Raw genomic sequence first — 72,089 nt, 5'->3', positions numbered from 1 at the left:
TCCTAGAAATACACAAACAACCTACATTGACTCTACAAGAAATATGAGAACTCAACAAGCCAATCACATATAAAGAGATTGAATCTATCATCAAAAATCTCCGGATCAGGTATCTTTACATGTAAATTCTACCAAGCATTTTGAGAAGACTTAAGATCAATCCTGTTTAAACTCTTCCAAAAAGTTGAAGAGGAAGGAAAATTACCCAACACATTTTATGAAGCCCACATCACCCTAATACCAAAACCAGATAAAGGTACTACAAGATCTAGTAATGGAAGAACTTTCATCATTGATGTGGAGGCAGTGCCCACCAGAGATTCTGAGGGGAGGGAGAGGAAAAAATAAGTGTAATATAGGTCATTTGTGGGACACTGGAATTGTTCTGCATGACATTGCAATGATGAATACAGGCCATTATATATTTTGTCATAACTTACAAAATTGTGTAGGACAGTGTGTAAACAATAGTGTAAACTATAATCCATGGTTAGTGGCAATGCTTTAGTATATATTCATCAATTTTTCAATTGTAGCAAATTTACCTCACTAATGAAACGTGTTGTTAATATGGAAAAGTGCATGGAATAGGGATTGGGGCAAATGAGAATCTCCTATATTTTTATGTAACATTTACATAATCTACAATTTCTTTAAAATAAATAAATAATCATTAAAAAAAGATACTACAAGAAAAGAAAAATGCATACCAATCTCTCTAATGAATATAGACACAAAAATTCTCAACAAAATACTTGCAAATAGAATCCAACAGCATATCAAAAGAATTATACACCACAACCAAGGGGGATTTATTCCTGGTATGCAAGGGTGTCACAATAAAAGAACATCAATTAACATAATACACCACGTTAACAAATTGAAGGAAAAAAACCACGATTACCTCAATCAATGCAGAAAAGGTATTTGACAAAGTCCTGTGTCCTTTATTGATAAAAACACTTCGAAAGACAGGAATAGAAGGAAATTTCCTCAATATGATAAAGGGCATATGTGGAAGACCCAGAGCCAACATCATACTCAATGGGGAAAGGTTGAAAGCCTTCCCTCTAAGATCAGTAACAAGTCAAAGATGCCCATTGTCACCATGTTATTCAACATTGTAGTAGAACTTCTAGCTAGAGCAATTAAATAAGAAATAAAAGATATAAGGAATCCAACTAGGAAAAGAGGAAGTAAAGCTCTCACTATTCACAGACGACATGATCCTATATTTAGAAAATTCTGAAATGTTTATGACAAAGCTACTTAAGCTAACAAATGAGTTCAGCAAAGTGGCAGGATACAAGATCAACATGCAAAAATCAGTAATGTTTTTGTATCTAGTATTGAACAGTATTAGTTAGAAATAGAAAAAATTTCAATTCACAATAGTAACAAAAAGATTCAAACACCAATGAATCAATTTAATCAAGGAAGGACTGGGTCTATATTCAGAAAAATACAAAATAATGCTAAAAGAAATCAAAGATGACCTAAACAAATGGAAAGACATTCTGTGTTCATGGATTGGAAGACTAATTATCATGAAGATGTCAATTCTTATGCCCAAATTGATTTATAGATTCAATGCAATGCCAATCAAAATTCCAAAATCCTCTTTTACAAAAATAAAAAAAGACAATTACCAAATATATTTGGAAGGGATGGGGCACCTGAATAGTGAAGAACATCTTAAAAAAGAAGAGTGATGTGGGATTGCCTAAACTTGAAATATATGACAAAACTACTACAGTGAAAACAGCATAATATTGGCATAAAGATAGACACATTTATCAGTGGAATAGAATTGAGAGTCCACAAGCAGACCCTCACCTCTATGGCCAACTGGTTTTTGACAAGCCTACCAAGTCCATGTTACCAGGACAAAACAGTCTCTTCAACAAATGGTTCTGGGAGAACTGTATATCCACAACCAAAAGAATGAAAGAGGACCCTCTATCTCACTCCCTATGGAAGAATCAACTTGAAATGGACCAAAGACCTAAATATAAAAGCCATAAAACTAGTAGAAGAAAATGTAGGGAAACATCTTAAAGATATTGTGGTAGGTGGTGTTTTCTTGGACCTTACACCCAAAGCACAAACAACAAAAGGAAAAGTAGAGAAATGGGACCACCTCAAAATCAAACACTCCCACACTCACAGGACTTTGTCAAAAGGATGAAAAGGCAGCCAGCTCAAGGTGAGAGAATATTTGGAAATTGCATATATGATAAGGGTTTAATATCCATGATATACAAAGAGGGGCTTCAACTCAACAGTTAAAAGACAAATGCCCCAATTTAAAAATGGGCAAAAGATTTGAATAGTCATTTGTTCAAAAAGAAATACAAATGATGAAAAACACATGAAAAAATGCTCAACATCACTAGGGATTAGGGAAATGCAAATCAAAATTACAATAAGATATCATTTCACACCTACTAGAATGGCCACTATTAAAAAGGCTGAAAACTACAAGTGTTAGAGAGGATGTAGAGAGATAGGAATGCTTATTCACTGGTGAAAATGTAGAATGGTACAGCCACTGTGAAGGACTGTTTTGTAACTTCTAAGGAGTTGAATACAGATTTGTCATGTGACCTGGAAAAACCACTACTAGGTATATACCCAGAAGAACTGAGAGCACTGGCACGAACAGACATCTGCGCACTGATGTTCCCAGCAGCATTATTCACAATTGCCAAAAGATGGAAACAACCCAGGTGTCCATCAACCGATGAATGGATAAACAAACTGTGGTATACACACATATTATGCAGCTGTAAGAAGAAATGAAGTCATTACACATGTATCAACATGGATGAACCTGGAGGATAGTATGTTGAGTGAAGCAAGCCAGACACAAAAGGATAAATATGGTATGATTGTGCTTCTATGAAATAAATATATTGTACAATGTCATGGAGTTAACAATTAGAATATAGGTCACCAGAAAATAGAATGAGGTTAGGGTATGGAAATTGGAGGGTTAATCTGTGTAAATTGGTAAAAATGTTGTTTGTAAATCTTTGGAAATGACTAGAAATGGTGAAAGTATATAATAGTGTTTGTAATTAATAGTACTAAAATATGGGTAATACACTGGTTGAAAGGAAGTCTAAGGCCATGTATATTATTAGAAGGATAGCTTAAAAATGTAACATGGGACTGTATAGCATCATGAAACCTTGTGAAATATGAGTATGGGTATTATTGCATATATAAGACTGTTTTTCTTTGAGACAGAACAAATGTACGTTAATGTTACAAGCTAATTTCAGGCAGAAATATAACCAGAGCAAAATATGGATTGCAGTGTATATTACTATATTAATAATTTCCCATTAAGGGTAAAAAAACAAAGGAAATATATTTAGTGAAAGGAACTAGAGAAAAGGTACTACATATTGTTTGATTCCATCTATACAAAATATACATACAAATAAATTAGAGAAATGGACACAGAATAGCAATTATGTATAGCAGGGGAAAGATAGATTGAGAGGTGATTACTAAGGGGTAGTATTTTTTTGTCTGTCTGTTTTTTGCTTATTATTATTATTATTATTGGAATAATGAAAATGCTTTATAATGATTGAAGTGAAGAATGCACAAATATGTGATTATACCAAATACCATAGATTGTACACTTTGAATGGATTGTATGTTTTATTAATAAGTAAATCAAATAAAATTGATTTTTTAAAAATCAGTTGGCCATAAATATGAGGGCTGATGTCTGAGCATTCTTCTATTCCATTGGTCTACATGTCTAGTCCTTGTGCCAGTTCCATGCTTTTTTTGTTTGTTTATTTTAACCTTAAGTATTTACTGAAGGATCAAAGAATACAATTTTAATGGAACAGTAAGGAATGACCATGGATTAAAAGTTTGCTATAGAGACAATAAAGGGGGAATGAGTCATAATCTTAGGAAATTTAAATATGCACGTCAAGGATCCTCTGAAGTACCTCTCTAACAGGTCTTTTTTATACAATTCCTATATTACATCACTTGATCGCCAAGTCAGATTGATATTTCATAAAGAATTTATCATTCATTTATACTTGCGCCATCCAGCCTGGCCACTCCGTTGTTCCCTACCCCTTCCTGATACCTTTGCAGTGATATTCTTTAGTAATCCCTTCCTAGAGAATTGTGTGCACATCTTGTATACCCTTCCAAAGCAAGGAAGTAAGCAAGGAAGCAAGGAAGCAAATGAGTCAGAGAAAGTCAGTCAGGGCCAGATATACTAATGAAAAGATCCACATGAACAGACATTAGGATTACAACAACCAGATTCAATGAGATCTAAACAAAGCTGACTTTGGTAGAGAAATTGCTCTGGCTTGCTCAAAAACCTATAATGCCACACAGGTTGTGCCACCCATGGCAGACCCCCTTGTTTCTAAGGGAATAGCAGGGGTTTGCACAAGGAGCTAGGAAGCCAATGTAAACACACAGCTAACATTAGAATACACTCAATGCTTCAGACCTGTATTAGGAGCCTACTGTGGCTTCAGGATAATAATTTGCCAAGGGTAAAATTCATGAAGAATTTTGTGCAAAACTTGAAGAAATGAAGGACTATCTTTAAATCTCTTGGACTGGGATAAGTTAGGCACTTATACTAATCTTTCTACTTGGTAAAGTGAAAAACATTCCATTGTACTAACACTTAAGCAAAAACCATGCTGTGGAGGTGTGACTAGAGGAGGCTTTAGAGATTACCCAGCCTCCTTGTTCAAAAAGCCATAAGAAAGTTCCCAAGCATATTGCTAGAGCAGCCATTCTGGTGGTGATGGTGCCCCCAAATGAAGAAACGTCCAGGCATATGACTACTTTCTGAAGAGTCAATACTGCACTAACAAGAGTAGCCAAGTACGAATATATGCTGAGAATGAGGCCAGAGCTAGAATGACCTGGGGCAAGGCACCTAAAAGACTTGGATCTACACCTCTCACCAAAGCCACCACCTTTCAAGAGCATCTCCATCTCGCAGCCCTTTGATGATAGAGCAGAGTACAGGGGACCAAGAAACAGTCACATTCTTCTGAGACAAGTGTTGGTTATTGAAAACCTCCTGGAAATGCCACATCCCAGAGACCCATTTAAGACTGAAGGTAGATAAAAACTTCAAGACCACCTAAGTATCCTGCCAAGCTAGAAATATATTTAACAGGCCTAGCTTGTGGTACCAAGTAGAAAAGAGGGGGACTTTGAGGCTTAATGAAAAACAGGATGACCTTGAATAAAAGGGCCAACTCAGACCAGCAGAATATCTCAGCCTACATGTAATATCAGGAGTTAAAAATGCTTTTTGACCTTGAATAAAAGGGGGAAATGGAAAGGACAAATGAATTTATATGGCTGCGAGTCTCCAAAAAAGAGCCGGGAGGTCATCAGAGGGGTCGCCCTTATGCACACCTCAGCAGAGTCCAAGAGACACCTAAAGTAGATACAACCCCAGGTATTGGTTCTTCTGAGGGCTACAGAGACCCACAGGTTCTATGGTCATGGCAGATGGAGTTCAGTGCCATGTCATTTGGCCCTATTTTGGAGTTTGTGTTCCTGAGTGTGATGGAGTTGGACTCAGATGTGATCATTGTTCACAAGCCTCTCCTGTTACTTTTACCGGACCTGTGGTTGGTGCTGGGGTTTAGTGTATACTCAGGGGACCCGAATCTCTGGACTGTCCATGTGATAGCCAGGCCCTGAACCTCAACAGACTTGCAACTCCTACCCTCTGGTTTATTGTATTTACCCCAGCCAGCTAACATGGAGGTGAAGAAGGTCAACCACCACAACAGGGAGCCAAGAGTGCCTACAATTGAAAGCAGAATTGCATCCATCATCCATATGGAATCTAAGCCCCCTCTTGATATAGATGTGGAGTGGACATAACCATTCCAGGGTCCACAGGATGGAGGAATAGAGTATGGACTTATTGATATTCTATTCTTGAACTATTGTGATTAGAAATGGAAGTAAATGTAGCATTGATGTGGAGAAAGTGGCAGTGGCCATTGTAGCTGCTGAGGGTAGGGAGTGGGAAGAAGAGATGTGACGTGGGGGCATTTTCAGGACTTGCAGTTGTCCTGGGTGGTACTGCAGGGACAGTTACTGGACATTGTATGTCCTCCTATGGCCCACTGGGTGGACTGGGGGAAAGTGTAAACTATAATGTGGACCATTGACCATGTGGTGCAGCAGTACTCAGAGATGTAATCACCAAGTGCAATGAATGTCCCACGATGATGGAGGAGGTGGTTGTTGTGGGGGGAGTGGGGTGAGGTGGGTGGATGGTGTGTGGGGACCTTGTGTTTTTTTAATGTAACATTAAAAAAGATAAAGACAAAAAAGAAAAAAGAAAAAGAAAAGCAGGAGATTGAAAGACCAAATGATTGGTATCTAAGTGACAGAGAAGTAGGAAGTAAAGGACCTATAAAAAAGGTTGAAGGAACATGCCAAAGCCTAGTAAGAGGCAAGGCAACATGGCTACATTCTATAACATGTGAAAGATCATGGCTGGCTGATTCTTGGCTTGATTCCCTCTCTCACTTTCTCAGAATGAATGGGTGTGTGACATTCAGCAGCAGAACAGGGGAATTGCTTCTGGTCCATTCACATCTTTGCTTTTTTCATTAACCTCAGTGGGCTGGAAATTAGCCAAATTCTCTTGACTCCATGGAAGTTTACCTGGTCTCCCTCAAGAAAGAAGGTATTGATCATCCAGTCCCCCAGTGGGTTGATGGCAAGTTCTGTAATCTGCTGGAAATCTTCCTGGCTTAGAGTCCCATTCTCTCCTTTGTCCAGACTGGTGAACTGGCTGTAGAGACAGTAATCTAACTCTACCATTATTTCTTTGAATATTCCTTTTGCTGCTTTCTCCTTCTGGGATTGTCACAATGCATACATTGGTATGGCTGATGGTTTCCCACAGGTCTCTTGGGCTCTGTTCATTTTTTTAAAATTCTTTTTTCTTTCTTCTCTTCAGTGTGACATATTTCAAGTATCTTATCTTCAATTTCACATATCCTTTCTTCTCCCAGCTCCAATTTGCTGTTAAAATCCTAGGGGATTTTTCATTTTCCTGATTGTGTTCATCTCCATTATTTGTCTTTGGTTCTTTTTGAGACTCTTAAAGAGATTCACATGATCTTCATTCCCCCTTTCCCTCCTATGTTTTAGTTCTTTTTCCATATGTTCCTTTATCACCTTGAACATACTGAGGATTTTTTTAAGTCTTTTTCTGGTATGTCCAATTCGGACATTTTCATTGATTTTTTTGTGGATATTTATCTTATTCCTTTAGATGGTCATAATTTCCTGTTTCTTTGTCTAGTAATCTTTTGTTGTACACTGTACATTTTAATATTTTTAAGTGGGTAACTCTGAGATTTAGTCCCTGAGCTTTGTTCTTTTGTATCCAGCTAGTGATACAACATTTTTTTTTAAGTGTTAGGAGCAAACCAAAACAATCCAAAACAAAAAGCACCATTTACAATCTTTGCAATTTTTCTGCTTTGGTTGGTAGTTTCCTTCAGTGCTTAGCTCTCCTATGAGGATCAGCACCAGGCAAATGCAAAGTGCAGGGTCTTCTCTGTATTATCTGTTCCTGCTTCATTTCCTGGGCATGGTCCTGCTCAGGACCTTAGGAACTCCTTCATTTACAGTTTACCAGGAGTTTGAATGTCCCCTCAAATCTCTGTAAAATATACTTTCAACTTCTGCTAGATGCTCTATTGTGTGTATTATTGCAGATTGACCTTCTCTCAGAGCCTTTTGCCTTGTTTCTCACACTGCCTCAGATCACTGAAAGACACTTCTCTGCCCCCAGGACAAATTCTGTGTGGGTGAGGCTGAGACAAGTTCTCCTGCTCAGTTCCTTACACTTCCATCAGATAGATTAGCACTGACATGCTTGTATGCATCCAGGGGCCACTCTGCTCCCTCTGGAACAGGACCAGAGAGACACAATGGGCATACAGGCTGGCTCCACACTGCACCAAGGGGCTGGGAAAGGCAGCAACAAGGGTACCAGGAGCTTCTCCTTTGGCTTTTGAAGCTGTGTTTTCTTGATTCGGCACCTGTTTTCCATAGTTTTGGTTAAGGACACTGCCTTTAAGATTCCTCTGCTACTTTTGCATGAGGGGGTTTGGCACAATGTCTGCCCTCAGTGCCAGTCTCCTGCAATCAAAAATAAGCTGATCAAAAACAGTGATCAATGATCACACCACACACCCTTGAAGTTTGGAGGACTATGTCCTTTTAGCCTACTCTTGCACCAGCAAGCTACACCAGGAGCTCCAGGGATGGAGGGTGGTAGCTGCCACCAGGGCAGTGAAATTCACTAGTATTTATTGCACTTTACCAGCCCCTTCCTCCAACCCTTCCTTGGATGCTGCAGAGTGTTCTGTAGACTCCAGAGTTTCAAAATAGTTGATTCAGATAGTTCTTGCCAGTTCAATAGTTGCTTTGGTGGATGTACTGATTCCCAGAGCTTGCTACTCCACCATCTCCCATGATCTTCTGAGGGATGTGTTTTGATCATTTCTCTTTAGTTGTTATAGATCCTTTCAGATTTTTTCTCTCTTCTTGGACCCATTTTAGTCATTAGCTTCTTTCTAGGCATTTTTTTCATTTCATCTAGATTATCTAAATTGTTGGCATATAGTTGCTCATTGTACTCCCTACAATCCTTTTTATTTCATTAAAGTTGATAGGGATGTCCCCTCTTTTATTTTTTTCTGGAATATATCATATTGTTTAAATTGATTTTTTTAACATATCAATTTTATTGATACATATTAATAAAGCATACAATTCATCCAAAGTGTATAAACAATGGTATTTGGTTTAATTTAAAAATTGCACATTCATCACTTCAATCATTATTAGAACATTCTCATTATTTCCATAATAATAATAAACAAAAAACAGACAAACAAGAAAATTCTTCACCTCTCAATCTGTTTCCCTTGCTGTAAATAGCTGCTATTTCTGGCTGTTCTTGCACAATCATCTTTTATTTCTGATTCTAATAAATAGTCCCTGAGCTCTGTTCCTTTGCATCCAGCTAGTGATTTAAAGACTTCTAGAGAAGTCTGTTTCTTGATCAATCTAGTTAAATATTAATTTTGTTCATCTTTTCAAACAACCAACTTCAGGATTATTGGCTTTCACTAATTTCTGGTCTAAACATTATTTTATCCCATCTGCTTGCTTTGTGCTTATTGTCCTCTTCTTTTTCCACTGCTTTTAAGTTGAAAGGTTAGGCTGTTTTGATAACTTTTTCTTTTATGATGCAGCTGTTAACTATAAATGTGTCTCTAAGCTCTGTTTTAGCTGCAGCCCATATATTTGGTATGTTGTGTCATTTTCACTTATCTTAATGCACATTTTAATTCCTCTTGTGATTTTGTTCTTTGATACATTGGCTATTTAGAAGTGTGATGTTTATTTCCATGTACTTTTAAATTTCTCTTTTTTTTTGATTTCTAATTTCATTGTGATCATTTTGTATGCTTTCAAGCTTTTTAAATTCATTGAGACTTGTTTCTGATCTAACACATGGTCTACCCAGGAGAATGTTCCATGTGCTCTTGAAAATATATTTTGTTGTTGTTAGATGGAGTATTCTTTAGGTATCTAGTATGTCTAATTGGTTTATACTGTTGCTCAAGTACTTCTCCGATGTTCTTTGGCCTACTGTAGTTCTATCCATTATTGAAAATGGGGGATTGAAGTCTCCAACTATTACTGAGCAAATATTTCTTCCTTAAATTCTGCCACTTTTTGCTTCATGTATTCTGAGGCTCTGTTAAGTGCATATACATTTTAATAGTTATATCTTCCTGATAGATTGACATTTTATCATTATAAAATGACCCTCTTTACCTCTCATAACATCTTGTTTTAAAGTTCATTTTATCTGATATCAACATAGCCATGCCAGTTCTTTTAAGATTCTCTTTTATGTGGTGTATCTTTCTATTCTTTTATTTACAGAAAGTATAGCTCCTGTAGCCAGCATATAATTTGGATCTTATTAAAAATCTAATCTGACAACTTTTGCCTTTTGACTGGATTTCATAATCCATTCACATTTAATGTTACTGATGTTTTTACCCCTATGATTTTGCATTTTGCGTATGTCTCACATCTTTTTTACTCCTCTGTTCTTCCTTTACTGCTTTCTTTTGCACACAGCAAATATTTTCTAGAGTAATTCCTTTTGTGAGTTTTCACTCAATTTTTTAGGTATTTTCTTAGTGGTTGCTGTAGGGCTTACATCATACATCTTAATCAAAATCTACTTGTTTTACACAAACTTATTTCCGGCGAGGTATAGAAATGTTATTCCTTTATAGCTCTTTTCCCTCCACCCCGTATTGTTATACAGATTACATCTATATTTACAAACCCAAGAATAGACTTTTGTAATTATTACTTTATATAATTTTTTGTATTTTAAAGAAGCTGAGAGAATAAGAGCAAGTTTGTTATAATAACTGTCTTCTTTACCACTTCTGGTTCTCTGCATGCTGTCATTTCTTTAGCCCAATATTTTTGCTCCCACTCACCTTCTCATGCTGTTATTGTCAAATATATTAACATTTCTGCATTTTAAAAATTCCAATAATACATAATTATGCAATTGCTTTTGAAAGGTGGGGAATATGCAATTACCCTATTTTTATAATTACCTACATAATTACCTTCACTGCTTTTATCTTTTCACATGGATTCAAATTATTGTATGGCACCATTTCCTCTAAGCTTGAAGAACTTCCTTTATTATTTCTTGTAAGTTGGGTCTACCAGCAATGATTCAGTTTTTCTTTATCTGGAAATGTTTTATCTTGCCTTCATTCTTGAAGTTTTGCTAGATATAAGGTTTTTGGTAGAGTTTTTCTTTGAGCACTTTGACTATGTCATCCTGATGCGTTCTGGCCTTCATTGTTTCTGATGAGAACTCAGTTGTTTCTCTTATTGGAGTTTCCTTGTGTATGATGATGAGTCTCCTGCTGCCCACAAGATTTTCTCCTTGTCCATCACCATGTTCATTATGCATCTGTGTGCAGACCCCTTGGCATTTATCCTATGTGGAGTTTGGTGTGTTCTTAAATGTGTAGATTGTTTTTCTGTTAATCTGGGACATTTTCAGCCCTTTTAATATTTTTTCTGCCACTTCCTTTTTTTCCTCTCCTTCTAGTACACCCATTATATTTATGTTGGTGAGCTTAATGGTGTCCAGCATTTCTCTGAGACTGTTCATTTTCCTTATGTTTTCTTCTCTAGTCTTCAGAATGCCTAACACTTATTTATCTTCAAGTCCATCTGGCAATTAAAATCTATTTTCAAGCCCCTCTAGTTCATTTTTCATTGCACTTTTTTTACTCCAGAATTTCCACATGATTCTTTATAATTTGTTTCATTATTGATAACTTCTTGAGGAGACATTTTTACCGTATCCTTGAACAATTTAACCATCATTTCCTTTACTTCTTTGGCATATTTACAGTAGCTGCTTTTAAGTCTTTGCTGTTAAGTCCAAAATCTGAGTCCCCTCAAAGCAATTTGTTGCCTGCTTTTTGCCTCATGTTTGGGTCACACTTCGTTTTTAAGTCAATTTTTATATATTGTAGCAACTCTGCACACTGAACTTCCCTCTTGGGACTTTTTGTTTGCTTGCTTGTTTAGTGATTTGGCTGATTTGGTTCAGTGAAGCCAATTTCAACCACAGTGTACATACAGCCTGATTTAACTCTCCAGAGAAAGACCTTGGCATGCACAATCTCCCTGACCCCTCTTCTCCCCATGGGTGACCGTGCTCTCCTTCCCTGCTCTGCCTGCTAAACTTGTGACTATCTGCCTCCATTTGTATCACAGGCAACTATTAGCCTCCACTGATTACTACCTAATTGCTCTATTGTTGTCAACATCCCTGAGCTAAAATTGCTCCACAGTCGAAACCAATGAAAGTCAAGTACCTCTGCAAGAGCAGTCTTAAGAGACCAGTTTTTGACACTTGTTACAAACCTAAAAGGACTTTTCACTTTCCTTGTTTCTTCCCTTGTTTCTGTTAAACTTCCAGCTGGCATTCCTTTATCGCTGTCATGGAACTACCAGTCTCCACTTAATTGCTGTGAGTTTGAAGATTTTGTGTGACTCCCAGAAAAGATAATATTCTTAAACTAACACATTCCGGGAGCGGGGGTGGGGAGGGTGGTGGGGGGGGGTGGAGAGTAAGGGCTTTGATTAGATCATTTTAGAGCCTTTAATTGGACTGTACCCATGAGGCATGACCCAGGTTAGGTCCTCACCCTCTTTTGGAGATTTATTTAAACTGAGAACTGAGAAATGAAATGTACAGGGAAAGGAAGCCACCATTTTGATCCTGCCACATAAGAGAGAGGGTCACCATATGGTATAAACGTAAAGAAGCCTGGAGCGTATAGGCCTACAGAGCAGCTTAAGGCTGAAGAGATGAGCCCTGCCATGTGCTTGATCACCCAGCGCTGAGCCCGAAGAGAAAGCAGTCTGGAGAAGGCAGAGAGCCACCATTTTGCCTTGGCACATAGCAGAAGCCCAGCATCCAATGAGTAGCCGACTTTTGGTGAGAAAACATGACGCCTTGATTCGGACATTTTTGCAGACTCAGAACTATAAGCTATTATCGTAATAAATTAACTTTATAAAAGCTAACCCATTTTTGATATTTTGCATTGGCAGCTTTAGCACACTAGAACAATTAGTTACCACCAAAACCTCCATTATTTCTGACAGAGTCCTTAGTCCTAAACATTCCATAATTTGTTACAAATAAAATGAGTCTTCTTAGGAAGAACTATGAAGCTCTGTTTTTACAGCTTGCCTCTTCCCCTGGGCAGAGCCATGTGCCACTGCTCCGGAGCTGCAGACAGAAGCCCACTTGTCTTGTACTGATACTCCCATTCTATGTGTGGGGCATTGGGAAAGGCTGGTAGTCCTTGTCTTCTCAGCTTGTTTCTCCCAGCATGGAACCTCCACCCTACGAGTGAGCTGGGGTGGGGCAACCAATGCCCAGTATTCTTGGCTTGCTGTACCTGAGGTAGACCTTCCACCCTATGAGTGGGGATTGCACAGAAGGAAGAAGGGAGCCCAGACCTCTTCCCTACCCTGGCCTGAAATAGTAAGGCAAAAAAGGATACATTCAAATATTTTCTTGCATATCATAAATGTAAATCAGAAAACATTACATAAGGGTGATTTCTTAAACTGTCTTTTACCTAAAATTCTTGTTCAGGGTCAATTTTAAGTATTTAGCACTTTGGCCAATAATGCGGTTAAAATGTACTAGAGAATGGTTTTGTGATTTATATGTTTCCATTAAATATAATCTGTGATTTAAGTAATTACCACAGGTACCTTATTTGTGAACAATGTATGCAACTGATGATACTTGCTTTATATAGTTGTACTTTGGAAAGTTTTAAAAATTCCAAGTATAATAGTAAATAAATATCTTTAGAATTATCTCAGATGTTCAATGCAAAAAGGAAGATTACTTCAAATTTTCAAACACAATTTCTGTACTTAAAATATTTTCAAATTTGTCTGTGATCACTTAGTGCTAGGAAAAGAAGGTAGTAGAATAACTATGAGGGGAGGAAACAAAGAGAATATTCTATATATTGTATTGGTAAAATCAAGAGAAACTAATCGATACCTTCACCTAACTGTATAAAAACTTATTTCTTCTTGTGGCAGTTTGATATATATTTTTTAATTTTATTTATTTCTCTCCTCTCCTCTCCTCCCCCCAGCCCTGCAGTTGTCTGCTCTGTGTCCATTCACTGTATGTTCTTTTGTGACCACTTCTGTCCTTATCAGTGGAACCTGAAATCTGTGTTTCTTTTTGTTGCATCTCTTGTTGTGTCAGCTCTCCCTGTGTGCGGCGCCATTCTTGGGCAGGCTGCACTTTCTTTTGCGCTGAGCGTCTCTCCTTATAGGGTGCACTCCTTGCACGTGGGGCTCCCCTACGCGGGGGACACCCCTGCGTGGCACAGCACTCCTTGCATGCATCAGCACTGCGTGTGGGCCAGCTCCACATGGGTCAAGGAGGCCCGGGGTTTGAACTGCGGACCTCCCATGTGATAGGTGGATGCCCTATCCATTGGGCCAAGTCCACTTCCCTGATATTATTGATGAATTCCAAAAAGAAATACTGATTATGTTTGTAAACTGGTCTGTCAGAGGTTTCACTTTTACTTGATTAAATAATGATTAAGGCTTGATTTGGGCGTTAGTAGGACACTGCATACCTGCCCCCTTGATGGACAGGGACTCTCAGAGAAACCGCACTATAGAGAAGGGAGTTTGGAGTTTTGATCCTGGAGCCTGGAGATAAATACACAGAGAAGCAGATAAGAGGAAGGAGAGAAGTCTCCATTAAACACAGGCAGAGGTCTCAGAGAGAGTGACTGAGCTATTCACCTGATAGACTACAGCTGGCCTTGTGGAGAAAGCAGGACAGCTGAGCCTGGAGAGAAATGAGCCCCGGGAAGAGAGGAACCCAGGAAGCCTGAACCCTTGCAGATGTAGGCAGCCATCTTGCTCCAACAAGTGCCAATAAACTTTGGTGAGGGAAGTAACTTACACTTTATGGCCTGGTAACTGTAAGTTTATACCCCAAATAAATGCCTTTTTAAAAAAACAAAAGAATTCTGATATTTTGCGTCAGCACCCCTTTGGCTGACTAATACACTCCTGTTTTAGCACAATCTGATGGTGATAAGTTTTAGATGGTGTCAGAAATATCAATACAATTTTCTAGTTACTTTAAATCCTCCAGTAGTAGAGCAACATTAATTCTTTTTTTTAAGAGATTTATTTTTTATTTCTCTCCCCTTCCCCTCCCCTCCCCTCCAGCCTCCAGTTGTCTGTTCTCTGTGCCATTTGCTGGGTGTTCTTCTGTGTCTGATTTTATTCTTGTCAGAGGCACTGGGAATCTGTCTCTTTTTGTTGGGTCATCATGCTGCATCAGCTCTCCGTGTATGCGGCCCCATTCCTGGGCAGGCTGCACTTTTTTGTGTGTGTGCACAGGGTGGCTTTCCTTACGGTGTGCACTCGTGGGGCTCCCCTATGTGGGGGACACCCATGTATGGCAGGGCACTACTTGCACACATCAGCATTGCATATGGCCCAGGGTCAGGAGGCCCTGGGCTTGAACCTTGGACTTCCCATGTGGTAGGCAGACACTCTATCCATTGAGCCAAATCCATTCCCAACATTAATTCTTAAATTCAGAAATCTGAACACACACATTAAGAATTTTAAAACTCATATAAAAACTCATGTAAAAGATGACACTTCTAAACAAGGAGTTAACTGAAAGCACAAAAGTTACATGATTGTGATAGGCTAATTTACACAGGGTATGCTTTAAGTAAACCTCAGAAAGTAAAATAAACAAGCATCTTTTACTACATTAAATTATTTCAAAAAAACTAATATTGGCACTCAAAAAAACAAAAATGTAAAAATCTCTTTATGACTAACTGCTTGGAATGTACCACAATACATAAACCCTACTTTGTTTCATTTCTTCAGCATCTTTGCCCGGTAACTCTTCACTTTAGCAACTACAGCAACTCCTTTTTGGGTTAATTTAAGGAAAGTCTAAGTAAGGCTTTATACGAGTGACCACTGGTTATTGGAGTGAGTTCTCATTCTTTCTAATAGAAAATTTATGTATATTGTTACAATTAGGTGGCATTTGGTAATGGCATGCTAGTCTTCCACATGTACCAGAGTGTGGCAGTTTGAGATTTATGAATTCCAAAAAGAGAGATTATGTCTGTAAACAAATGTATTCCTCTGCTTGTGATACTCTTTGATTGTATTAGACTCAGCTGAGCTATCTTTGTATAAATTAAGATTAGGGCTTTGATTGGACCACATCATTACAGTGACTCAGAGTTGAGTCCCCACTCTCTTGGTGGACTATATAAGTGGACACTCAATCAAGAACATGGAAGCAGATACATGAGAAAAGAGAGAAAGCGCCACAGACAACTAATACAGAAATTATTTCATACCAAGAAGTGGGTCATGCTTTTGCAGTTACCAAAATGCTGGAACAATTTTATAAACAGGTAAGGGATATTTTTTGGAGGACTTGTGAAATGCTTTATAGAAAAGGCCTAGATTGCTTTTAAGAGATTGTTGGTAGTTATATGGAGCCTACAGTTATTTCTGATAAGGCCTCAGAAGGAAATGATGAAAGTATTATTGGCAACTGGAGGAAAGGGGATCTGTGTTTTAAAGTTGCAGAGAACTTAGAAAGATTGACTACTGATGTTATATGGAAGGCAGAACTTGAAAATGAGCTTGGACATTTAGCTAAGGAGATTTCCAAAGTAAATATAGAAAATGCAACCTGGCTTTTATTTGCAGCTTACAAGCAAATGTTAGAGGAAAGAGATAAGCTGATAACTGAATTGTTCCAGAAATTCCAAGTCTGTGGAAATCAGACTTGATTCCATGTTGGAATTAACTAAAACATGGAACTTGTAAGTCAGGATTGAAAATCCATTTATCTAGGAAGACTTGTGGGAAGTCTTAATAATTGATAGCTTGAACTCCTGCTTCCTGCATGCTAAACCAACAAGTTTTTTTGTGAGAGCTGTATGAATAAAACCACTGTCAGCCTGGACTTTATAAAAGGGACATGGAGGGGTGATATGGAAGGGTATGAAGGGAAAATGGCTTTAAGAAGAAAACCATAGAAGGTGAGGTCTGGAGGTAAGACAGCTCCTTGGGCAAAGAGAGGAACCCCACACCATGTGTTCAGAGAGGGTGAGTTTGCCCCAGCATTTAAAGAGGGTGGGTGTTCAACCCATTATTCAGGGTGTTTTTTGCCACTCTAGGCTATAGAAAGTGTAGAGAATATTCCTCAGAGATTGATGAAAGTGTGTCCATCACCCCAATGTTCTTGGAGGGTGAGGTCTGGAGCTCAGTTACCACCTAGTGCTTCACGAAGGGGGATCCAAGAAAATAGCCATTTGGAAAGCATGTGGAAAGGGTGGGCCCCAGGAGGGCCCAAGAATGAGAAGAAACCATCATCTTAAGAACGACTCTCAGACTTTGAAATCTAATGGAGTATGTCTTACAAGTTTATGCAAGTTATTTGAAAAGGCTTTGAATCAGATTGCCCTATTTAAAGTATTAAAAATGACATTCTTTGGGGGAGTAGATGTAGCTCAAGTAGTTGAGCACCTGCTTTCAATGTATGATGTTTCCAGGTGTGATTCCTGGTATCTTCTTAAAAAAAACAAAACAAATGAAAACACCAGCTTTCATTGGGGAATGGATGTAGCTCACTGGTTGAGAGCCTGCTTTCAATGTACAAGGTTCTGGGTTCAATTCTCAGTACCTCTTTTTAAAAAAGTGTTCTTTTAAAAACAAAAAAATTGAAGTACAGTTTGCAAGTATCACAAAATGGTTTTACTTTGGCTATAATTTTTTCCTATATTAAGTTTAAATATCTGAGAATCTGCTAGTCACTGAACTTCATAATATATATGATTTCAATTTGTTAACTCCCTCTGGGAGAAATTTTCCTGCAAGGTAATTGCAAAGAAAGATGTTTTTTTATACATTTGTCCTTTGTTTATATTACTCATCCTCTACCTTACCATTACATAATATTCATTAGAAACACTGGCATATGCTCCCTGGACTCATGTGAAGTACAGAACACATGACTTGAGGGTCAATGTCTCCATTCCCCAAAGGATTTTAGATAATTATTATCATTCTAGATACACAAGAGAGTTAATACATCACAAAAGACAAAGGATGCCATAGGAAATTAGGGATTAATTCTCTCCTGGAAATTTGACTAAGTAGACACTAGCACACTTCCTCCCTCCCCTCAAACTACTCTGACATCAGACCCATCGTATCTATTTTACCAACAGCAGACTTTGCCCTGTATCCATATCTCCAAGACAAAGTTAGTTGAAAACACTCATATATATAAATATAAATACTTTATATATTTAAACCATATGTTTCCTCTTAACCCATATTTTTCTCCTCAGTCCCTACTTTATAAAATTCAGTATGTTACAAGTCATCTTTTTCTATGTTTTTACATATGTTCTACCCACAAATAAAAATCTTCAAAAACTTACTGGAGATCTACAATCTATAATTTCTAAATATTTTGCACAATATAAAAAATACATATAAATTCTGAGTTATGATACATGTGAACTGATGATGAAAGATGAATTATTCTGCTCAAAAAGGTAATGTGGATTTTGGAAACCTCTGTTAAGTCTCTTCTAAGAGGATAAACAAATGGTAAAGAAAGATGGCTCCAGACTACAGTAAGGTTTTGATATATGCTAGCTGGAAAACTCTTTGAAGATATATTTCACTGAGCAACAGCAAGGAATTTGAGAAAATCTCATTCCACACTACATGATCTTTTTCATTATTCAGGAACATAATTTGAGACTAAGGGCTATTTTCCTTACTAACACCAGAAGTAACAATTTTCTAACTTATTTAGTGATTTCACCCTTTTTCCGATTCTAAAAAAAAAAACATTGGAATCAGTTGATAATCATATCCAACACATCAGTACAATGGCACAACTAGTCATGCTATGCTATACTACAGACCACGGGTTGGCAAATGTTTTCTGTAAAGAGCCATATAATAAGGATTTTAAATTTTGTGGGCTACAGGCTCTATAGCAGCTATTCAACTCTATCACTGTAGCAAAAAAGTAGCCATACACAATAAGGAAAAGAATTAGCATGGCTATGTTTCAATAAAACTTTATTTATGAACACTGAAATTTGAATGTCTATTAATTTTCATGTGTCATCAAGTGTTCTTGTATTTTAGCCATTAAAAAATGTAGGGGGGAAGGGGACTTGGCCCAATGGATAGAGCGCCCGTCTACCACACGGGAGGTCTGTGGTTCAAACCCCGGGCCTCCTTGACCCGTGTGGCCCATGCACAGTGCTGATGTGCACAAGGAGTGCCATGCCATGCAGGAGTGTCCCTCGCGTAGGGGAGCCCCAGATGCAAGGAGTGTGCCCTGTAAGGAGAGCCGCCCAGCACAAAAGAAAGTTCAGCCTGCCCAGGAATGGAGCCGCAAACACAGAGAACTGACGCAGCAAGATGATGTAACAAAAAGAGACACAGATTCCTGTGCCGCTAACAACAACAGAAGTGGACAAAGAAGAACACGCAGCAAATGGACACAGAGAACAGCCAACTGGGGTGGGGGGGGAAGGGAGAGAAATAAATAAAAATAAATCTTTAAAAAAAAAAAAGTAGGGAAGTAGATGTGTCTCAAGTGATTGAGCTTCCGCCTACCACACGGCAGGTACCAGGTTCGGTTCCCAGTGCCTCCTAAAAGAAGACTAGGAAAAAAAAACAAAACCAGACACAGCAAAATGCAAAACAACAAGGGGGCTGGGAGAAATAAATAAATTAAATAAATCATTTTTTAAAAATGTAAACACAATTCGGGCCATGTAAAGTTGGCAGCAGGCTGAATTTGGCACACAGACCATATTTGGCTTGTGGGCTGTAGTTAACGCTCTGCTTACTAAGGTCTTTAGAGTACTTCAAAAAGTATAAACGGTCAAATTCTAGATAATTTTGTTTTTAAACCTCTCTTTAAAACATAGGCAAGGTATCTACTTTTTGGATAAATGTATTCATCCACGAAAGAGAAAATAATTCAGAAAAAAAAACAATTCCCTAGTTAAAAATGGAAAGAAAGAAAAACACTATAAAACCAATGTTTCATATTAAAACACGTAATTTGGAAAAACATTAAATTAAACAAAGATGTGTTTTTAAAAATTCTGTACAGTGTAAAATACAATGCACAGATTTCATACATAATTTTTTAGTTTTTACTTTAGGGTAAAAACAAGGATGAAAAGGTCTATAAATCTCTCAGTTCCTTTTATGAATTATACATAGGAACTGGAATTTTACCTAGATGAGTTCTGGCTACTTTTTAAAAAATACACAATTATATCATAGAACACTGGCTTCTAAATTTGGGACAATTTTGAAAAGCAAACTCCTGCCTCCATAATATAAGGAAACAAGAATAATCTTTTCATAGTCCTCATCCAGTATAAAAAAATTTCACAGTCTCATTTATTGTTATCAAAAGGTAAAATGATTCATTGCTGTATTTGTACACATTATTTTGATCTTCAGTAGTTCCTAAACAAAAATAAACTTAACATGAACTTATATTTGCTTGAGTTTTCTAAAGCAAGACACTAATATATAATGTATTAAATTGGCAGACAAAAATGAATTGAACATACAACGTTTACCAAGTTTATCCATCCTAATTTTACAACAGTTTCAGGTGTTGAGACCTAATTGGTTTCTTCAGTCTATCCATTATGAACAAAATGCAATCTTATATTTTAACGCTTCTCAGTGCCATCTTTTGGTTGAGTCTTCATTTTGCGACGTATAAGATCTTTACGTCCAATATCAATCATTTGTTTTTCCCAAGACTTCATTGCATTGTCATAACGAATTTTATCATCTTTAGCAAGCTGAATATATACCTGAGAAGAAGTGCAATTGTTAAGATGAATTCTTTAGAAAAGAGTCTTTGCAATTCATTTCTGTAATGCCTCTAGTATACAATGAAATTTACATTACTGCTATACTGGCAAAAAAGGGATTAGAAAAGGAATGCTTTTGTGAACTAAAAGTTGGATACAAGGAAAACAAGAAATAAATAAATGTAAGTATTAATGTTTGGTTAAGTGGATGTGGCTCAAGTGGTTGAGCGCCTGTTTCCCACATGGAAGGTCAAAAAAAACAACAAGCAAAACCAACCAAAAAACAAAACAAAACAAAACAAAATTCAGGGGAGCCAATGTGGTTCAGTGTTTGAGCACCAGCTTCCCACATACGAGGTCCAGGGTTCAATCCCCACCCCTGGCACCACAAAAAATAAAAATTAAAAATATTAATGATGTTACAGTTTTAGGGCTTAAGGTGTGAGAAGGGGACAATGAAGGGATGGGATAATCAGTAGATAGAGTGGACATCTCTAAGCATATGACTGTAGTTTTAGTTTAAATATCAATTCTATTTTCAGCAAAAAACTACCAAGAGATAAAAGTCAAACTGGTTCTAAGAATATAAAAATTACTTTAAAATACTGTGTTATTAGTAATATACGGTTGTTTTCACATGAATCTAGTTTTGCTCTAATATGACCTCTCACACACATTCTAATTGGACACCTGAGACTCAAAACCATACTACTTACTTGCTTTTGAGGATCAGGTAGATTTTTCCAATTTAGAATTAGAGTCTTCATCTTTGCCTGTAAAACAACCGGTATTTAAGTAGCAGATAGAGGAACTTATGTGGTTAAAGAGAGAACTTCTTATTATTTATTCTGAAAAACAAAAACTCAGGCATAAACAAGTACAGACTCTAACCAATTCTTAACATCATCTCTCTCTAAACAAAATCTATTAAACTGTTAAAATGTACAAAAATGAATTGAATGAAGGTATTTATTTTTCTGATACAGAAATATTAATACCTGTTACAATCGACTTTCTCTCATAGACTAACATCGATGACTTTTTAATTCTTTGCTATAGCTTGATTATTTACTCAAAAATTTATGCCCACCTATTTAGGTGTAGTCATAGGAATAATAAAACACCACCCTCCAATTCCACTTAGCTGAGCTTAACTATGTGACATGGAAAAATATTTTTCCTCCCTTAAGCTTGGTTCCTTCTCTCTAAAGAGATGAAAAGAAGTTTACTTTCATTCTCTCCAACAACCTCATTAACAATGGCATTAAACTAATTTCTTTTTGAACCGAGAGTGTCTACAACTGCAAGCAGGAGAATTGAATCCATCAGCCATGTGGGATCTAAGCCCCTCTTGATTTAGAGGTGAAGTGGATATCTTTTCCATCCCAGGGTCCACAAGGTATATAATACGGATTGGAGTGGACTTGTTGGTATTCTACTATAGAACTGTTGTGACTAGCAATGGAAGTAACTGTATCATTGACGTGGAGGTGGAGGTCACGGGAGTTGCTGAGGACAGGGAGAGGGAGGAAGAAGTGTGATATGGGGCATTTTTGGGACTTGGAGTTGCCCTGAATGATACTGCAGGGACAGATGCAGTACACTGTATATCCTGCCATAACCCACCGGATGGACTGGGGGAGAGTGTGAACTACAATGTAAACTATGGTCCATGTGGTGTGGCAGTGCTCCAGGGTGTATTCACCAAATGCAATGAATGTACCTTACTGACGAAAGGAGATGTTGATGGAGGAGTGGGTGGGGGTGGTGGTGATGGTATATGGGAACCTCTTATGTTTTTAACGTAATGTTTTGTGTGATCTATTTATCTTAAAAAAATAAGACAATAATAAATAAATAAATAAAGTAGGTGGTCAGCAAATGGTAAGGTAGCTGTGTTACTATAATATTCATAGACTTTTGTTTTCTGTGTATACAATTTTCTAAAACTCAGTAAAAGAGGTACTTCTGTAAAAACTATATGAAGATTTTTTTTAAAAGGCATAAACCTACATGGATAAAGACAAGAGGGGGGATACAACTAACGAAAAATCTGGAAGCTACAAAATAGATGAAGTGGTAACTTTGATTCACAAAAGCCAATTCATAAGCTGAAAGTAGGAAAACAAAAAAGGAACTTGATTTATAATTCAGAACTCCCAAATAACTCAGTAATTAGAATCACCAGATACTTATAAAACAGAGGTGATGGTTGGGCTTTTAAAAAAAGGAGATGGTTAAAAGTCTGTTTGAAAAGAGGTTAAATCCCCACTATGGAAGATTCTTAGATTTTTATCCTCAAGAGGGTAAAATAGAGTCACTTTGTGGAAATCAGGTGATTCGATGGCAACGATACCATGTTAAAAACTGGGAGATTAACAAAAACTTATTCAATATTCCAAAAGGAAAATAAAAGGCTAAGAAATAGAAAACAGTAGGAAAAAAGATAAGAAAATTACAGGACACTTCAGAAAATGCAATTTCCAAATAACAGAATTCTAGAGAGTCAGAATAAAGAGAGAATAAATCTAATAACTCAACACTTTCCTACAACTGCAGGACAAAGGATTCCAGATTAAAAGGCTCACCTAGTACCAAATGGATGAAAATATACCACACCAAATACACTGAAGAACACTGGGACAATCCTAAAAGCAAACAGGGAGGGAGAGAAAACAGTACGCACATCACATTCATAGAACCAATAACCAAAATGGCTTTATACTTTTCAAAAGCAATATAGGAGGCTAAGAAGAGAAAGAAGCAACACTTTTTAAAAAGTTAACATGATTTCCATACTAAGATTCTATGCCCAGGGGAACTATCAAATGAATATGAGGATAAAGACATTTTCAGACATGCAAGACTCAAAACAGGCAATCTCCCATGTACCTTTACTGGGTGAGATGCTATTCTATGATGAGTATATAAAGAAAGAAGACAACAACACAAGCAAAAGAACAAGGAGGATAGTGAAGGAAGATCTAGGCACACAAGGCAACAGCCAAACTGGAAAAAATCAGAGGTTTGAGTAAAATGGATGAATATCAAATTCATCTAAATATACTGAAAGCTGATGAATATTGAAGAGTTTGAGGCTAAATGATTGATAAATATATAGAAGAAATAGCAAACAATAACAACAAAACAAGACATAATGAACTTCAGGAAAAATAAGAATTTAAGACATTATTTAAAGATATGGAAATAAATACCATAAGAATCAGCTAAAACATCAGAATGTATTTGCTTTTGGAAAGGAGACATAGCAGGGCAATGAAACTGCTACATTTTATAACAAGCCTTAAAGAAATATTTTGTGTTACAGTATTTTTAAGTGAATAAGAATGACATAATTGAGTTATATTTGAATTTCCAGGGATGGACCTAGCAATTATGTTCTCTCAATCATTCCAAAGTACAGCCAGAGTTGAAAACCACTGATTTAGGATTTCTACCACATGACCTTCTTTATATTGATAAGAAAACTAAATCCAAAGTAAATTAGTATCGTAGTAAGGACAACACATTCTTAGCCAGGTAATCCTTTTGCTTCAGTAAGATTGATTTCATACAAATTCACAAGATTCAAATTAATAAATGCTGATCATATTCCAGCTAAAAAATTCACAGACTTGCATCTCAGTAATGTAAACCACAGATATTGAATTTAAAATCCCAAGGGAGTAAATCAGTAAAAGTATGTTGCAAAGGGAAACTATGAAATACATATATACATTTTAAAAATTGTATATTAAACAGATTTTGTGAAATGAACTACAGATCCAAATAACTCAAAAAGGCAGAGGGTCAAAAATCTTCATCTCTAATTGGCAAGGGTTAGAGCACTGATCTTCCACTTTCACCATCTTATAAAAGGAAAAATGCAATGACCAATTTAGACATTCTAAGAATTAAAAAAAGGAACTACTAAGCCATCGCAGTGATTTATAAGTTTTCAATCTTTGACACATATATATAAAGACATTTATGTGTATAACCCATTCCAACCGGCCTAACTAACATTTTATTAAAGGATGCAACATGGAGCAACAGATGATACTTAATTCCCAGTATACTTCTACTCTCATAGTTTCAGTGATTGGAAAACCATTAAGAACTGCTGGATTAGAAAACTCTTCAGAAGACCTTTACCTTCTGTATAAATTAGAAAATTTCAAGATTTTTAATTTAGAAAAGTTGACAATGTATGTAGTACTGGCAACTATGCAAACAAATTAATTGTATTTGGTGAAAAAATAAAAAGAATCAAAAGAATCTTTCTTGGTGGCGGACTTGGCCCAGTGGTTAGGGCTTCTATCTACCACATGGGAGGGCCGCGGTTCAAACCCCAGGCCTCCTTGACCCGTGTGGTGCTGGCCCATGCGCAGTGCTGATGCGCGCAAGGAGTGCCGTGCCACACAGGGGTGTCCCCCGTGTAGGGGAGCCCCACGCGCAAGGAGTACGCCCTGTAAGGAGAGCCGCCCAGCAGAAAGAAATTTCAGCCTGCCCAGGAATGGCACTGCACATGCAGAGAGCTGACACAAGATGACTCAACTAAAAGAGACACAGATTCCTGTGCTGCTGACAACAGCAGAAGCAGACAAAAAGAACACCCAGCTCATAATAGACACAGAGAACAGACAACTGGGGCAGGGGGAGGGAGGGAAAAGAAATAAATAAAATAAATCTTAAAAAAAAAAAAGTCAGTGGCATGACATAGTTAAGGTGCTAAGAGAAAAAACTGCTAGCCAAGAATTCTGTAGCCAGCAAAGCTGGCATTCAAAAATGAGGGAGATTCAAAATATTACATGTAAAGAGAAATTAAGACAGTGTATCAAAAAAAAACCTGCTCTTGAAGAAATACTAAAGGGAATTCTGCAGGTTGAAATGAAAAAACAGGAAAGAGTGTTGGAGGAGAGTGTAGGAAAGAAAAATAATGGTAAGAATAACTAAAAAGATAAAAAGATATAAAAACAACATATGGCATACATAAACCTAAAGAAAATATGGCAAATATAATTAATTCCTTGACGTTGAATGTTAATGGATTAAATTCTCCAATCAAGAGACACAGATTAGAAGAATGGATAAGGAAATATGACCCATCTATATGCTGTCTACAAAAAACTCAACTTAGATCCAGGAATGCAAGCAGGCTGAGAGTGAATGGCTAGAAAACAATTTTACATGCAAACAATAACCAAAAAAGGGAGGGAGTAGCTATACTAATTATCAGACAAAATAGACTTTAAAAGCAAAACTACTGTAAGAAACAAAGGACAATATATATTAATATGAGGGGTAATCTATCAAGAAGAAAGAACAATTATACACATTTATGCACCTAACCAAGATGCCTCAAAATACATGAGGCAAACACTGAAAAAACTAAGGAGAGAAATAAATGCCTCTAGAATATTACTGGGGGACTTCAATACACCATTATCACCATTAGACAGAACATCTTGACAGAGGATTAATATAGAAACAGAGACCTTGAATAATATATGAGGATCTGGACCTAATAGATATATACAGAAAATTATACCAAATACAGCAGGATATACATTCTTCTCAAGTGCACATGGATCATTCTCCAGGAAAGACCACATGCTAGGCCACAGAACAATTCTCAAAGAATTCAGAAAGACTGAAATTATACAAAGTAATTTCTCTGACCACAAAGGAATGAAACTGGAAATCAGTAAGGGACAGAAAAACAGATTAGGCACAAAGACATGGAATTTAAAGAATACACTCTTAGACAATCAGTGGGTCAAGGAGGAAATTGCAAAATAAATCAGTAACTACCTTGAAACAAATGAAAATGACAACGTAATGTATCAAAACCTATGGGATGCAGCAAAAGCAGTGCTGAGAGGGATATTCATAGCCATAAATGCCTACATTAAAAAAAGAAGGAAGAGCTGAAATCAAAGACCTAACTACACACCTGGAAGAATTAGAAAAAGAACAACCAACCAATCCTAAAGCAGGCAAAATGAAGGAAATAACAAAGATTAGAGCAGAGCTAAATGAAATTGAAAATAAGAAAACACTAGAAAAAAAATAAAACCAAAAGCCAATGCTTTGAGATGACTGACCAACCCTTTCCTAGACTAACAAAGAAAAAAAGAGAAAAGATATAAATACATAAAATAAGAAATAGGGAAGGGGATATCACAGGGACCACACAGAAATACAGAGTATCATAAGAGGACACTTTGAAAAATTGTATGCCAACAAGATACATAACCTAGAGAAAATGGACAAATGCCTAGAAACACACAAGCAGCCTACATTGATGAAAGAAGAAATTGGTGAACTGAACAGACCAATCACAAGTAGTGAGACTGAATTAATCATCAAAACCTCCCATCTAGGAAGAGCCCAAGACCAGATGGCTTCACAGGTGGATTCTATCAAACACTCCGGAAAGAACTAACATCAATCCTGCTTAAACTCTTTCAAAAAATAAAAGTGGAGGAAACATTGCCTAACTCTTTCTATGATGTCAGCATCACCCTAATACCAAAGCCACACAATGATGCTACAAGAAAGCAAAACTGTAGACCAATCTCTCTAAAACCTAGATGCTAAAATTCTCAACAAAATACTTGCTAAATGTATTCAACAACACATCAAACAAATTATATACCATGATGAAGTGGGTTTCTTCAAGGATGATTCAACAAAAGAAAATCAATCAATTTAATACACCACATTAACAGATCGAAAGAAAAAAATCACATGATCATCTCTAGAGATGCAGAAAAAGCATTTGACAAAATACAGCACCCTTTTCTGAGAAAAAGCCTGGAAAAGATAGGAATAGAAGGAAACTTCCTCAACATGATAAAGGGTATATATGAAAAACTCACAACTAACATCATATTCAATGATGAAATCCTAAAAGCATACCCTCTAAGATCTGGAACAAGACAAGAATGCCCACAGTCACTGCTCTTCTTTAACGTTGCTTGAGCATGTAGACAAGAAAAAGATATAAAAAGGCATTCCAAATTGAAAAGGAAGAAGTAAAAATTTCACTATATGCAGATGACATGATCCTATACCTAGAAAGCCCTGGGAAAGCTACAGCTTCGCTCCTAGAGCTTATAAATGAGTTCAGTAAAGTGCCAGGTTATAAGATCAATTGTTCAAAAATCAGTAGCATTTCTTGTACACCAATAATGAGCAATCTGAGGGAAAAATCAAGAAAAAAAATTCCATTTAAAATAGCAACTAAAAGAATCAAATACCTAGGGATAAATTTAACTAGATGTAAATGATTTGTACGCAGAAAACTACACAAAACTGTTACAGGAAATCAAAGATGACGATATAAATGGAAGAATATTACCTGTTTATGGACAGGAAGACAGAACATCATTAAGATGTCTATCCTACCCAAACTGATTTACAGATTTTATGCAGTACCAATAAAAATTACCAGAGCAATTTTTTTTTTAATTAGAAAAGCTAACTATGAAATTTATTTGGAAGTGCAAGTGGCCCCCAATAGCCAAAGACATATTGGAAAAGAAAAACAAAATTGGAGGAATCACACTATCTGACTTTAAAACATACTACAGGGAAGTGGATGTGGCTCAAGTGATTGGGCTCCCACCTACTATATGGGAGGTCCCAGGTTGAGTGGAGATGAGCTGGTCCACATGGCGAGCTGGCTTGTGCAGAGAGCTGGCCTTGCAGAGAGCTGGCACAAGATGACGCAACAAAAAGAGACACAGAGGAAATGCAATGAGAGACGCAACAAACCAGGGAGCTGGGGTGGCTCAAACAACTGAGTACCTCTCTCCCATGTTGCAAGGTCCTGGGATCAGTTCTCAGTGCCTCCTAAAGAGAAGAGGAGAAGAAAAAACAAGCAGACACAGAAGGAAGTGCAGTGAATGGACAGAGAGCAGCCACTGAGCACAAGTGGCAAGGGGATGCAGGTAACAAATAAATCTTTAAAAAATAAAAATAAATAAAATATACTACAAAGCTACAGTGGTCAAAACTGCATGGTATTGGCACAAGGATACACATACTGACCAATGAAACAGAACAGATTTCTGATATAGATCCTCGCATACATGGTCAACTGATATTCGACAAGGCCACCAAGCCCACTCAATTGTGAGAATGGCCTCGTCAACAAATGGAGCTCAGAAAACTGGATATCCATATCCAAAAGAATGAGAGAGGAACACCAGCTCACACTTTATACAAAAATTAGGGCCAGAAATAAAGATGAAAAAGCTGGGTTAAAAAAACAGGCATTTCTATACGATTCACTATACTTTTCTGCATTATTTCACTTTTTTAAAATAGAGGAGTAGGGTGGGGACATGGTCCATGACCTTATGACGCTTGTTGTCTAGACTCAATCCTAGTTCATTTGTGTGTGTGTGGGGAGAGGTTAGCAAATTTTTTTGTCTTTTTTTTAAAAAAGATACATAGGTGGCACAAAATGTTACATTAAAAAATATAAGCAGTTCCCATATACCCCACTCCCCACCCCCCTCCTCTCCTCCCACATCAACCACCTCTTTCATCAGTGTGGCACATTCATTGCATTTGGTGAATACATTTTGGAGCACTGCTACACTGAATGGATTATAGTTTACATTGCAGTTTACACTATTCCCAGTCCATTCATGGGTATATAATGTCCTGCATCCATCCCAGTGATATCATTCAGGACAACTCGAAGTCCTGAAAATGCCCCCATATCACACCTCTTCTTCCTTCTCCCTGCCCTCAGCAACTCCCATGGCCATTGTCTCCACATCAATGATAAAATTTTTTTCCATTGCTAGAATCACAATAGTTCTACAGTAGAATACCAGTAAGTCCTGATGACTATGAGCCTGTGTGCTTGAAATTCCAACTAGTCCTAGAGCTGCAGGGTGCCTAAGAGTTACCTCCTGAGAGTCTCCATGTTGCTCAAATTTGGCCAAACTCAGCACATAAATGCATTACCTTCCCCCTAGTGTGGGACATGTCTTCTGAAGACAAGCCTCCCTGGCATCACAGGATTATTACCAAGTGCTAACTAGCAATGCACCTGGAAAAAGACCTTGATCAAAAAGGAGAAAGGGTAAATACAAATGAGTTTTTATGGCTAAGAGATTTCAAAGTGAGTTGGGAGGTCATTCAGAGGTTACACTTATGCATATCTCAGCAGGATCTCATTGACTGCCACAGTAAATATTGCCTCAGGGGTGTTTCTGAGGGCTCTAGAGACTACCAGACACTACAGGCAAAGCAGACAATCTCAAGAGTTTGGTGCCCTGCTAGTGGGCCCTACTTTGGAATTTACTCTCCCCAGTGTGACAGAGTTAGACTCATTTATGGTTTCCCTACGCATGGCTCTTCTGACCCTTCTATTTGAACCGATAGTTAGTACTAGACTTGAAATGTGTATGTCCAAGAGAATTAAATCTTTAGGCTGTCCATGTGCCAAGTGGACCCTGAATTCTCAACAGAGTTGCAACACATACTCTCCAGTAAATTGGTCTCACCCAGGACAAGTGACAAGGAGATGATGATGGACAACAACCATCCCAAGGAACACAAAGAGTCTGCAACTGCAAGCAAGGTAATTCCATCCATCTGTCCCATTGGCTCTAAGCCCCCTTTTCAATTAGAGGTGGAATATACATCACCATCCCAGAATCCTCAGGATTGGGGAATGAACGATGAACTAGAGTAGACTTACTGTTATTCCGCAATAAACTTATTGTCATTCTAGCAATGGGAGAACTTTTATCATTGATATGGAGGCAGTGGCCACCAGAGGTTCTAAAGGGAGGAAGAGGGAAAAACAGGTGTAACATGGGGGCACTTTCTGGACATTGGAATTTTCCTGAATAATGTTACAATGATGGAAACAGGCCATACATATTTTGCCATAACTTACAAAATTGTTCAGGACAGAGTGTAAACTATAATCCACCCTTAGTGGCAGTCCTCTGATAAGTGTTCATCAATTGTAACAAATGCACCTCACTAATGAATGATGTTGTTAATGTGGGAAATGTGTGTGTGGGGGGGTAGGGAGTGGGGCATAAGGGAATCCTCTATATTTTATATATAACATTTATGTAATCTAAAGAATTTTTTAATTTTAAAAAAGTATTTTTAAAAAACTAAAACAAACAAAAATTTTAAAAGCAAATAGTTCTTTATTACCTGTGGTGAATCTTCCTTAGCTTCTTGGAAGCATTCAGACACAAAAATATTAAAAGCTGATCGAGGTTTTTTTGGTTTACCAAGCATTGTAAGCACCTGAATAACAAAAAATAGATAATGGTTTTAATCTCCATGAGATATAATTTTAACTATAGAACTTTATTTACTACTATGCATGACAGAATGTTCCTTAAAGTGAATGCTATGATTCTTATATAATGTATGTTAATTTTACATTTTGAGAATAGATTTTTTATAGCACTGAGTTTTTAAAATTATAAGGCTGATGAGTTATTTTCCATGCAACATTTCCTTTACATATTTATTATCATGGTTGCCCTTAAATGAATAACCAAACACATATTCACAAAACATTTTTCAAAAGATAAAACACAATGGATTCTTGATTTCACAACAAAAGCATGAGCAACACCAAAACAGTAAGACAAATGGGACTTCACCAGAATTAAAATCTTTTGTACATCAAGGGACATTATCAAGAAAGTAAAAACCTACAGAATGCAAGAAAATATTTGGAAACCAAATATCTCGTAAGGGTTTAATATCCAGAATATATAAAGAGTTCCTACAATTCAATGACAACAACAATAACCCAAGCAACCCAATTAAGAAATGGGCAAAGGACTTGAATACACATTTCTCCAAGATATAGAAATGGCCAATAAGTACATGAAAAGATGCTCAATATTATTAACCTTTAGGGAGATGCAAATCAAATCCACAATGAGATACCATCTCATACCTACTAAAATGGCTACTATTAAAAATAGAGGGAAGCAGATGTGCCACAGTGATTGGGTTTCCATCTGCCATATGGGAGGTCTCTGTTCAGTTCCCGCGGCCTCCGGTGAAGATGAGCTGGCCCACAGAGAGCTGGCCCAAGTGGAGAGCTGATGCAACAAGATGACGCAAGAAAAAAGAGACACAGAGGAAAGACAATGAGAGACACAACATACCAGGGAGCTGAGGTGGCTCAAGTGGTTGAGTACTTCTTGCTCATGTCAGACAGTCCCAGGTTTGGTTTGCAGTGCCTTCTAAAGAGAAGACAAGAAGAGAAGACAAGCAGACACAGAAGAACATGCAAAGAATGGACACAGAGAACAGACAGTGAGTGCAAGCAGTGGGGGTGGTAATAAATAAAACAAATCTTCAAAAAATAAAAACAGGAAATAACAAGTGCTGGTGAGGATGCAGAGAAAAAGGAACCTTAGTACATTGTTGATAAAAATGTAAAATGATGCAGCTGCTATGGAAAACAGATTGGTAGATCCTCCAAAAAAGTTGACCATAGAACTACAATATGACATGGCAATCCAAGTTCTAGATATATACCCAAAAGATGTGAAAGTAGGGACTTGAACAAATATTTGTGCACCAATGTTTATAGAACAGAGTTACTCCCAACAGCTGTAAGGTTCAAGCAAACCAAATGTTCATCAACAGATAAATGGATAAACAAAATGCTGTATGCAATGCTACTTAAAAATGAAGTTCTGATACATGCTACTACTACATGGACAAACCTTGAAGATATGATGTTGTATGAAAGAAGTCAGAGATAAGGGAACAGATATTGTATGGTTGCATTTATATGAAATAGCTAGAATATGCAATTCAGGTTTGCCAGGGATGGGGAGGAAGCGAGAATGGGGAATTAATACACAATGGGTGTAGGGTTTCTGTTTGGGGTGATGGGAAAGTTCTGGTAATGGATGGTGGTGAGGGCAGCATAATATTGACAATGTGATTAATCCCACTGAATGGTATGCTTCAGAGTGATTAAGAGGAAAAGCTTATGTTGTATAAACATTTAAACAATTTTAAAAAAACAAAAACAAGTAAAGAAACAATCAGAGGGAAGTAGAGACTTCTGGGAAGATGGCATAGAAACAGGCAGGGTTCACTTCTCTTCTAAAAACAGCAAGATGAAAAATAGACACTGTCTGAAAAAAAAACCATTCTAAAGGTTTTCAGACCAGGTGAGTGCTGCCCACTAACCAGGAGGGAGCAGGATGGGAAGAGAGAGAAGCTAAAGCAAAAGCGATGAGTGAATTGCCCCACAGCAGGGAATGGCACCTATCTCCCTTGGTACAGCCTAGGAATGGTTGCTGATGACACAGAGGGCAACAGAGTTTTCTCCTCCTTAGGAAAAGGGAGAGTGCAGGTCAGGGCTGAGTGTGGCTTCTGATCAGCAAGTTTGGACTGCAGGGCCTGCTTTGAATAGCAGCTCTAGCCAGCCCAGACAGGAATCTCCTGTGGACTCTGTTTCAGTTCTTCCCAGTAGAGGTTGGAGTAAATACATGCCCCTCTTGGGCTGTGGAGACAAGTTTCCTGAAAAGTGCCATTTTCTGATATCCAGGAAAGTGCACCCCCAGTAATTCTAAGAAAACAAATAAGAAAAACAAAAAAGGCTTTTTGGTCTTTCCTGTCCCTCTCCACAGGTCCCTTGGAAACCGATCTGTACCCTATCTGGGTCACTGGACATGTTTTGACTAAACATGGGCAATTTTAAAGATCTAGAAATTGAAGCAAGAATCAAAGAGCAGTAGCACAAAGTCAATCAACAATAAAGCCCAATGCATGAGAGAGAAACTGACCATCAAAGTAAACCCACATTATAATCAGATACTTAGACATCAACAAAAATTAAAAGTCATACTAGGAAATAGGAGGATATGTCCCAGTCAAAGGAACAAATTAAAACATCAAATGAGACAAAGGATTTGAAACAACTAATGAATATGTTCAAAAAAATCTCCTAAATCAATTTAAGAATTGAAGAAAATATGGTTAAAGATATAAAGATATAAAGAATGAAAGACAAACTGGATATTAAAAATACATTAGAGGGGAGCCAGCAAGATGGCGGTGGAGTAAGGAGTTCCTAGAATCAGCTTCTGCTACAGGGCAGTTAGTAAAAACTCAGAGCTATCTGGAGATAGCTGGAGTACCAGTCTGGGGACTCCAGGAGACCAGAAGAGCATCCTGCAACATCCTTGAAGGAATGAAAGGAGGAGATGCCCATCTGCAGAGAAGATTTGTAAGTAGAGCAAACCATGCCATGGAGTCTGGTGCCCATCCTCCACGGCAGGCACAAGCCACCTCCGGAGCTGTTCCATGGCTGGAATTGAAAGCTCCACTTCCCAAAAACGGGGGAGGAAGAGACAGTTGGGCACCAACTTCAGCTACTGATGAGTAAATTCAGTGGGCTAAAGTATAATCCTGAGAACAGCTAAAGTTTGAGCCTGTCTAAGTCAAAAAGAGGCTGGAAGCTACCATGTTAAAGCTGCATCTGGCACAAGGGGAAGTGAGGTGGACTGAAAATCACAGTGCTGGTGGGGACTGGCTAAGTCTTACCAGGTAAGAATGCAGCTCTGACTTAGGCCTCAGGCCCACCACTGGCATGGAGGAGGCTGCGGAGACCTGTACCAGCCTCTCGGGAGACCTTGCTGGAAAGCCATGGAGGCCAGTGATTGTCCTACTCTGGCAGCATGAGCGGTCCCAGGAGCTATTCTGTGGCTGGAATTGGAAGCTCCATTTCCCAAAAACAGGGGAGGAGGAGACGGTTGGCTGCTGATTTTGGCTACTGATTGGTAGACTCAGCTGGCTAAGGGAATAACCCTAGGAACAGCTTGAGTGTGAATCTGTCCAAGTCAGAAAGAGGACAGTGGCTGTGCCATTTTGACTCCACCCCCAGTATGAGGGGAAGCCAGGACTGAAAATCACAGTGACAGTAGGAGCTGGTTTCTTTCAGCCCTAGACTAGGCTTCAGCCCTGCCTTGGCAGGAAGGAGGCTGGTGGGCCCTGAACCAGCCTATCCAGATACCCTTGGCTGGCAGAAACTGAATACTCAGAAGTCTACCAGGGCAACTGCGGTCATCTTGGACCTGCACTGCATAGATTGCTGTCCACACCTGCAGCTCCATCCCTGCCCCAAGCAGTGGAGAAAGGGGTGTGAGTCTTCATCAGTCTCTCTGGGCAACAGGAGTCTAGGTCTGCGTGACCTAGATTATTCCACACAGCTGTGATTCTGTCCCTATCTCTAGCAAAGGAGAAAGCTGGGAGAAGATTCATCAGTTGCTGGGACAATGAGGGCAGCTTGAGCCTCCACAGCTTATAGGACCAATTAAATCCTTGGCTCCTACTCTACAACCAACAAGGGAGAAAGGGCAGGAAGCCCTACACTAAAGAGAAAAACTGGGAAATGGAAAGGAGAAATGAGATTATAAGGCTGTGAGTCTCTAAAAAAGAGTCTGGAGGTTGTCAGAAGGAATACCCCTATGTACAACTGAACAGAGTCTAAGAGACAGATAAGGTAGATACAACCCCAGGTATTGGTTCTTTTGAGGGATAAAGAGACCCACGGGTTCTATGGTCATGGCAGAAGGGGTTCACTGCCATGACAGATGGCCCTTCTTTGGAGCTGGTGTTTCTGCGTGATGGAAATGGACTCAGAGGGGATCTCTTTTCACAAGACTTGCATGCTACTTTATTGGAATTGTAGTTGGTGCTGGGTTTAAGATATATGTAGGGGATTTGAATCTCTGGACTGATAATATGACACCCAGGCCCAGAGCCTCAACAGACTTCAGCTCCTACACTTTGACTTATTGGACTTACTCCACTCAGCTAACATGGAGTTGAAGAAGGTCAACCACCACAACATGGAGCCTAGAGTGTCTACAACTAGAAGCGGGAAGAATGCATCCAGTACCCATGTGCAATCTAAGCCCTCACTTGACATAGGTGTGCAATGGACACAACCAATCCAATGTCCACAGAGAAAATGTGGAATGGGTGTGGGAACGGTAGCCATGGGGGCTGCTGGGTGTGGGGAACGGGAGGAAGAGATGAGATGTGGAGGCGTTTTCGGGACGTGGAGTTGTCCTGGATAGTGCTTCACGGACAATTACGGGACACTGTAGATCCCCCCAGGGCCCACTGGATGGAACGTGAGAGAGTCTGGGCTATGATGTGGACCATTGACTATGGGGTGCAGTGATGCTCAGAGATGAACTTACCAGGTGCAATGGATGTATCACGATGATGGGAGAGAGTGTTGCTGTGGGGGGAGTGGGGGGCGGGGGCGGTGGGGTTGAATGGGACCTCATATATTTTTTTTAATGTAATTTAAAAAAATAATAATAAATAAATATTAAAAAAAAAAAGAGAGAAAAACTGCACCCAGAATAAATACTCTAGTAAGCCAGATGCCAAGACACAAATAAAAAATTACAATCCACACCAAGAAACAGGAAGGTATGGAACAAGATAAGCCTCCAGATGACACAAAGGAGTTGAGACAACTAATCATAGATGTTGAAACGAATCTCCTTATTAAATTCAATGCAATGGCTAAAGAGATTAAGGATATTAAGAAGATACTATATGGGCACAAAGAAGAATTTGAAAGCGTACATAGAAAAATAGCAGATCTTATGGGAATGAAAGGTACAATAAATGAAATTTTTAAAACATTGGAATCATAATAGCAGATTTGAGCAGGCAGAAGAAAATATTGGTGAGCTTGAAGAAATGGCCTCTGAAAGTGAACATACAAAAGAACAGATGAAGAATGGAAAATATTAAACAAGAATTCAGTGAATTAAATGACAGCAAAAGGCATGCAAACATACGTTGTCATGGGTGTCCCAGAAGGAGAAAAGAAGGGAAAAGGGGCAGAAGGAATATTTAAAGAAATAATGGTAGAAAATTTCCCAACCCTATTGAAGGACATATATATCCATGTCCAAGAAGCACAATGTACTCCCATCCAAAAAAATCTGAATAGACCAATTCCAAGACACATACTAATCAGAAGGTCAAATGTCAAAGACAAAGAGAATTCTGAGAACAGCAAAAGAAAAGCAATGCATAACATACAAGGGATACCCAATAAAATTAAGTGCTGAGTTCTCACCAGAAACCATGGAGGCAAGAAGACAGTGATCTGATACATTTAAGATACTACAAGAGAAAAACTTCTAGCCACGAATTTTATATCCAGCAAGACTGTCTTTCAAAAATGAGGGTGAGATTAGAATATTCACAGATAAACAGAAACTGAGAGAATTTCTAAGAAAGAGACCTAGATATTCAGGAAATGCTAAAGGGTATGCTAGATCCTGAAAAGAAAAGACAGGGGAGAAGGGTCTGGAAGAGAGTCTAGAAATGAAGATTGTATCAATAAAGTAACTAAAAGTGTCAAGAGTGGGGAAAATAAAATATGACAGATAAAACTCAAATAGTTAGGAATAAACTCAACCAACAATGTAAAGCACTTGTATTCAGAAAAGTGCAACCCAATGTTAAAAGAAATTAAAAAAAGTCCTAAACAACTGGAAGACCATTCCATGATCATGGATTGGAAGACTAAATATCATTAAGATGTCAATTCTACTCAAATTGATATACAGATTCAATGCAACTCTGATAAAAATTCCACCAGCATTTAAAAAAAAAAGGGAAAACACAATTATCAAATTTATTTGAAGGGTAAGAGGTCCTGAATAACCAGAAACATCATAAAAAGGAAAAGTAAACCCTCATCTCTGGTTTTTAAATCATATTACCTAGCTATAGTGGTAAAAACAGAATGGTACTGGCATAAAGACAGACACATAGACCATGGTACTGGCATAAAGACAGACACATAGACCAATGGAACCAAACCGATGGTTCAGAAACAGACCCTCACAGGTATGGACAAGTAATTTTTGACTAGCCTGTCAAACCCACACAACTTGGGCAGAACAGTCCATTCAGCAAAATGGTGCTGAAAGAACTGGATATCCATAGCTGAAAGAAGGAAAGAGGACCCCCATCTCACACACTATCCAAAAATTAACTCAAAATGGATAGAAAACCTAAAAATAAAAGCAAGAACCATAAAACTTCTAGAAGAAATTTTAGGAAAATATCTTCAAGACCTGGTGGTAGGTGGTGGATTCTTAAAGGAGATAAGAAAAGGATTGATATGGACTATTGATGTTTAATGTAGGTAGAAGTTTTAATTAGCTTTACTGTAAAAGTGTGGAAATGTATAGAATGGACAGCAACAAATAGTGAGTAATAGTTAGTTTATAAACGGGGATGTGGCTGAAAATGGTAGTCCAGGTATGTAAATGCCAACTGACAGAATGCTAGAGAATAATTTAGGAACTGACTAGCACAGTAAACCATGAGGTGGATGAGAGTTGTGGTTGATGGTACATATGCAAGAGTGTCCTTTGTGAGCTAGAGCAAATGTATATCACTACGGCAGGGTGTTGAGAATGCATGGGAAAGATAGAACTGGAGGACCTACTGAATTTGGTTAGCAGGAATAATATAATATTCTTGCATCTAGGCCAAAGCTGTACCATGTTGATAATGGGGCAGTATGGAAAATGTGATCCAAATGTATTCTATGGATTTGGCAACAATCAGATGATATTATCTTTTGTAACAAATGTTCCACCACAGTGTGGTGTGTTGATAGAGGGGTGTTTTTTGGGAATTCTGCACATGTGCATGATTGTTTTATAAGTTTACAACTTCTATCATAAAAAATATATTTAAAAAATAATAGGGTGGGCTGGAAGAAAAATACACCAAACGTAAGATAAGGACTATAATTAGTAGTAAGATTTTGACAATATTCTTTCATAATTTGTAACAAACATCTCACAGCAATGCGAGGTGTTGGTGGAGAGTTGATGTATGGGACCCCCTGTATGATGTTATGCATGTTTGCTTTATAAGTTCACAACTTTTACTATACACTTAATTGTTTATGTATATTCATATATAAAAGATATAAAGATAATAATAATGGGGGGAGGGTTGGGGAAAAATACTTTGGTTAGTAGCAAAATTTTGTCAATGCTCTTTAATCATTAGTTAAAAAGGTTTAACAGCAATGTAAGGTTTTGGTGGTAGGGTGAGTTATGAGAGTCCTGTATGATGTTACATACGTTTGTTTTGTAAGTTCACAACTATTACTATACACTTATTGTTAATATATATTTGTGTGTGGGTGATATATTTCAATAAATTAATTTAAAAAGAATACATTAGAGAGGAGTAAACGTAGCTCAAGTGGTTGAGCACCTGCTTCATATGTATGAGGTTCCAGGTTCAATCCCTGGTACTTCCTAAAAAACAAACAAACAACAAAACAACAAAAAACAACTCTCATTGGGGGGTGGATGTAGCTCAGTGATTGAGTGCCTGCTTCCCATGTATAAGGTGCTGGGTTCAATATCCAGTACCTCCCTAATAAACAAACATTAGAGGCATACAACAACAGATTTGAAATGGCAGAAGAAATTATCAGCAACTTAGAGGACAGGAAATCTAAAATTGAAAAGATAGAAGAACAGATAGAAAATAGAATGGAAAAAATTGAGCAAGGGCTTAAGGAACTGAATGATAGAACAGAGTGCACAAACAATGTATAATGGAGGTCCCAGAAGAAGAGAAGGGAAAAGAGGCAGAAAGAGTATTGGAGGAAATAATGGCCCCAAATTTCCCAATTTTTATGAAAAGACATGAACATTCACAACCAAGAATTACTACATACTCCAAACAGAATAAATCCAAATACACCTACTCTGAGACACATACTTATCAGAATGTAAAATGCCAAAGATAGAGAAATATGAAAGCAGCAAGAGAAAAAAATTCCATCACATGCAAGGGATGTTTAATAAGATATAGTGTGGATTTTGCATCAGAAACCATGGAGGCAAGAAGGCAGTGGTATGATGTATTTAAGATAGTGAAAGAGAAAAACTTCAAGCCAAGAATTCTTTATCCAGCAAAACTATCTTTCAAAAACTGAAGGTGAGGGGAAGCGGACTTGGTTCAATGGATAGAGCATCCACCTACCACACGAACCACGGTTCGAACCCAGGACCTCCTTGACTCGTGTGGAGCTGGCTCACATGCAGAGCTGATGCGCACAAGGAGTGCTGAGCAAGGAGCACAAGGAGTGCTGTGCCAGCCAGGGGTGTCCCCCGTGTAGGGAGTTACTAAACAACTGTGAGTTACTAAACAACCAGGTGGCAGAAAGGGCATGCATCCCTCACCTCCAAGGTGTACAGCCTGTATAAAACCTGTGGCCCACTGCAGCCATCTGAGAGGGTAAAGGACGTCTTCCTCCCTAGGAAAAGGGAAGGAACAGAGGAGGAAGGAGAGTGGTTTCACGTCATTGAATTTGGCCAGCAGAGCCTGCTTTGAATTTGGGCACTACCCAGACCAGAAACGCTGGCAAGTGAAGGTTGAAAGAAACACTTCCATGAACAGGTTCACTGGCAAGTGTCATCCACTGATTGGTCAGGAAACTGCAAGAGAAAAAGTACTTTTAAGTCTTTTATAAGCCAAAATTCTGAGAGACAATCTGTGCCCCATTAGTGAGCCCCTGACTCAATACTGATGACTTAAGCTGGGCAATTTTAAAGACTGAGAGTAAGTTGAACTAAAAATCAAAGAAGAGACATAGGAGAAAAACAAAACAAACAAAAACAACAAACTAGACAAGAGAGAAAAAGAAAGAAATTTATCATCAGAGGACATTCACCAATATATTCAGATGCTGACACATCAGCGAAAAAATTACAAGCCATACTAGGAAACAGGAAGAGATGGCCCAACCAAGTGAACAAACCAAATATCCTGTAGAGATACAGGATTTAAGATAACTAATGAAAGATAATCACACATATCTCCTAACTAAATTCAAAGAATTGAAGGAAAATATGACTAAAATGAAAAAGGATATTAAGACATTGGGTGAGCATAAAGAACAATTTGAAAGCCTGCAAAGAAACTAAGAGTTCATGGGAATAAGAGACATGGTAGATGAGATTAAAGATACATTAGAGGGAAGTGGATGTGGCTTAAGCTGTTGAGCACCTGCCTCCCACATGGCAGGTCCTGGGTTTAGTTTCTGGTACCTCCTGAAAAAACAAAAACAAACAACAAGCAAAGAAAACAAACAAAAAACTAACTCAGGGACGCAGATATGGCTCAGTGGTTGAGCGTTGGTTTCCACATATTAGGTCCTAGGTTCAATCACTGACCCCCAGTACCTAAAAAAAAAAAAAAAAAAAAACTCAGTAGAGGCATAGCAGATTTGAATCTATGGGGGACATGATTAGTGATTTTGAGGACAGAACATCTGAACTTGAAAAGACAGGAGCACAGAAAGAGAAAAGAATGGAAAAAAATGGAACAGGGTCTCAGGAAACTGAATGACTATGTGGAACACACAAACATATGCATTATTGGTGTCCCAGAAGGGGTAGAGAACAGAAAAGGGGCAGAAAGAATATTTGAGGAAATAATGACTGAAAACTTCCCAACCCTTATGAAAGACATAAATATCAACATTCAAGGGCAAAGCACCCCAAACAGAATAAATCAAAATAGATATACTCCGAGACACCTTCTAACTAAAATTTCCAATATCAGAGATAAAAAGAGGATTCTGAAAGCAGCAAGAGAAAAGCAAAGCATCAAATACAAGGGAATCTCAGTAAGATTAAATGCATGAAGGTGAGAAGGCAGTGGTATCATGTATTTAAAGTACTGAAAGAGTAAAACTGCCAGCAAGAATTCTTTATCTGGCAAAACTGTCCTTCAAAAATGAGGGGGTGAGTGAGCAGGTGTAGCTCAGTGGTTGAGTGCCTGCTTCCCATGTATGAGGTCCTGGGTTCAACCCCTGCAACTCCTAAAAAAAAAAGTTTAAGGTCTTCACAGACAAACAAACAAAAAAAGAGTATGTTACCAAAACACCAGGGTTACAAAACATGCTAAAGGAAGTGCTTAAGCCTGAAAGGAAAAAACAAAGGTGAGAGACTTGGAGAAGAGTGTACAAATGAAGATTAGGAAGGTAAAGGATAAAAAGAAGCAGATGTGGCTCGAGTGATAAGAGTTTCCACCTATCATATATGGAAGGACCTGGGTTCGATCCCTGGAACCTCCTGGTGAAAAAGAAGAAGAGAAAGCATGCCTGCATGGTGAGCCAGTGCCTGCATGGTGAGCTGAGTGCCCATGCAAGTGCCCATGGGAGTTCCTGTGTGGCGAGCCAGTGCCCACGCAAGTGAGTCACACAGCAAGATGATGATGCAAAAAAGAGAGACAAAGGGGAGAGTCAAGGTGAAGCACACCAGAAACCAGGAAGTGAGGTGGCACAGCTGACAGGGAACCTCTCTCCACATGAGAGGTCCGCAGGATCGAATCCCAGTAGAGGAGAAAAAATGAGTAGAGAAGACAAAAAAAGAGAGAAGATCACACAACAATGGACACAGACAGCAAAAACAGCAGGGTGGGGAAAGAAGAAGGGGGAAAAATAAATCTTTTAAAAAAAGACAATGGTAAGAGATGACAATGTAACATGGGACTGTATAACATAGTAAAACCTTGTGAAATATGAATATGGATAATTCTTATTTGCATATATGACTGTTCTCAAAATATAAAAACAAACTAGAGAGATGGAAAACAGAATAGCAGCTATATATGGCAGGGGAAGCAAGGGAGGTTACTTTTCATCATTGAGTTGTATGATCTCTTTATATAACACATGTATCAAACCCTGATGGGTATGGATTTCCAAATATTTTCTCCCACAGACTATGCGGCTTTTTTACTTTCTTGACCAAGTCTTTTAAAGAACAAAAGTGTTTCATTTTTAAGGGGACCATTTATCTATTTTCTCTTTTGTTGCTCATGCTTTGGGAGTAAGAATTAAGAAACTACCACCTACCACAAGATCTTGAAGATGTTTTCCTACAATGCCTTCTAGAAGTTTTATGGTTGTAGCTTTTATATTTTAAAAATATAAAGATATTGATCCATTTTGAGTTAATTTTTGTATAAGGTGTGAGATAGGGGTCCCCTTTCTTTTGGATATGGATATCCAGTTCTTCCAGCACCATTCATTGAATAGACTGTACTGGCCCAGGTGGGTGGACCAGCCTCGTCAAAAATCACTTGCCCATAGATGTGAAGGTCTATTTTTCATTTCTTGATTCAGTTCCAGATTGGTCAATCTGTCTTTATGCCAGTACATGTTGTTTTTACCAGTATAGTTAAGTAATATGCTTTAAAGTCAGGAAGTAGGAGTCCTCCAAATTCATTAATCTTTTTAAAAACCTTTTTGGCTATTCAGCTCCTTACCCTTTCAAATAATTTTGATAATTGGCTTTTCCATTTCTGCAAAAAAGCTATTGGGATTTTATCAGGATAGTATTAACTCTATAAACCAGTTTGGGTAGAAAAAAATATATATATATATATTTTTAGATTTATTTATTTATTTAATTCCCCCTCCCCCTCCTCCCGGTTGTCTGTTCTCTGTGTCTATTTGCTGCATCTTGTTTCTTTGTCTGCTTCGTCTGCGGCACGGGAAGTGTGGGTGGCGCCATTCCTGGGCAGGCTGCACTTTCTTTCGCGCTGGGCGGCTCTCCTTATGGGCGCACTCCTTGCGCGTGGGGCTCCCCTACATGGGGGACACCCCTGCGTGGCAGGGCACTCCTTGCATGCATCAGCACTGCACATGGGCCAGCTCCACATGAGTCAAGGAGGCCCGGGGTTTGAACTGCGGACCTCCCATGTGGTAGACGGAAGCCCTAACCACTGGGCCAAGTCCATTTCCCTAGATATATTTTAATAATATATATTCTTCCAGTCCATGAACACAGAATGTCCTTTCATTTATTTAAGTATTCTTTGGTTTCTTTTAGCAATGTTTTGTAGGTCCTAAATTCAGGTCCTTAAAGTCCCTGGTCAAGTTTATTCCTAAATACATGATTCTTTTAGTCACTACTATTAATGGAATTTGTTTTAATTTCCTCTGCGGATTGTTCACCAGGAGTGTACAGAAATGTACTGAGTTTTGCATATTAATCTTTTATCCCACCACTTTGCTGAACTCATGCACTAGTTCTATTAGCCTTGTTTTGGAGTTTTCAGGATTTTCTAGACATAGGCTCATATCTTCAGCAAAATAGCAACAGTTTTACTTCATCCTTTCCTATTTGGGTGCCTTTTATTTCTTTATCTAGCCTAATTGCTGTAACTAGAACTTCTAGCACAATATTGAATAACAGCAGTGACACTGGGCATCCTAATCTTGTTCCTGATCTCAGTGGGAAAGTTTTCAGTCTTTCACCATTGAGTTCAATGCTTGTTGTAGGTTTTTCATATATGCATGTTAACACATTGAGAAAGCATCCTTCTATTCCTATCTTTTGGAGTGCTTTTATTTTAAAAAGATGCTGTATTTTGTCAAATGCCTTTTCTGCATCAATAGAGAAGATCATGTGGTTTTTCCTTTTCAATTTATTAATGTGGTTTATTACACTGATTTTCTTGTGTTGAAAAACCCTTGTATACCTGGGATAAAACCTACTTGATTGTGGTGTATAATTCTTTTAATGTGCTTTTGGATTTGGTTTTAAAGTAATTTGTTGAGGATTTTGCATCTATATTCATTAGAGATATTGGTCTGTAATTTTCTTTCTTCATAGTATTTTTTTAATGTGGATTGGGAATTCGGGTGATGCTGGCTTCATATAATGAGTGTGGCAGCATCCTTTCCTGTTCAATTTTTTGGAACAGCTTGAGTAAGACTGACCTTAGATCATCTTTGAATGATTGGTAGAATTGGCCTGTGAAGCCATGTGGTCCTGGGATTTTCATCTTTGGGAGGTTTTTTAAAAATATATTTTTTGTTTACTTTTAAAAGATACTTAGAGTACATAAAATGTTACATTAAAAAAATAATGGATTCCCATATGCCACCTCACTCCCCACATCTCCCACTTTTCCCCACATTAAAAACTTCTTTCATCAGTGTGGTACATTCATTGCAATTGATGAACACATTTTGGAACATTGCCACTATGCATGGACTGTAGTTTACACTCTCTCCCACTCAATTCTGTAGATTATCGCCATATACATAATGATCCATTCTTATTGTTGCAACGTCACTCAGGGCAATTCCAAGACCTGAAAATGCCCCCATATTATACTTCTTTGTCCCTTTTTGGGAGGTTTTTGATGACTGTTTTGATCTCTTTACTTATGATTGGTTTGTTGAGATCTTCTATTTCTTCGAGGGTCAGTTTAAGTTTTTCAATGTCTTTCTATTTGTCCATCTCATCTATGTTATCTATGTTTTTGGCCTACAATTGTTCATAGTATACTCTTATGATCTCTCTTATTTCTATGGGTTCAGTGGTAATGTCCCCCTTCCCATTTCTGGTTTTATTCATTTATTTGCATCTTTTCTCTTTTTTTCTCGAAGAACCAACTTTTGGTTTTGGTGATTCTCTCTACTGGGCTTTTGTTTTCATTTTCACTTATTTCTGCTCTGATCTATACTATTTCTTTCCTTTGGCTTGGTTTGGGATTTGTTTATCGTTCTTTCCTAGTTCCCCCAGGTATGATGTCTTCGATTTTAGCTCTTTCTTCTTCTTTGATGTAAGTATTGGGGGCTATAAATTCCCTCTCAGCAGTGCTTTTGCAGTGTCCTATAGGTTTTGGTATGCTGTTTCTCATTTTCATTCATCTCAATATATTTCTTGAATTCTCTTGCAATTTCTTCTTTGACCCATTGATTATTTAAGAGTATGCTGTTTAATCTCTATATATTTATGAATTTTCCATTTTTACATCCATTATTGATTCCCAGTTTAATTCTGTTATGTTCAGAGAAAGTGTTTTGCATAATTTTAATCTTTTCAAATTTATTGAGACCTGTCATGTGACTCAACATGTGGTCTATCCTAGAGAAGGATTCATGAGTTCTTGAGAAGAATGTATATCCTGCTATTTCTGGGTGTAATTCTCTATAAATTTCTGTGAGGTCCAGTTCATTTATCATTATTTTTCAGGTTCTCTGATTCCTGATTGATCCTCTGTGTAGATGTTCTATCAATGAGTGGTGAAGTCTCCAACTATAATTGTAGAGATGTCTGTTTCTCCCTTCAGTTTTGCCAGTGTTTGCCTCATATATTTTGGGGAACCTGTTTAGGTACATAAATATTTATAATTGTTATTTCTTCTTGGTGGATTGCTCTTTTACTAATGTATAACGTCCTTCTTGTCTTCTATGACTGCTTTGCGCTTAGAAAGTCTGATTTGCCCAATATTAGTATACCTACTCATGGTCTTTTTTTTTTTTATTACGGTCTGCATTTCCAACCTATTTGTATACCTCAATGTAAGTTGAGTCTCTTGTCAGCAGCATTGAGATGGCTTGGGTTTTGTGTTTTTTTTTTAATCCATTCTGCCTGTGTCTTTTGATTGGGAAGTTTAATCCATTAACATTCAATATTATTACTGTAAAGGCATTACTTACTTCACCCATTTTATTGTTTGGCATTCATATGTCATAAGTTATTTTTGTCTTTCTTTTTACCCTTTTAGTTACTGTATTAATTAGTCAAAGGGGTACACTGATGCAAAGTACCAGATATCTGTTGGCTTTCATAAAAGGTATTTATTTGGGGTAGAAGCTTACAGTCACAAAGCCCCCAAGAGTCCAACAAGCCACCATAAATCATTTGCCAAGTGTTGAAGCAGGATGGCAGGCAATGTCTGTTAGGGTGCAGTTTTCCTTCTTCCTTCTTCCTCTTAAGCTCCATGGTCCCAGCCTCTTCAGTCTCAGCTGTAGGCTGGCATAAGGTTCATCTCTCTCCCTGGGGCTCTTCTCTTTCTGGGCTTAGCTGCTCTATTCTCTCCACAAGGTCACCTATAGACTATCAGGCTCATCTTTCTTCCTGGGGTCTCTTCCATGTCTAATGGAGCCTTCTCTCTTTCCTCACATATCTGTTTCTCTGAGTTTCTACTTTCATGTGAGAGTCTGTTTTATTGAGGACTCAACTCTGCATGCCCTAATGACATGGTCAAATCAAAGCCCTAATTTAACATAATTTATCTCAGCTGAATAATATAATCAAAGGGTTATCACACCCAGAGGAACAGGCCAGTTTACAAACATAATCAAATATCTTTTTTGGAATTCATAAATAAAATCAAACTGCCACAGTTAACTTTCTGATGCTCTTCATTTCTACACTCTCTTCCAAGCCTCTCTCTCCTGTCTTTTCCTTTCTGGCTGCACAACTCCCTTTAGTATTTCTTGGAGCGCCAGCCTCTTGTTAATAACATCTCTTAGTTTCTGGTTATCTGTGACTATTTTAAACCCCCCCTCATTTTAAGAAATATATAATTTTATTGAAGTATATCATTCATACATGAACATAAACAGATGTATAATAAAATTTGTGAATTTACAAACAAGTATGCATATCATCATACCCGAGATTATTCTTTACTTTCCTTTCAAATGCCATTTACTTCTACATACCACCCTTTTCAGCCATGGTCACATTTGTAAATCAGAAGTGTTTATTATACCCATTATAATGTGTTACTCTCAGCTCTATTCATTTCCACACTTTTACAGTTAACCTTATGAATGTTACATACATTAAGCATCATCTCCTATTCTCAAACCCATCTTCTTATTCCTAGTAACCTTTATGCAAGAGTTTACCTCTGTGAGTTTACTCATCATATTTAATTCATATTAGTGAGACCACATAATATTTGTCCTTTTGTGTCTGGCTTATTTCATTCAACATAATAGGTAGTCACTGCCACCACCACTGCCGTCATTGTTGTGGTGGATGCTCTGAGTTCCAAGGCTCCGAGAGCCAGCTCCATCCCCTCAACGCCGCCACCATGAAGTGGATGTTCAAGGAAGACCATTCGCTGGAACACAGATGCGTGGACTCCGCTAAGATCCGAGCAAAATATCCCGACCGGGTTCCAGTGATTGTGGAAAAGTCTCAGGCTCTCAAATTGTTAACAATGACAAACAGAAGTACCTTGTTCCATCTGATATCACTATGGCTCAAGTCATGTGGATCATCAGAAAAAGGATCCTTCTGAAAAGGCAATCTTTCTGTTTGTGGATAAGACAGTCCCACAGTCCAGCCTAACTATGGGACAGTTCTATGAGAAGGAAAAGGATGAAGATGGATTCTTGTATGTGGCCTACAGCAGAGGGAACACTTTTGGCATCTGAGGCCCAGCGCTGGGTTAGGTGCACCGTTCCTGTTTGTGTATCTTATAAATAGCCAGCTGTTTTTTTCAGTTATTACAGAACCTCTTCACATAGACCTATCAGTGCATTTGTAACTGGATTTATTTCTTAATATATTGTAAGGTTTTGTTTCCTTAGACTAGTAAATTATCATACAGAGTTTTATTTTGAGTTCTTTTTGTGCATTGTCCTCATGGCTATATTCTCCAGGGAACTTGTTCCTCTGGGCATCACATTTAATGAAGATATTTCCATATTGAAGTGAGATAGGTGGGGTATGGGAGGGAGATGATACATTTATTCTGCATTATGTTTGAAGTGTTAGATGGCTAAGTATTAAAAGCATCCAAATTAAATCCTTAGCAATCAGAACACTTGCTTCATTAACTTTTGCCAGCTACCAATCATGTTGGACTGAGCTAAACTATTCCTCTTTCGGACGCTGTTAAGGTCAAGAATTAACAATAAAACTTCCTCTTACAAAGGCAAAAAAAAAACCACACAAAAAAACCATAGTAGCTTTTAGGTTTATTTATGTTGTCATACGTGCCTCAATTTCATTTCTTCTTACAGCTGAATAGTATTTCATTGTGTTTATATACCACATTTTGTTTATCCAAATGTGGATAAACATTTGGACACTTGGGCTGGTTCCAGATTTAAGCAATTGTGAATAATGCTGCTATGAACATTGGTATGCAAATGTCAATTCTTGTCCTTGCTTTCAGTTCTTATGGATAGATCCCTAGTAATGGGATTGCTATATCATATGGCAGTTCTTCATTCAGCTTCTTGAGGTACTGCCAAACTATTTTCCACAGAGGCTGCACCTTTCTACATTCCCACCAACAGTGAGAGGGTTCTCCTGTTCTCCACATCCTTTCTAGCAGTTGTAGTTTTCTGGCTTTTAAAAAATATTGGCCATTCTATAAGGTGTGAAATGGTATCTCATTGTAGTTTTGATCTGCATTTCTTTAATAGCTAGTGATGTGGAGCATATTTTCATGTGTATTTTGGCTATTTATATTTCCTCTTTTGAAACATGTCTATTCAGTTTGCTTATTTTTTTTATTGGATTGCTTGTCTTTTTTCCAAAACAAATTTATTTTATTGATACATTTTAATAAATCAAATAAACCCATCCAAACTGTACAATCAGTGGTACTTAGTATAATGACATAGTTGCACATTCATCACTTCAATCATTATTAGAGCATTTTCATTATTCCAATAATAATAATAATAAAGACAAAAATGTCATCGACTTTCAATCTCTCTAATTATTTGAAAGTGGAAATCAAAAGTAGGCAGAGGACAGGAAAATTTGCAAATATATGGAGGTTAAACAACACTCAAACAATCGGTGGGTCTAAGAAGAAATTGCAAGAGAATCAGTAAATATCTTAAGAATGAAAATGAGAACAAAACATGAAAATTCATGGATGCAGTGAAGGCTGTGCTGAGATGGAAATTTATAGCCCTAAACATCTACATGAAAAAGGAAAAAAGAGCTGAAATTATAAACCTAATTGCACTCCTGGAGAAAATACAAAAGAACATTAAACCAATCCCAAACCAAGCAGAAGGGAAGAAATAAATATTAGAGGAGAAAATATGAGGGGGCAGAAATGGAACCAAGAAAACTAAAAGCTAGCTATTTGAGAAACTCAATAAAATTGACAAACTCTTAGTTAAACTGATAAAGAAAAACAGAAAGAAGATGCAAATAAGTAAAAAATGAGAGTGAGAACACCACAGAAATAAAAAGAATCATACTAGACTATTATGAAAAACTGTATGCCAACAAATTAGACAACGCAGATGAAATGGACAAATTCCTAGAAACACATACTGACTCTATAAGAATTATAAGACCTCCACAAACCAATTACATTTAAAGAGATTGAATCAGTAATCAAAAATCTTGTAACAAAGAAAAGCCCAGGGCCAAAATGCTTCACAAGAGAATTCCACCGATCATTTTGAGAAGGGTCAATACCAATCCTGCTAAAATTCTTTCAAAAAAAAAAGAGGAGGAGGGAACACTACTTAACTGATTTTATGAGGCCTACATCACCCTAATTCCAAAGCCAGAAAAAGATGCTGTAAGAAAAGAAAATTACAGACCAATCTCTCTAATTAATATAAATACAAAAATTCTCAACAAAATACTTGAAAATCAAACCCAACACCAGGTTAAAAGAATCATACTCCATGCATGATCAAGAGGGTTTTATTCCTGGTAGGCAAGGGTGGTTCAACACAAAAAAATCAATTAATGTAATAGACTACATTAACAAATTGAAGGCCAAAAAACCATAAGATCATCTCTATTCACACAGGAAGGCATTTGACCTGACTTTTCCTTTTTTTTTTTTTTTTTAAGCACCAGAGCCAGGGACTGAACTCAAACCTTTCACGTAGGTAGCTGACACTCAATCACTGAGCAACATTAGTTGGCTCCCCTGAGTTGGCACCCTCGCCTGTTTGCTTGTTGTTTTTTATTTTTAGGAGGTACTAGGAACCAAACCTGGGACCTACCATGTGGGAAGCTGGCACTCAAGTGCTTAAGCCACATCTACTCCCCAAACAACTTTCTTTATTTTTAAGGTAGTGGGGATGGGGATTGAACCTGGGACCTAGTATTTGGAAAGCTGGCACTCAACCACTGGGCCACATTGGCTCCCAGCATCCTTTCTTGATAAAAACTAACTTTGAGAGACAGAAATAAAAGAAACTTCCTCAACATGACACAGGGTATATATGAAAAGCCCACAGCCAACATCATAATGGGGAAAGGCTGAAAGCTTTCCCTCTAAGATCGGGAACCAGACAAGCATGCCACTGTCCCCACTGTTATTCCACATTGTACTAGAAGTTTTAGATAAATCAAATACACAGGAAAAAGAAATAAAAGATACTCAAATATGAAAAAAAGTAAAACTCTTACTATTCATGGATGGCATGATCCTATTTTTAGAAAATCCCAAAATATTGACAACAAAGCTACCAGAGCTAATAAATTAGTTCAGCAAAGTGGCAGGATAGAAGTGCAACACACAACATTTAGTAGTGTTTTTATACGCTAATAATGAATAATCTGAGGAGAAAATCAAGAAAAAAAATCCGTTTACAACAGCAACTAAAAGAATCAAATATCTAGGATGAAAAGGATCAATACTCAGAAAAAAACAAAATATTGCTAAAATAAATCAAAGACGACCTAAACATTGTAAGATTAAATATCATTAAGATATCAATTCTACCCAAATTGGTTTACATATTCAAAGCCAACCCAATCAAAATTCCAACAGCCTACTTTACAGAAATGGCAAATGCAATTACTAAATTTATTTGGCTGGAAAAGGAGCCCCAAATAGTCAAAAATATCTTTAAAAAGAAGAATGAAGTTGGAGGGCTTTTACATGCTAACTTTAAAGCATATTACAAAGCCATAGTGGTCAAAGCAGCACGGTATTGGCATAAAGATAGACATACTGACCAATGGAATCAAATTGAGATTTCAAAAATAGATCCACACCTGTGTATTCAACTGATTTTTGACAAAGACACCAAGTCCACTCAGTTGGGACAGAACAGTCTTTTCAACAAGTGGTGCTGGGAGAAAAGGATATCCATATTCAAAAGAATGAAAGAGGACCCCTAACTCACATACAATACACAAATTATCTCAAAATGGATCAAAGACCTAAAAATAAAAACAAGGACCATAAAGATCCTAGAAGAAAATGTAGGAAAGCATCTTCAAGATCTAGTGGTAGGAGGTCATTTCTTAGACCTTATACCCAAAGCATGAGCAATAAAAGGAAAAATAGGTAAATGGGACCTCTTCAAAACTAAATATGTCTGTGCTTTAAAAGGACTTTGTTGAGAAGGTAAAAAGACAGCCTAGTTAATGGAAGAAAGTATTTGGAAGCCATGTATCCAATTAGGGCTTAATATCCATGGTATATAAGGAGATGCTACAACTCAACAATAAAAAGACAAACAACCCAAATAAAAAATGGGCAAAAAACTTGAACTGACATTTTTCCAGAGAGGAAATACAAATGGCAAAAAAAAAAGCTCATGAAAGATATTTAACAGAACTAGCTATTAGAGAAAATGCAAATCAAAGCTACAATAGACATCATTTTACACCTTAGAATGGCCACTATTAAAAAGACAGAAAACTACAAGTGTTGGAGAAATAAGAACACTTATTCACTGTGGGTCAGAGTATAGAATGGTGTAGGCACTGTGGAAGACAGTCCTCATGAAGTTAAATATAAATCTGCCATATGACCCAGCAATCCCCCTACTGGGTATATATTCAGTAAGAACTGAAAGTAGGGATATGAACAGATATTTGCAGAATGGTATTCATGGTGGCATTGTTCACAATTGCCTAAGGATGGAAACCCAGTTATCAATTAACTGATGAATGGATAAACAGAATGTGGTATATACATATGATAAAATGTTACTCAGTTTTAAAAAGAAATAAATCCTTAATACATACAACAACATGGATGAACCTTGAGGACATGCTGAATGAAACAAGTCAGACAAAAGGACAAACATTGTATAACTTCACTGATATAAATAAAATATAATGAACAAACTTAAGAAGTTAATAGCTAAAATATATAGTATCACCAGAAGATAGAATGAATATAGAGAAGGGGGAGCTGAGGTTTAATTTGTATAGAATTTGTAATAAGGTCGATTGTAAATATTTGGAAATGTAAAGGTGATGATAGCACATTTTAGGGAACATAATTAGCAGCGCTGATATATGTGTATGATAGTGGCTGAAAGGGAAAGTTTAGGGTTGTTTATATCAGTAGAAAGAAAATGAAAGGTTGAACTATGGGACTGTATAGCATAGTGCCCCCTTGTGGACAATGATTGTGGTTAATAATACAAATAAAAGAATGTTTTTTTCATGAATCAGAACATAACTTAATAGTACAAGATGTTAATCATAGGGTGGTATTTGGCAAAAATACACCTAAAGCAAACTATAGTCTGTAGTGAATAGCAATATATTAATCTTTTTCCATCAACTGTAAAAATAAAAAAAAGAATTATGCTAAGTGAAAGAAACCAGGCACAAAGTATTACATATTGTGTGATTCCAGATAAATATAATGTAAATTAATAAATTTATAGAGACAGAATTGGATTAGCAGGGGAGGGATAGAGGAATTGAGAGATGACTGCAAAGGGATAGAGGGCTTTTCTTTTTGGAGTAATGAAAATGGCCTAATATCGATTTTGGTGATGAATACACAACTCTGATTATACCACAAGCCACTGAATATACTCTAGGTGGATTGAATGGTTAAAAGAAAAAAAGAAAAGAGAGAGAGAGAGAGACATGATCTTAATCTGATCTAATGATGGTAAAAAGGACCAAAAGGACATTATTGTGAAATAAGAATATATAAGTGAATATCCTTGTTCTTAGAAAATGTACATGGAAACATTCAGTGTTCAAAGATAAGGATGTATACAACCTACTCTCAAATGTTTAGAAAATAGAGAGATAATAGAATGAAAGAAGATTTGGAAAAGGACTCAAAATAATAAAAGTTGGTAAATATTGGTATTGGAGTCGGGGGTACGTTGGAGCCATCTGTATGGGTTTTGTATTATTTAACTGTCCTCTAAGTTTGAAATTATTTCAAAATAAAAAGTTTTATTTTGTTTAAAAAAAAAAAAGATGAAACAATTCTAGTTCCATCGTTGCAAGATACAACAATCAAATTGACAAAAACATGTGAAGTTATGCTCAGACATCAACTCATGAACACTGTCTATCTGACAAACTTTTATATCATTCCCTTCCCTGCAAAACATGTTAAATTCAATTTATTTTACTAGGTACTTAAAAGGAAAAAGAAAATATGGAAAAGAATATGAATATTCTCTGCAATTAAATATATTTAGTTCCTGCGTACATACAGTAAGGGATAGTGTTATAATCCTAACCTTTTTTGTTTCTGAATGTGGATAGTGAATTTACAAAATTCAGTGGCTTATAATGGCAATTTGGTTATGGTCAATGACAAGTACAATTCTTATTCATATGGAGGGCTCCTCTAATTTTCACCTAGAAATCACTTCCTTCTTCCCGAATTTCAGTCAATTAGCAATAAAACTACTATACTTCAGGCACTTTACAACTTAACTGTTTCCATATGATTCTAGACCTACTGCTAGGAATTCTCTCCCCAGTTTTTCAGACTTATAACTTCCCATTCCCCACACTTCCCACCTGACATCTGAATTAGTTAGCAAAGGGAATCTTTAGTGAAATGGGTCCAAATAGAGAGTGACAATGGAAAGGGACTACCCTCAAATCTGCCCAAATCATCACTCTCCACTCTTGGCCCTGACTGGGAATATTTAAAAAAAAAAAAAAAGGAGAATAAACCTCAGTATTCACCACTCCAAATACCAGACTTATACAGAGACCCTATTTCTCACTTTTAGTATCTCTTCTGGCTCCCTTTTACTAATTGGAACAGCAGCCCTAGATCGCAACATTGACTTGAAATTGGGTAGGTCTCTCAATCCTAGTGCTAGAATAGCTTGAGACATTAGGGTTAAGGAGAGATGTCTTGGCACCTTACATTAAAGGCTGGAATCAGTTTTTTCAGAGAAAGATAATTAACACTGACAACCATTTTCTCTAGTATATGAACTGGATTAGCAAGCTGACCACCTCACAACTAACACTGTTAATAGGAAAATGTAGTCTAACTTTCAAACAGTGCATTAATACCTTAAGTTAGGAACTATACATTATGAACCAGGTGGAGTTTTGAAAAGTTATTTCTTTGAGGAACAGAGTTCCATTCTAAAGGCACTTTTTATTTGATTAGATACAAGCAGTTTTCTGTGATGTTATTAGTGAATGAATTAAGTCTATTCAGTAATATTCAGAATCAAACTCACCATTGCTACACAATTCAAATCAGTAGGTTATTCTAAATAAGGAACAAAAACAAAGATTCTTGCTATTCCTGGTTTGGCTATTTTGTAACTCTGTTTTTGCTTTCATGCTAATCTTATTAAGCATATAGCCAAATTTGCCAAAAGTAGCAAGACAGAAAAAATGACCTATGGTTATAATGGCAGAATATGAGCTACCCCATTTTTGCCTAAATGCAGTACTTCTAATGACACTCTGCAATATATCCACATATATCATCAAAATAAAAGAACACTACATATACTCCAGTAAATTTCAGTTCTTCACCAAAGGAACTTTTCAATAATACTTACTCTTTTTTTAATTAACGCTTTCTTTTTTAAACGTTTTTGCATGATTTCTTTTTCTAAAGATAGGATCTGACTTGGAGTTAGCTGTTCTTGAATTCTGTTTATTTCTTCTTTGTATGCCTGCCAGTCTGCCCTGTAAGCATCTTCATATATCTAGAAATAAAAAATAAAATAAAATTTTTAAAAGTCAAACTATTGCCAGGAAATTTAACTTAGTATACTTGCTAGGGAAAGACAATGGCAGGACTTCAGATCAAGAGACTAAACCACCGGATGGAAAATATGCCTTGGGATCACATGTATATGGATTAAAAACATATATTTTTAATACACATGCTAAGCAAGATCATAGTCCAGTAATTAGCTTCCAATTTCAAAATGCTGCCAACCCTTTACCTCCATATCCTATATATCAGTATTCTTCTCATCATTTATATAGGTCAAAATATAATGGATGTTAAAAAAAAAGTCTGTTACCTCATCCCTTCAAAGATATGACAATTATCCCTAACAGCAAAAAAGCTGGTCAGCAAAGTTGAAAACCTGTGTGCTTACTTTTTTCTGTGAATCAGGAAGTTCCCTCCATTGCTGGGCAATTTTTTGAATTATTTCTGGGATTTTTGCATCTGTGGATTAGAATAAAATGAAAAAAGATCTCACAATTTTATTTGTCTCAGGATTAATTTTGAAAAACTTCCAGGAATGTACAATCCAACAGCTCTCGGAGCAAGTTACATCATAGACACATCTATACCATACACAATATAAAGCAGTGATTTAACTTTTCCTTATCCAAATAATTGAAATATGATTATCAATATTTTTAAGTCCATTATGTAATAATTAAGAAGGAATAAGGAAGTAGATGTGGCTCAAACAATTGGGTGCCTCCCTCCCACAAGGGAGGTTCCAGATTCAATTCTCAGCACCTCCTAAAAAGATGAGCAGACATAGCACATAACAAACAGATACAGAGAGCAGAGAGTGAGCACAAACAATGAAGGAGGGAGATATAAATAAATGAAGAATAAATCTTTGGGAAGCAGATGTGGCTCAAGCAATTGAGCTCCTGCCTACCACATGGGAGGGCCTAGGTTCTGTGCCCAGTGCCTTTTTTTTTTTGAAAAAAAAAAGAAGGAATACATCATGTAGGAAAAACAGTCCTTCGAAATTGATTACTACCTTAAGTAGTTGGGTGATCCAACTGCTTCAAGTTTTTTGCATTGTATTTTAACCAAAGCATTTCTTTCAAGTCTTTCTGGAATTTTTAAGTCCATAAAAACTAACTGAAAAATAAAATGTAGTCTTGACTCATATACACCACCCTGTATTTCAATTACAGAAATACCATTTAGAAACCTACCAAGTTATTCTAAAATCAACCCATTATTCCCCACTTCTTTAAACTAATCCTTTATAATATCAGTATTTTTATAATGGCTCCTTTGATTTTAACAAGTGCCCTATGATATACTGCATGTGAAAGGGTTTTAGAATTCATAAACAAAAGTTGGCTATTATTAGTTTTTACCTTTACACTATAACCCAAAATGAGGGCTCCACAGTCTTTCTACGGATTCAATGAACATCCTAACTAGAAATCTTTTTTCAGAAAATCAAGACAAGAATCCTTATACTGGTTAAAACACACACACACACACACAAAGCACTCCTGAAATTAGCAGGAATTTGCAAAAAGCTTTATAACTTACAAAACATTTTCACATAAATTATTTTATTGCAACTTCATTAACAAATTCCCTGAGACAGAAAAGAAAGGGAATCAGAGATGAAATGATTACAATGGTCCTCTATACCAATGGCAACTAGGCCCAAAACTCATTTTCATCCTCTTCTCTGGGCACTTTTCATTCTACATGCTGCTATTTTAAAAATACCTTTCATTAGCTCTCATTTATATATTTCTATAAATAAAATTTGCTTATTTATGCATATATATGTTATCTTATATTAAATATAAAGTTTTATCTCTAGTTTACATACATTTAAAGCACATTTTTGGTATAAAATATGTTATGCTTCCTATTTTACAGAAAAGCAAACAAAGAATGATTAATATTTATGTTTCTGCAGTGACTAGACTCTACGGCAGGATAAATCTGATTTGCGGTTTAACTGCTTTGTGCCCTTTTTATTTGCATATCAGAGAAAAGCTCCCAACTGCTTACCTGGATTCTGAGCTTTAATTATGGGTAGCTGTTCTTTAGTGAAGCGAAGGTATGAACTCAAAGGCTTCTTTGGATAACTACCCAGGGTGGATGATATCCATCTCCGTGTACGCGCAAAACTATACATAAATTAAAAGAAACCCAGTGTCAGGTATTTAACTGCCAATACTCATATATATATATGAACACAAATTTCAAATAAGATGTCATTAAGGTGCAATATTTTTAACATCTTCAACAAGAAAACTAGCGACTTATTTGAAGTCCTGTACTAACCAAGGGCAGAGCCTTGCAAAACTGAATCTCAAAGCCCTTACCTCCGAGCAAGGGCAGATTGGAGGAAAGCATCTAGACTCTAGCTCCTGGACCCGCCTACTCAACAGAAAAGTTCTGAGACTTGGAGCGACTTCACCGAGGACACCGAAGGGTGCTCGCTGGCTATCCGGTGGATAGGGCCGGGAGGAGAGGGGTGGGAGGCGGCAGGAAGCACTGACTACTACTCGAGTAAGGCCTTGTGTCAAAGCCATCATCACTTGGCAAGGTCGAGGTCTGGATCAAAGGGCCACCCTGGCCCTGACCTCCTATAGGTGCAAGAAGTGGAGGAGAGCGTCCACATTCTGGCCCCAGAGCGACCTGGGCCTTGCCGCCTCCTGAGAAGGCAGAGAGACATCCTACCTAAGGGAAAAGCGCAGGCGATTTCCACAGCCGGAGTAGAGCTGGGCTCCCGACTTTCCCAGGGAACTCAGCAAGCCCCACACGCCCCGGAAAAGCGCCATCGCACCTGCGGACAGCGCAGTGGCAGGGCTCCAATCTCGTGGAGTCTCCTGGCTCAGAAACACAGTCCGAACAACCACAACCGGAGCCCTCGCGCGACACACGCGAGTATGTGATCATGCCCGCCTCTCGCAAGGAGCTTTGGGAAGCAGTTAACATCCGCTTGGTAAACGGAGTGGGCCGCGGCAGCGACTGCTAAAGAAGATGAGGGGCTTCGTGCGGTGTAAGTACAGGGCAGCCTGAGTCTCCCCCGAAAGGGCCTTGGTCTCGAAGGGGCGCTGCAGAGCCGCCTTGGCCCTCGAGCCCCTGCAGTCGGTTCTTCAGCGGGGCCGGCTGGCTGCTGGGGGGACGGCGGCGGCCTCACCCTACTGGGCACTGGCTGACGTCTTGCCGTGACGTCACAAATGGCTAGTGCGTAACAGACGATTTTACGCCGAGGACGCGGGATGGCTGAGCGCCAGCGCTGCTCAGAGGTTAACGTAGCGACTCCTGCGCGCCACCAAAGCCCTTCCTCTCAAGTGAGGGCTAGAGCTCCGAGTTCAAAGATAGAGCAGAGAGCGCTTAAAACCCTTGTTCTCAAACCTGAACATGCAGAGTTCCGGGCCTTAACCAGAGCCCGATTCAATATGTCTATTTGGGACCTATAAATCTGCGTTTTTAACAAGTTCCCTAGATTTTAACAAGGTCTAATGTAGGTAGTCTTGGGACCAATTTAAAGCAATAGTAATTCAGACTATCGTCCCATCCACTGCAGGTATCCCTGGCAGTCTCAAGTCTGACATCCAGCCCTATTTAATTTGGGCGGAGGAGACTTGGAGTACTTAGCCGAAGTCTAGAGTTCTCATGCCTGCACTGACATTAAAATCTTGACACAAAGATAGGGCGTCCTTCTCTGCAAATGTGGTTGTTGTTTTGTGTCAGCTTAACTAGATTATGGTGTCCAATTATTTGGTCGAATACAGGCCTAGTTGTGACTGTGGAGGATTTTTGTAGATAGGAACGACATCTACCGTTAGCTGACTTTAATTAAAAGAGGTTATTCTCAGAAATGTGGGTAGGGCTTTTCCAGTCAGTTGGAGGTCTTAGAAGCCAGAACTGAGGGTTGCAAAAATGTGTAGGAATTCTGCCTTGACACTACAACCTCCCTTCCTCCTTGGCTTTTCCTACAGATTCAGAGTAAAGACTTCAACATCATCTTTCTGGGATTTCCAGCTTCCAACCTGTCATAAGGAATCAGGACTTGCCAGACCCCCAAACACATGGGCCAATTCCTTTTAATAAATCTCTTTATATATATATATACACACACACACATATATAGTTTTACATCTATATCTATACACATATATCCGGTTGGTTCAGATTCTCTGGAGAACCTTGACCAACACAACCTACAAAGTTCTCCCAACCAAAGCCCTGAGAATGTATGACAGTATGCCTTGAGATATTGATTGATATACATTTATTTCCATTGAAATAATTGGGAAATTTCAGACATATTATTTAATAACCTACTTAAATTTTTTTTCTCAGTTTTACTTAGTATAAACACTATTTTTTCAAGCCCCATGTCATTACCAAATCCCCTCCAGTTTACTCCATTGTATTGTAAAAATAGCATTTCTTTTATGGGCCATGACATGAAAACAATCGGGAAGACAAACTAAAGATATCTAAGGTCCCTTCCAGTTTTTCAATTCCGATTATTTCAAAGATAGCTTCTTCCTGAGACAACCTTTACCTTCTGCTGAATACCTGTAATTGTTTTTAAAAATTCTTAGGAGTGAAATAGGGGCTAAGAATATGTTGCTTTTCTGTCATTTTGAAACATTACCCTTGGAGCCACAAAGGTCTTAGCCCACTTTTACTTTTAAGTGGTAAACAATTATCACAACTTCCCTTTGCATAGAATCTCATGATTGAAAGTGATCTTCCTGGTCATCTGTTCAAACTTCCCGTCGTTTCATGGAAGAAACAGTTTTAGGTTGTTTTTTTCTTTTCTTTTTTTCCCATGAGTACATTTTAGGTACAAATCCCTAAAGAGAGAGAGAGAATGGACAGAGCTTGCCCTTTCCCTCATTCTCTCTGTCTATCCTCTGTCTCTCTTTCTGAGAATAAAGTCTAGTGGCAGAGGCAAAGAAGAAAACAACTACAATACAGTGCCAAGATGGAGGTAGTATATGGGATAGAATTCCTTACCATTACATTTTAGCTAAATTCTAAAATAACTTGCTTTCCCTCTATTTTTCTAGAATGTCTATTTTTCCATATGTTTGATATTTTATAACTTCTTTTGGATATATATTTTTTAAATTTTCATTGTTTTAATTGACTTTTTGATAAATCTTTCTATAAAGCTTTTATAAATCTGATCTATAACATTTCTATTTTCATCAGATAGCAATCCTCCTTAAGTTTCATTTACACTGCAATGGTAATTTTATTTTAAATGCATTATTTGCAAAGAAAACGTAATTCTACCTACTTACTCAGACTATCTTTGATCAAAAACACATATGGTTTCACTTATTTTTACTATTTAAAACATAAAGATTTACTACAGCCTTTCCCTTTACTTCATTAAAAGTTCATCGGATATGACTCAAGTGATTGGGCTCCCGTCTACCATTTGGAGGTCCAGGGTTCGATCCCCGGATCCTCCTGGTGAAAGGCAAGCTGGCCTGCACAGCGATCTGGACTGAGCAGAGAGCTGACTTGAGCTGAGTGCTGGCCCATGCAGGAGTGCTGGCCTGCATGGAAAGCTGGCGCAGCAAGATGACACAACAAAAAAAGACACAGAGGGTGGCGGACTTGGCCCAGTGGTTAGGGTGTCCGTCTACCACATGGGAAGTCTGCGTTTCAAACCCCGGGCCTCCTGGCCCATGCACAGTGCTGATGTGCACAAGGAGTGCCCTACCACGCAGGGGTGTCCCCCATGTAGGGGAGCCCCACGGGCAAGGAGTGTGCCCCGTAAGGAGAACTGCACAGCGCAAAAGAAAGTGCAGCCTGCCCAGGAATGGCACTGCACACACAGAGAGCTAACACAACAAGATGATGCAACAAAAAAGAAACACAGATTCCCTTGCCGCTGACAACAACAGAAGCTGACAAAGACGCAACAAATAGACACAGAGAACAGACAACCGGGGTGGGGGGGGGGAAGGAAGAGAAATAAATAAATAAATAAATCTTAAAAAAAAAAAAAGACACAGAGGAAAGACAATAAGAGACGCAGCAGACCAGGGAGCTGAGGTAGCAAGAAGAGATTGAGTGTCTCTCTCCCACTCTAGAAGGTCCCAGGATTGGTTCCTGGTGCCGACTAAAGAGAAGACAAGCAGACACAGAAGTACACAAAGAGCAGATAGGGAATGCCAAACAATGAGGGGTGGGAGAGGTGGGGAGGAAATAAATAAAATCTTTAAAATTTTTTAAAAAGTTCATCTACTTTGAATTTAACTCTCAGTTATATCCTCATGATTCTTATATCATTGAATCCTTGCCTTCTTTTCAATTCCATATCCGTGTAACTGAAATGCCTGCTGGACCTCTCTACCATCACCTCCCTCAGGCAATCAATTTCAAAATGCTCTGAACAGAATTCATTATCTTTCCCTTATCTTGAACTCATCTTCTCCATAAGAGGTGTCAATATCCCACCAGTCACCAAGTCAATAACTTGATAAACCATCTTAGAATCTTCCCATTGACATTCCTCCTTTTTGAGCCAACTGATGAATGAGTATTGCTCATTCTATCCAATTGATCCCTCTCGTATGCACTCCCTCCTCTCCATCCCCACTACTGATGCTTTAGTTCAGGTCAGTGATATGCTGGTAAACTGACTGTTCTAAAAGAAAGCTATCAACATGTCAGTGATCCTGAAGTTAGGAACAGATGTGCATATTTGGTTCTCCAAGCCAATATAGCCTGCTCCTGCATGTCACTGGTTTGATCTCCACTGTCTTTTCTTGAGCTTATAGTAGTTTCCCTACTTCAGTCATATTTCCTTCCCAACCATATTCCACACTATCCCTGGATCAATCTTTCTTAAAAGCAAATCCATTCATTTGTGGGTTTTTTTGTATGGCTTGAGTACCAACTCTATGCCAGGCAGGCAATTATATTCCTGTACAAGAAACTTTCAGTGGCTCCTGATTACCCACAGAAACAAGTCCAAATTCTCATATCATAATATACAAGAAATGGCCCTTCTACTTCCACTCTGACTTCATGTCTCACTTCACCCTTTCTTGAAATAAATTTTATTTACATCTTTCTTCTTCTGATTTAATAGATAGATAAAATCACTTCATTTGGCTCTGAGTTTACACTTGCTTTTTGTCTGACTTGTGAACATTATGGGTTACTGGGTAAGATATAGGCTTAAAAGTAAGACAGGTATGGGTTCAAATCCAGCTTTTGTTTTTTATTAGCTTTGTGATGTTGCCAAATAATTTTTCTGACCCAAAATTTTCTCTTCTGTAAAATGGGGACAATAATGGTTGAACTTTTAGGATTTTTGTGAAAAATACATTAGATAATGTACAAGAAGTTCTTAATCAGAGTCCCTGGCACATAGTAAAAGCTCAAAAATGGTGGCTATTGTATCCTTATATTATTATTAATTATTATTAGCATCTTAATAATTATTGGTTTAGTGTATATATTCCCAAACAAAAAGATTTGTAACAAGGTCCTATTACTTCTTTGTCATCTCCTCTCCCTGATAAATAATATCGGCATATATTAAATAACCAATATTGCTCCCCTGTTCCTACTGAACTTCTAACATTTTTTTTTTTTTTTTTTTAATTTTTTTTTATTTTATTTTATTATTGACTTTGTAATAATATTACATTAAAAATATATATGTGAGGTCCCATTCATCCCCACCCCCACTCCCTCTCCCCCCCCAACAACACTCGTTCCCATCATCATGACATATCCATCGGATTTGGTAAGTACATCTTTGGGCACCTCTGCACCCCATAGACAATGGTCCACATCATGGTCCATACTCTCCTCCATTCCATCCAGTGGACCCTGTGAGGATTTACAATGTCCGGTGATTACCTCTGAGGCACCATCCAGGGCAGCTCCATGACCCAAAGACGCCTCCACCTCTCATCTCTTCCTGCCTTTCCCCACACCCATCTTCCACCATGTCCACTTTTCCCAATCCAATGCCACCTCTTCTTTGTGGACATTGGATTGGTAGTGTCCATTGCACCTCTATGTCAAGAGGAGGCTCAGATTCCACATGGATGCTGGATGCAATCCTCCCATTTTCGACTAACATTTCTTAAATTTGTTTTTGAGCATAAACACTAGTAGGTGATGAAAAAGTAAAACAACATGACCTTAGATCTGAATCACATTTTAATGTTTTCAAAACACTTTTAAATAAGTTAACTTAATTATATGATTCACAAATTGATTTATCATCATCATGGTTCCCAATTTACAAATGAAAAATGAGGTTCAGAAAGCCCAAGTCATAGTGTGGCAATAATTAGTGTGGTGGTTTGAAGCTGTGTACAAAAACATGTTCTTTAATCCATTCTTCTGGGTGTAAACCCATTATAAGGAGGACATTTTGAGGAGGCTACTACAGTTAAAGTTTGACCCACCTCATTCATGATGGGTCTTAATCCTTTTACTGGAGTCCTTTATAAACTGAATGAATATAGAGAGATTAAAAAAAAAACAAAAGCCACGTAAGCAAGAAACTGAAATCAACAGAACCTGGAAGAGAAGGGAGAGACCAGCAGACTCTGCCATTTGTTTTGCCCTGTGACAGGAGCCAAGGATTGCTAGCAGCTGCTTTTTCAGGAAGAAAGTGTTGCCTTGATGATGCCTTGATTTGGACATTTTCACTGCCTCAGAACTCTAAGCTAATACATTCCCACTGTTTAAGCAAACCCATTTAATGGTTTTTGTTTGAAGCAACTAGGAAACTAAAACAGTAAGTTGTGGAGGTGAACACCTGGTCTTTCAATTCATTGTCCTGTGCTTTTCCGATGATACTGGACCATCCCTCAGAATGCACTACATCATTCCAGCTCAAAACATCTTCATTGGATTCTTTTGTAGTGTGCGAGCCTGTATGTATCATCACTTACTAGGGACTTATCATATACTATTCTGGTGTTTTGTTTTGTTTTGTTTTGTTTTGTTTTAAACCAGTAAAAAGAACAGAGCTTGCTAAGAAATAGGAGAGAAGGACAGAAATACACACCAAGATTTGGTGCACAGAGAGTGAGCTCTGCCTTGTGTGGTGCTGCTTACCTTTTAAACTGTTAATTATTCCTCCCCCTTGCTAATGCTAAGGGGAGGGGCCCCCAACTGTGCTTGGTTACTCCACCAATGGTAGGGGCCAATGGTGACCGCTGTGGTTCTTAACCATATTTTTTATGTATGCATATTTTCCCTCAATAGGTTCAAAGCTACTTGAGGGCAGTACAGATAGCATGGTAGATAGATGATAGATAGTAAGATTTCATTGAGATCTAATCACATCAACAGAGTTTACCTTTAAAATCAGTATATAAAAGGAAAGGAGGAAGGGCTACTACAAAAAGAGACAGAAAGAGAAATAGAGCTATTCATAGCTTGTTAAGAGTTCCCAGCTATCCAAACTAGTTTATGAATGATTTCAAATTAGAACAAAGTCTGCGTGTAGTCCTAATTATTAAGAGCCTATCAGGGAAGCAGACTTGGCCCAATGGATAGGGTATTCGCCTACCACATGGGAGGTCCATGGTTCAAACCCTGGGCCTCCTTGATTCGTGCAGAGCTGGCCCATGCACAGTGCTGATGCACACAAGGAGTGCCCTGCCACATAGGGGTGTCCCCCACATAGGGGAGCCCCACTCGCAAGGAGTGCGCCCAGTAAGGAGAGCCACCCAGCGCGAACGAAAGTACAGCCTGCCCAAGAATGGTGCCACACACACGGAGAGCTGACACAACAAGATGACGCAACGAAAAGAAACACAGACTCCCTGTGCCACTGATAAGGATAGAAGCGGTCACAGAAGAACTCACAGTGAATGGACACAGAGAGCAGACAACTGGGTAGGCGGGGGAGGGAAGGGGAGAGAAATAAATTAAAAATAAATAAATATTAAAAAAAAAAGAGCCTATCAGAATTATTTTTAGCAATTACTGAAGCAGCATTATATGAAATAAATATAGCTATTCTATTTTAAAATGGATTATATGGGTCAGCAGGCACTACACTCAAAGCATGAGCAACAAAAGAAAAAAATAGATAAATGGGACCCCTCAAAATTAAACACATCTGCACCTCAAAGGACTTTGTGAAGAGGGTAAAAAGGTAGCCTACTCAATGGGAGAAAATATTTGGAAATCACATTTAACTAGGGTCTAATATGCATGATATATAAAGAGATCCTACAACTCAACAATAAAAAGAAAAACGACCCAATTTAAAAATAGGCAGAAAACCTGAATAGGCATTTTTCTAAAGAAGACATACAAATGGCAAAAAGAAAAAAAGAAAAAAAATACATGAAAAATGCTCAACATTGTTAGCTATTAGGGAAATGCAAATCAAACCTACAATGAGGTATCATTTCACCCCTACTAGAATGGCCACTAGTTTTCTGTTTTGTTAACAGAAAACTACAAGAGTTGGAGAAAGTGTGGAGACATAGCAACTCTTATTCAATGTAGAGTGGTACAGCCACTGTGGAAGTATGTTTGGTAGTTCCTAAGGAAGTTAGATATATTTCCACAAACTGGCAATACAGCTGCTAGGTATATACCCAGAAGAACTGAAAAGAGTGACATGAGCAGACATCTGCATAGTGATGTTTTTAGCGACATTATTCACAATTGCCAAGAGGTGGAAACACCCAGGTGTCCATCAACTGAAGAGTGGATAAACAAACTGTGGCATATACACACGATAGTATATTATTCATCTGTAAGAAGAAATGAAATTGTGAAGCATATGACAATGTGGATGAACCTGGAGGACATTATGTTGAGAGAAGCAAGCCAGGCACAAAAGGAAAATATTATATGGCTTTGCTTTTGTGAACTAAATATAATTAGCAAACCCATGGAGTTAATAGATTGAATATAAGTCACCAGAGAAAAGAATGTGGTTAGACAATGGAGAACTGAGGTTTAATCTCTGCAAAATTGGTAAAAAGATTTTAAGTAAATTTTTTTAAATGAATAGAAATAGGGTTAAAGCATATGATGGTGTTTGTAACTAGCAATGCTAACATATGGGCATGACAGTGGTTATGTATACTGCTAGAAGGAAAGCCCAAAACTGTAACCAAGGACTGTATAAGATAGTAAACCTCATGTAAAACACAAATATGGGTGATATTGCATATATGAGACTGTTTTTACAAAATATAAATACAAATATACTAGAGAAAAGGAAAAAGAATAGCAGCTATGTATGGCAGGGGACGCATAGAGAGATTGAGAGGCGATGAATCTTGTTTGTTTTTTATTATTATTGAAATAATGAAAATGCTCTAAGAATGATTGAAGTATTGAATGCCCAAATATGTGATTATACCAAATTCAATTGATTGTACACTTTGGATGGATTTATGCTTTATTAATATGTATCAATAAAATTGATTTGTTAAAAAGTCTGTATGTCATCCAAAGCTCAGGTAATTCATTGATTCAATGTTTGAGTATTTATGTGCCAGACAATGTACTAGGTGCTAGGGTGCCAAAAATGGGAAAGAAATATCAAAACTCACAGTGATACTAAGAGTAGTAAGGACAGTTATAAAGATGCACACTGGGCATTCTGGTAGCACTGATGAGGGTTACTTATTTCCTCAACAGAGAAGACAGAAGTGGCATGGGATTAGAGATTTAAAGGACAAGGGACAGAGGGCATTAGGTAGAATGGACAGTTTGGTCAAAGTTTGAGAGTGAGAAATATTCTCTATACGGGAAGTAGGGAGAAGTTGGGAGCTACTGGGGAATGCAGGAAGTTTTGTGGGAGGCAGGGAGTGGCAGATGTCTGAAAATGTAAGCCAGAGTCAGTACAAGAAGACTGTAAGGACTTAGCATGTCATTCTGTTGGTTGATGGTTTAACTCTGGGGGGGTGAAGGGGTGGAAGAACCTGAAAACCACAGGACCCTGATATATGAATCAGATAAAAATGAGCTGCACTGTGCTGTTTGAAGTAGAAGTTCAAAGACTAATCCATTAGCATCTCCCTTCTCTTCCTCAGGCTCCTCTGCAAAACCCCTGCTGAGGCTGTGGGGAACTATTTAAACCTTTTAAGGCTGAGAATGTAGAAGATCTGATTTGGGTTTTAAACTGAATACTTTGTCACTTCTATATAATGATGAACTTGAGGATACAAGTATCCTCAAGGATATAAGGAAAAGATAAAAGGTTGTAGTAGTACCAACAAAACATGAGGAGGGGGTGGTTCTAGGAAGATGACATCAGAGTAGTCAGGCAGGGCTCAACTCTTACAAAAAAAAAGTGAAGAAAGGTCCAAAAGCTGTCCAAGGGACCTGCTTTGGGGGTCAGTCGACCAGGATAGTGTTGTGCATCTCCCAGGAAAGCAAAGGAAAGACAGAAAGACAAAAACAAGCAAGCAAACAAATGAAAAAATAAAAAACGTGAGTTACTAAACCTGCTTGGCAACCAGGAAGGGTTTCCATTCCTCACCCACAAGACATTAAGCCTGTATAAAGCCCCTGGCTCACTGCAGCCAGCTGATGGGAAAACAGATGTCTTCCTCCCTGTAGGCTGTTACAAGGGAGGGTGAGTTGGAGGGCTTCTCTTGAATGAATTCAGCCAGCACTCTTTGAATCTCAGCTCCAGCCAGACAAGAATCACTGGAAAGCTGATATTGAAGGAAACACCCTGTAGAAAGAAGGTTCACCAAGGAGGGCCATCTGCTGACTGACCACTCAGGAAATTGCATGGAGAAAAACTACTTTAAGGTCTCTCTGAAAACCCCTGAGAGAAAATCTGTACCCTTTTAGTGAGTCCCTGGTTTGATTTTGATAATTAAGCTGGGCAATTTAAAGACTTAGAATTTTTTAAAAATCAAAGAAGAGCTATGAAAAGAAAACACTAGGCAAGACAGAGATATAATCCTCAGAATAAATCTACCAACATATTGAGATGCATAGACATCAACAAAAAATTAAAAGCCATACTAGGAAACAGGAAGAGATGGCCCAGTCAAAGGAATAAACCAAATATCCTGAAGAGATACAGGATTTAAGACAAGTAATCAATGATAATCACACAAATCTCCTAAATCAAGAGTTCTTAACCTTTTTTGTTCCATGGACCCCCTTGATAGGAAAAAAACATGAACCCTTATGAAATCCACAGTATCCTGTGTATTATTTAATAAATATACCATACCCACACCAATATGTCCCCACAAGAATAATGTTTTTTTGAATTTCCATTGAGGCTCATCGACCCCTTATTAAGAACCCCTGTCCTAAATCAAAGAATTGGAGGATTGTATGACTAAAGAGATGAAAAAACACTAAGGAGACATTGAATGAGCATAAAGAACAGTTTGAAAGCCTGCAAAGAAAAGGAACAGAAATTATAGGCATGAAAGACTTGATGGATGAGATTAAAAATATATTAGAGGCACATAAGAGCAGATTTGAATTGTTTGAATGCAGAATTAGTTATTTTGAGGACAGGACATCCAAACTGGAAAAGACAGGAGATCAGAAAGAAAAGAATGGAAAAAAAGGAACAGGATCTCAGGGAATTGAACGACAATGTGAAATGCACAAGTACATGCATACTTTTGGTGTCCTAGAAGGAGAAGAGAATGGGAAAGGGGCAGTAAGAATATTTCAGTAAATAATGGGCCCAAACATTCCAACCCATACAAAAGACATAAATATCCAAGAAGGATAATACACCCCAAACAGAATAAGTCTGAATAGACCTACCCAAGATACCTACTATTCAGAATGACAAACATCCATGATAGAGTATTCTGAAAGCAGCAAGAGAAAAGCAAATTATCACATACAAGTGAATACCAATAAGATTAAGTGCAGACCTCTCATCAGAAACCATGGAAGTGAGTAGAAAGTCTTATAATGTGTTTCAGCTACCAAAAGAGAAAAACTGCCAGCCAAAAATTCTGTATCTGGCAAAACTGTCCTTCAAAATTGAGGGTGAATTCAAGTGTTCAGAGACAAACAAATATTGAGATAGTATGTTACCAAAAGACCAGAATTCCAAGAGATATTAAAAGGAGTGCTGCAACTTGAAAGGAAAAAACAAGACCAAGAGATTTGAAGAAGAGTATAGAAATGAATATTATTAGGAAGGGTAAATTAAAGTGTAAAAAGACAGACAATAGTAAGATATGACAATGGGAAATCAAAGAACAAAATAGATGAAGTAATTAGTGACTTTACATTAATAACATAAAATGTTAATGACTTGAATTACCCCGTCAAAAGACATAAACTGATAGAATGGATTTTTTAAAAATGAGGCATTTATATGCTGCCTAAAGGAGACTCACCACAGATGTAAAGACACAACCAGGTTGAAAGTGAAAAGTTTGAGAAAGATATTCCATGCAAATAATAAACAAAAAAGAGCTGGAGTAGGGATACTAATATCAGATAAAATAGTTTTAAGTGCAAAACTGTTGTAAGGGATGAAGAAGTTCATTGTATATTAATAAAAGAGGCAATTCAACAAGAAGAAATAACTATATTAAATATTTATGCAGCTAATCTGGGTGACTCCAGATATATGAGGCTCACATGGCAAAACTGAAGGAAGAAATAGATGACTCTACAATAGTAGTTGCAGACTTCAATACACCACTCTCAGTTTTGGATAGAACATCTGGACAGAGGATAAATAAAGAGACAGAGAGCTTGAATAATATGATAAATGAACTAGACCTAATAGAGTTTTATAGTGCACTGCCACCCAAAACAGCAGGATTTACATTCTTTTCAAGCACTCATGGATCCTTCTCCAGGATAGACCATATATTGGGTCACAAGACAGGTCTCAATAAATTTTAAAAGGTTTAAATTATATAAAACACTTTCTCTGATCATAGCAAAATGAAGTTGGAAATGAATAATGGACAGAGAAGGGAAAAATTCATAAACATAGGGAGATTAAACAACATGCTCTTAAATAATCAGTTGGTCAAAAAAGAAATTGCAAGAGAATTCAATAAATATTTGAGATGAATGAAAATAAGAATACAACATATCAAAACCTATAGGACTCCACAAAGGCAGTGCTGAGAGGGAAATTTATAGCCCTCAATGCTTTTATGAAGCAACAAGAAAGAGCTAAATTCAAAGACCTAACTTCACACCTGGGGGAACTAGAAAAAGAACAGCAAATTAATCCCAAACCAAGCCAAAGGAAAGAAATGGTAAAGATCACAGCAGAATAAATGAAATTGAGAACAAAATCACAATAGAGAGAATCAATAAAACCCAAAGTTGGTTCTTCAAGAAGATCAACAAAATCAACAAAACCTTATCTGGACTGACAAAGAGAAAAGAGGAGAAGACTCAAATAAATAAAATAAAAAAGGAGAGCAAAGGCATTACCAATGACCCCACATAAATAAGAGATCATAAAAGGATACTATGAACAAGTGTATGCCATAAAATTAGACATGTAGACAATATAGATAAATTACTAGAAAATGTGAACAACCTACCCTGAATCTAGAATAGAAGACCTCAAAAATGAATTACAAATAAAGAGATTTGAAATAGTCATCAAAAAGCTCCCCCCCCCCAAAAAAAAAGCTCCCAAAGATAGAATAGCAACAATCCCCCAAGTGCAAAAAAGAAGGAAGGTCCAACAATGAGCCCTTGATACTAATGACTATGCTTGTGAGCCTGTGCACCTGAAATAAGAACAAGGCCTAGAGCTGCAGGGTGCCTAAGAGTTGCCTCCTGAGAGCCTCTGTGTTGCTCAAATGTGGCCAGTCTCGAAGCCAAACTCAGCATATAAATGTGCTGCCTTCCCCCCAGCATGGGACATGACTCCTGGGGATGAGCCTCCCTGGAGCTGAGGGATCATTACCAAGTACCAGCTGATGATGTAACTAGAAAATGACCTTGAATAAAAGAGTCAATTTGGACCAGCAGAATATCTCAGTCTACATATAATACCAGGAGTTAAAAATGCTTTTGACCTGAATAAAAGGGGGAAATGGAAAGGACAAATGAGTTTATATGACTATAAGTCCCCAAAAGGAGCCAGGAGGTTATCAGAGGGGTTGCCCTTATGCACACCTGAGCAGTCCCAGAGACAGGTAAAAGTAGATGCAACCCCAGATATTGGTTCTTCTGAGGGCTACAGAGACCCACAGGTTCCATGGTCATGGCAGATGGAGTTCAGTGCCATGTCAGTTGGCCCTACTTTGGAGTCTGTGTTTCTGTGTGATGGAGCTGGACTCAGATGTGATCTTTGTCCACAAGCCTCTCCTGTTACTTTTACCAGAACTGTAGTTGGTGCTGGGGTTTAGTGTATACCCAGGAGACCTGAATCTCTGGACTGACCATGTGATAGCCAGGCCCTGGACCTCAACAGACTTGCAGCTCCTACACTCTGGTTTATTGGACTTACCTGACTCAGCTAACATGGAGGTGAAGAAGGTCAACCACCACACCAGGGAGCCTACAACTGAAAGCAGGAGAATTGCATTCAGCATCCATGTGGAATTTAAGTACCCTCTTGATATAGATGTGGAGTGGACATTCTAAGGTCCACAGGATGGAGGAATAGAATATGGATTAGAGTGAACTTACTAATATTCTATTCATGAACTATTGTGATTAGTAATCGAGGAAAATGTGGCAATGGTGTGGAGAAAGTGG

At 37.8% G+C, this 72,089-nt stretch overlaps 1 protein-coding gene across 2 annotated transcripts; it reads right to left on the bottom strand.

The window, feature by feature from the left end:
- Positions 1-20,355: 20,355 nt before the first annotated feature.
- Positions 20,356-58,558, bottom strand: LOC101444539 (transcription factor A, mitochondrial-like). 2 transcript variants are annotated; one of them, XM_058299620.1, is made up of 7 exons: positions 58,213-58,558; positions 57,432-57,550; positions 55,798-55,868; positions 55,246-55,395; positions 30,822-30,917; positions 21,338-21,394; positions 20,356-20,621 (listed from the first exon to the last, which is right to left on the bottom strand). In XM_058299620.1, exons 1-7 carry the CDS (start codon positions 58,362-58,364, stop codon positions 20,475-20,477), a joined length of 792 nt encoding a protein of 263 aa, XP_058155603.1. In that variant the 5' UTR covers positions 58,365-58,558; the 3' UTR covers positions 20,356-20,474. The 2 variants fall into 2 exon arrangements, with proteins under 2 accessions (XP_058155603.1, XP_004473261.1); XM_004473204.4 differs by lacking the exon at positions 58,213-58,558 and adding an exon at positions 58,107-58,207.
- Positions 58,559-72,089: the final 13,531 nt, after the last annotated feature.

This window comes from Dasypus novemcinctus, chromosome 6 (assembly GCF_030445035.2).
Source record: "Dasypus novemcinctus isolate mDasNov1 chromosome 6, mDasNov1.1.hap2, whole genome shotgun sequence".
In the NCBI taxonomy this organism is placed as follows: domain Eukaryota; kingdom Metazoa; phylum Chordata; class Mammalia; order Cingulata; family Dasypodidae; genus Dasypus; species Dasypus novemcinctus.
Note: the sequence above shows the minus strand (reverse complement) of the source record. Positions and strands in the feature narration are given on the sequence as shown.

Bases quoted from the DNA above. Each gene is read 5' to 3' on its own strand.
- LOC101444539 (XM_058299620.1), bottom strand. From the start codon at position 58,364: ATGTTAACTGCTTCCCAAAGCTCCTTGCGAGAGGCGGGCATGATCACA. The intron at 55,396-55,797 runs GTAAGCACACAG...TTTTATTTCTAG, and splicing joins TTCCTGATTCACAGAAAAAA to ATATATGAAGATGCTTACAG. The intron at 21,395-30,821 runs GTAATAAAGAAC...GTTGTTTTACAG, and splicing joins CTAAGGAAGATTCACCACAG to GCAAAGATGAAGACTCTAAT.